Raw genomic sequence first — 72,089 nt, 5'->3', positions numbered from 1 at the left:
ATCCTTAAAAATAATCATTCCGTTCTTTCCAAGGATTTTCCTTAGAATTAGTTTTTTCCACTTTGTTGAGATTTGCGCTCTGACTTACTTTTCTCTGTTTTCCTTCAGTTGTACCTTATTTTCTAACTCCCATCTCCATAGTTAGCATTTCCTTAAGTATACTACTGTCAATTGTTGAGGAATCTAATGCACCTTCAAAATGCGGGCCTATGCCCTACCCATCAACATCCTCTGCCGAGAAAGCGTCTTCAGAATCAAATACCTCCTGCTTTCTAATTTTCGTGATTTTTTGTAACTTTATTTTTATAATCTTTATACTGCTACTGTTTTCTGTGACTATGCCAAAGCTTTTGATTGTTTAAATCACATTTTGATAAAGAAACTAAATTTCTACAGAATTCGAGGTATTTCTTTGAATTGGTTCCAATATTACTTGGATAATAGGAAACAACTGGTTAGAGCAGTCTCTAGTATCAAAAACATTGTATGTGGAATACCATATGGTTCAGTATTGGGTCTTCTACTTTTCCTTATCTTTATAAATAATATCACTAATTTAATAATCGATGGAAGAATTTTTCTTTTGCTGATGATACAAGCACCACATGAATCAACTCAACTATTGCAACTCTTCATGCAACTATAACTTGTGATCTGCTTACGATAAAAACCTAGTCTGACTCTAATTTACTCTCTTTTAACGTGGATAAAACAGTAGCCATATCCTATAAAGGTGCCATTCAACCCTTGCCTCTTAATAAGAGCCAGGTCAGTACCGTTGGTTCTGTAAAATTTCCTGATGTGTTTTTAGACAGTATCCTCAAATAGTCCCTTCATATCGATTTGTTAAGTAAGAAACTCGCCTCAGCTTGCTATGCTATAAGATCTGTTTCGAAGGAAATCAATTGGGCATCTTCTAAAATAACATATTTTTCTTTGTTCGAATCTCATCTTCTATACGGTCTTCCATTTTGGAGTATTTTTTTTTTCATACATATTATGTTAAAACATTTTATCTGTAGCCTCTTCTGGAATGTCTTAAAAATATCGAGTTTCATTGATAAAACTTCGCTTTGACCATAATATAATATTTGAGAGATAATGGGTATTTGTGTAATTTGAACTATAGATAGTGAAAATGACTCATGGCACACGGCAGCGGCAGAGCGACGTTCATTATTTCGGGCTATCGCAAACAACAGGCACCTGTTATTCCTTTATTTATTTCCAACGGTCTTTTAACAAATTCTTTTTTAAATAATGGTCTTTTAAACAATGAAAGAGCCATTGTTCTTAAATAACATAACATCGTTCCGATGGCAGATGAAATTGACACAACCGAAACTGACTGAGTTTTTTTACCTAGAAATGAACAATACTCTATATTCTATACTGTCTATACTATATACTATACATACTCTATACAACTATAGGTAAGTTAGATGTGTACTGTGCATATATATTTCATGTTATTTTAATTATAACGGACTTTATCTATAAGTGTACCGTATTTTATTAATTTTTACCATGCTCTCCGGCTAACCTGGATTTTCGATAACCCGGATCGGCCGCGGTCCCGATTAATCCGAGTTATGGAGGTTCCACTGTACTAATGAAATAAAAAATTTTAGTAGTTCCAAAATGACACAAAATCTAGGCATCGGATGAAAAAGTTTATTTGAAGAAAGTGTATTTTTTTGTTCTTCTTAATGGCGGTACAGGCTCGTTTTTTTAATATTGTATTTAATTACAGAGTAATTTCCACATAATAATATATTTTTCAAATTGGGCTCTGTACCGCCATTCTTTATTATATTACGAATACGTGTGCCAAATATCTCAAAAAAATATTCAAAATTACAGCCGCAATCTTGGAACGCGTTATCGCTACCTGTTGATCGCTACTGTTTCACCTTAAAGATGTTACCAGAAAGTGCTTCCACGACAATTTTCACATTTGTTGTTTAGATCTGAATTATTTTTATAATTTTGCTTAAATAGGCAGATGAAAAATTAAGAAGATTTATTATAATAAGAATTATTTCGAGAACATATTATACACAGACGACCAAGATGAAATAGAGCAAATGCAACTACCACATGAAGAAGAAAGTACCTAACAAGGAAGAAGTTATAAATATCATACAAAAATTTTAAAAACAACAAAGCACCGGGAGAAAACGGTATCATTGCAGAGTTTTTAAAAGATGGTGGCGAAGGGCGTCAAGAAGAAATCACTGAGTTAATACGTAAAGTGTGGATCAAAGAAAAAATACCCATTCAGTGGAAAGAAGCTATCCTATGTCCTGTGCATAAAAAAGGAGACGTTAGAGAATATAGAAATTACAGGGGAATAGCTCTATAAGATACAGTATACAGGGTGTTTCATTGGGAAACGGAAATACTTTAATGGTGAATAGAGGCCACCGAGCCGGTTCTAGATATAGTACCTACATTTTTTGCCCTACCGACTTTTATAACCGAGTTACAGGGTGTTTTCTCGATTTTGCCCATTTTTTCCTAAGCCATAACTTTAACAACCCTGTATATTTTTTTGATATTTGGTACACATATGTCTCATTGAAAATCCAAACGACCGACATACTAACCATAAGAAAAATCCAGGTCCGGAGTAACAAAAAGTTATAAAGTAATTGTGACCTTAAAACAACACCCTGTATATTGAAATTTTGAAAATCTGTTTGCATATTTGAAAAGAGCACAAAAAAGGAAGTTTAATGGTTCGCTTCAATTTTTCGGCCAGACAATTTTATGACTTTCAATTTGAAATTATATTGAATTTTTTAAGAACTTTGACATTAAAAAGCAGATATTATTAACTTTTAGTCATAAATTTTAAACTTAATGAATAAATACTCATTTTAAAAATAATCAATACTTATTTACCACATTGGAACGACCCAATTAGTAATGACAAGAAAAATCCAGGTCCGGATTAAGAAAAAAATATATAAAGTAATTTTGACCCTGAAACAACACCCTGTATATTAAAATTTTGAAAATTTGTTTGTGTATTTTAAAAGAGCATAAAAAACTCCGTTAAAAGGTGCATGTCAAATTTTTGCGCAAATAATTTAATTACGGCAATTTTGAAATCATATTGATTAATTCTGTCAAGGTCACAAGAAGCTACCAGAAAAATGAAGAACAATCCCAATGTACTTAGAAAATCGATTCGAAATATTTTAAAACGAGCAAGGAAATGCATCGAACAAAATGGCGGACATTTTGAGCAACTGTTATAGTTCAAATATTTTTAATTTATGTTAAGTTGTTGAATTGTAACGAATTTTTGTTTTATTAGATATAGCAGTTTTTTAATTATTTACTAAATCATTAAAATATCCCAATTCTCGCAATTCTAATTTTTAATGATATGCATATAGCTACAAATCCAGAGAATATATGAAGCCAGCGTAGTAAATAAGTATTAAGTATTTTTAAAATAAGTATTGATTCATTAACATTAAATTATTATTAAAAGTTAACAATACCTGGTTTTTAATCTCAGAGTTCTTTAACATTTCAATAAAATTTCAAATTGATGTAAGTAAATCAACGGCGAAAAATTTAAAATAAGCCTTTAATCACAGTTTTTCATGCTCTTTTAAAATGGGCAGACAAATTTTTAAAATTTCAATATACAGGGTGTTGGTTCAAGGTCACAATTACTTTTGTATTTTTTTCTTAATCCGGACCTGGATTTTTTTGTCATTAGTAATTGGGTCGTTCCAATGTGGTAAATAAATATTGATTATTTTTAAAATGAGTTTTTATTCATTAACTTTAATAATTTATAACTAAAAGTTAATAATGTCTGCTTTTTAATGTCAAAGTCCTTATAAAATTCAATATAATTTCAAAATTAAAGTCATAAAATTGTCTGGCCGAAAAATTCAAGCCAACCATTAGACTTACTTTTTTGTGCTCTTTTCAAATATGCAAACATATTTTAAAAATTTCAATATACATGGTGTTTTTTTTAAGGTCACAATTACACTATAATTTTTTGTTAATCCGGACCTGGATTTTTCTTATGGTTAGTATGTCGGTCGTTTGGGTTTTGAATGAGACATATGTGTACCAAATACCAAAAAAAATATACAGGGTGGTTCTAAAGTTATGGCTTAGGAAAGAAATGGGCAATATCGATAAAACACCCTGTAACTCAGTTATAAAAGTCGGTAGTGCAAAAAATGTACTATATCTAGAACCGGCTCGGTGACTTCTATTCATCATTAAAGTATTTCCGTTTCCCAATGAAACACCCTGTATAAGATTCTGGCCACATTAATTAGAAATAAAATTAAAACAAAAGTTGAAAATTGTCTAGGTGAATATCAAGCGGGTTTTAGAGCACACAGATCGGTAATAGACCAAATTTTTGCAATGAAACAAATTTTATCTAGCTCATATGAATTCAACCTAGCACTAAATATGTTATTTATTGATTTTAGATAGGCATACGGTACCATAAAAAGAAGTAAAGTAGTATATGAAACGCTAGAATATTTTGAATTTCCACCAAAAATAGTAAGATTGACTAAATGCATACTCAGTGACACTAAAAGTAAAGTTTTGATGGAAGGACGGGTTTCGGATAGCTTTATCACCAATAGAGGCCTGCGACAAGGTGACCCGTTATCAACAGATTTCTTCAATTTAATTTTAGAGAAGATTTTGCGAGAATGCAACATCTATACTAAAGGCACAATATATCATCACAGGCATCAATGTGTAGCATACGCAGATGATATTACCTTAATAACAAGGAGACCTGCAGAATTAAGAGAAATCTTTAATAGACTAGAGAGAACAGCCAAGGAATATGGTTTAGAAATAAACGAAGGAAAAACGAAATATATGGTGATGAAGGGAAATGAAAATTATCTGGGACAGTCCTTTAAGACAGAAAGCCCAAGTAAAGAAGATAACTTCGCGAAATTGTCGGCCAATTTGATTACTTGGGAGTAACATTAACAAATAGAAACGAAGAGAACCAAGCAATCGCAAAAATAATGGCGAAAGGTAGTAAGAGTGCTGGGAGTCTAACTAAGATACTGAGGTCGAAGATAATATCCAGAACAACAAAAAAACGAATATATACAACAGTTAACCCTACCTACAGTACTCTTTGCTAGCGAGACCTGGACACTAAATAAAGACATGGAAGTAAAATTAGATACATGGGAACGAAAGATCCTCAGAAGGATATAAGGAGGTATAAAAGAGGGGAATATCTGGCGAAGGAGAACGAATGAAGAAATAATGCAAATATATGAACAACTAAAAATAACAAGACTCGCCAAAATTCAAAGATTAAGATGGCTCGGGCATATAGCAAGAATAGAAGAAGGAAGAGTTCCCAAAGAATTAATAAATAAACACGGAGGCTGGTACAAAAAGAGAAAGAGGACGCCCCCGAAGAAGATGGTTGGAGTTGGCAAAAGAAGATCTGAAGTCGCTGAGGGTACAAGATTGGAAAAATCTAGCACAAGACAGAAAGAAATCCAAGAAAACCATTGAATCCTTGGGCCCCTGAGGCCTGTTGCGCTGAACTATATATAGGCAGCTTGGTTTCGTTTCTATTCATGTAGCCCCACTGATGAGGCCTGGAGAGACCAAAACGGACGTATTGGGATTCATATAGGGACGTAGGTATAGGTGGATCATCTCTGAACTGAAATGAAACATAATATTTTTTTAATTTAATAAATATGTTTTAAATTTTCGGGAGTAGTTCCAAAACCACAGATGGCATGACTAGATGAAAATGAATCTCCTCTCTCCTGTGGCGCTACAGTCCAAGTCGGGTCCTGGCCTCCCACAGCATCCGCCTCCAAGTATCTCTGTCCCTGGTTGCTCTCCTCCAGTTATCCACCCTCAATATCCCTTAAGCGTCAGTTCTCACTTCGTCTATGAACCTCTTCCTTGGTCTTCCTACTGGCTAGAGATGCATCAAGTCAAACTAGTTTGATTTTATTCAACAAACTTGACTTGACTTGAAAATCAAACTATTTTTGTAAAAAAGTTTGACTTGACTTGATTTCGATATCTTTAGGTTTGACTTGAAATCAAACTTCTTCAAACAGTTTGAAGTTTGAATGTCATATTGGCAACGTGTTTATTTCCAATTCTAATTGAGAGCGTATAGATTTTGTTGTGACTTATTTGGATAGGTCTGAATCTGTGATACTCCGCAAATTAGTTTGTAAATAGTTCATATTTAGACGTCCATGTTTGGATTGTTTATTACGTTCGTTTTGAAGTGTGTGGCTTTGAGAGATTTGGTTTGTTCTAGCATCAGTTTCAAACGGTTTGAAACCATCAGCGAATAGTGGACCAGCGCGAGTAGAGGGGATATCACTGGGGACTGTATTATGTTCTCTCACTGACCAACTGTTTGCTGACGGTTTCTGACTAGTTTGACTGTTTTCTAGAACAAACCTAATATCTGAATGTGGATATTTTTCGGTTCAGAATAAGTACCAGAACAAATTGAGTCTGATATTGAAGGTATTCTCACTGCAAAAATTAACAGAAACAATCTGTAGTCGAAGCAGTATTAATTAAGAAAAATAAATATACTGATTTATTTGATGTTGCGGCAGGTGATTTCAAAACAATGAAAATTGCAAAGTGCATACATACTTCTATTATGTAAAAATAAAGAACAGCGTTATAAAATCACAAACAGTGAACTAATTCTTTAAAAGGACAGCGTTATGCATACTCGACCAAGCGCCATTTCTTTAAAATCGAGATAACAGCGGATTCTGGTGACGCATAGCTAAAACTATCTTGGAAAAATCCCTGTTACTCTCACGTTAACGGTTACTAAGAAAAACAAAAATAAACCAAGCGACATTTTGTCTATTAAGGGTTTTAATTTTGCATAACAAGACTATATTCATAACTACCATTCTTAACTGCCATTCATAACTGCCATTCATAACAGTTTCGCAATTGTAGACTAAGTGCCGACTAACTGTCTTTGGTCTGTTTATGCTAAACTAAGCGTTTGGCCAGAATAACAGTCTTGTCCCCATTAATGTACACATTAATTTTGAAGTTTCCGTCAAAAAATGATGGAATTTTTTTAAAGTGAAAATGTTGTGTTTATATATATGTAACTAAATTGAAAAATACAAATATTCTATATAAAATCTTTATATTATGTCTAACGTGCTATGTACTAAGAATATAGTATAAGTCATAAAATGAACCTTTCGGGATTCTTCTATATTTTGAATTTTGAATGTTTAATCATTTCTGTACTAAGAGTATAAATCAATAGCCTGTTTTTCATGTATAAATATTAATTTTATTCCAACAGTACAACTTTTAATTTCAAAAGTCTGCTTTGTAAGGTACAGGTCAACTTCTACTGTTTTATTAGTACCTTCTGCTAAACGCAGCTTACTTATAGTACACACCACATGTTATGAGATTTTGGGGCATTTGTATTGAAAAAATGTAGATAATCCAAATTTGACCATAAAATTTCAAGGAACTAGGCCTTAACATCCTTAAAAAGGAGTTGGTGCGGAAACAGATTTTTGAGGTTCTTGGTTTTCTTCCTTTTTAACTTTCACTTTTTTTATGAAATTCGTTCTGTCGTTGAAGACGAAGCCGATGTTTATTGTTATCGGTTATAAAAGCAGAAAATTATAAAAATAGCTAGATCCCATTTAAACCAAAAACTGTTCATTTAGTATTTTTTATTTAATTTTGTTGTGCGTGCTAAAAAATAGTTTACTGTGAAAGTATCAGTGTTCTATTGTACATGATTTTTAAAAATGAGTAGAAGGAAACAAAAACTAAAATTATTGGAACTAAAGGATGATTTATATGGCACTCAATGTATTATTATTATTATTAAAAAAAAATAAAATACAGGATCCTTTGTAAAAGTTATTTTTAAAAGACCCTAATAATGGTTACATCACAAAACAAAACGTTTTCGGATTAACAAGTAATCCATCATCAGTGTTAAACCAATAACATGCAAGCGTAAGCCACCAAAAAGTTATGGGTAATAACCCTTTAAAAGATATAGTTGACACTCAATTTTCAATATGTGAGGTTCATCCCTTTCATATCACATCCACGTGGGTTAGAGTCCTGTGTTGCCCTGGGTAATATCCAGGAATATTTGCAACATCTAACTATTTTAAACATAATATGTAGTATAATATAAGGTCTTATACCTTTTAAAGAGTTTTTACCCATAACTTTTTGGTGGCTCACGCATGCATGTTATTGGCTTAACACTGATGATGGATTACTTGTTAATCCGAAAACGTTTTGTTTTGTGATGCAACCCTTATTAGGGTCTTTTAAATATACATTTTACGAAGGATCCTGTATTTTTTGTGATTTATGGTATACAGCCAGCTACAGGAATTTTATTTTCCTCGTGGATTGTTAACAAAGTATATCTACGAAATAAATTATTTTTCAAACTCTTTAAAACTAGTTTGACAAACAGTTTTAATTTTCAAACCTGTACGATTGACCAGTTTGACTTGACTTGAATTATTTGTCAGAAGGATTGACTTGAGTTTGATTTGAAATTAAGTCAAACTCAAGTCAAGTTCAAACATTCAAGTCAAACTTGTGCAACTCTACTACTGGCCGACGTCCAGCCTTCCATAGTTCCGCTAAGCGTTTTACTAGATGTTCTGTCGATATCAAATCTTAATATGTGACCCGCCCACCGCAATCTTTGTATTTTTACGGAATTTTCTACAGAGGGTTCTTTGTAATATTGGCATAACTTGTGATTGAACCTTATTATCCATATACCACTGTCGCAAATGGGTCCCAATATCCTCCTTAATATTGTGACGAATTCCCGACAGCAAATAACAGGTTCCATCTCCACAGCTCGTTACGTATGAAGACATCTGGAAAGATGACTCATCAGACGAGCGAGGAAAAGATTTCTCGAGAAAGATCGCCTACACATTACTAAAGTTGTGTGGTTCCATTTTTCTGGAACGTTCAAGAACATGACTTGTATTTTTGTATTCAATATAAATAAGGATGGAATTTTTAGGAGTTGTTAGTCTGTAAAGTAGATTCGTCTGGAACTTGTATAAATAAATTCGTATAAACGAACCGAGAGTATTATTTTAACCGTAAGCACGCTACAATATATTTCTTTCAAAAATAATAATAAGGTTTATTGTCTTTCCAGTCATGATCCACGCTTCTACACCATATGTTGCTATTGGCCGTATGATGGTTTTATATATTTTAAACTTTACTTCCCTGTGGATGTCTTTGGATCCAAACACATGCGACAAAGAGAAGTATGCTTTGTTAGCAAGCATTATCTGTTTCCGTATGTCCTCGAAATAAACAGAATAGCTGGAGCAAATTAGGAGTATGTTACCCAGGATAGAGATCGATGGAAGGAGTTGGGAAAGAGCTGTGTCCAAGAATGGACGATAAAAAGCTACAAATAAGAAGTTCCAAGGCACACGAAATCACCCATCTGATCGCAATTATCATTTGGGCTTCTTCTTCTTAGTTGTAGAGGATTCGTAATACTGTTTTAAACATGTCATCTAGTTCACCCTTTTCCAAATATGTATATTGTGTAAATATGGATTTTTTGGTTGGTGTTTCATAAGAAATGTCGTCCATCGACAACCCAACACTGCATAATATAACCTCTTTAACCGTTTTATATTTATTTTCCAGATGTAGAGGAATTAGTGTCCATTCTTTCAGATCTGAAAGGCTACGTGGAGCGCATGGGTAGGGTACTCGTGAGACAGCTGAAGAGACGGGATGCGCTGCGCCGTCAACAGGACGCGTACTGTGACGTCATTACGAAACAACTCGTCAAACGTGAGTATAAAATCAATAGTATGTGGTGGAACGTTGTGGGCCGATCGCTGAGGGGAAAGAAAAACACAGAAATTCGGTCATGAAATATTCAGAATGTGTTTGTAATTGAAGCACGTTTTGGATGTTTTTATATCGCAGGCAACGCTACTGATATTGGGTTTTGAATATTGCATTCGAATTATTTTTCTATAGACTTTGTTTAGTTTTTTCTACTGAATTACCATCTTTTGAATAAGTATATAAAATATAAATTAGATTTGAATTTAGCGCTTACGCGTGGTAAAGTGTTGCCATCGGACAATAGAAGAGCGTGATATAACTGAAGTATTATAGTATGTGCAGTATATGTTTCAAATTAGTCAATTTCCATAAGAAGCTATTTTTTTCTGGAATTTCTTCAGGATTTATCTTGTACCAATAATCATGATAATAGCCAGTCGCAAATCTTGTATTTAATATTCACTTAACCAAAATCTGAAAAAAACGAAAATTTTTGCTTTTTGCGACCATATTCTCGCCTATAACTCAAGATATAGCCATTCGTGTTTCAATTTTACCTTCTGTTTGGTAAAATTTAGTTTTGGTATTTATAAATTTAATAAGCGAAAGTTTTACTTTAATAAAATTAAAAATAATATCAAAACAAAACTTTTATTAAGACTATCGATTCAAAAGGGTTATTTTTTTAAATTTGGTTTTAAAATAATTTTTTTTTAATTTTGAAAAAAAATGCGTTTTTTTTTCAAAATAACCAAATATTTATTAGGTATACCAAAAATCACAAAGAGTAAAAAAATGTAGGTTTTGCTTTTCTGAACATTTTGGATTTTTTTGTTTTTCGGGCATGTAAGCAGGGCCGCTTTATCCATTAGGCAATATAGGCAATTGCATAGGGCGGCAAATTATGAGAGGGCGGCAAAAGCAAAAATATACAAAAGTGGTACATGTTGAAGGGCGGATTCTAGAGAATTGCCTAGGGCGGCAATAGACCTAAATGCTTTCCTGCATGTAAGGCACAAATTGGTTAAGATATCGCTGTTCAAAATTCGCATACACTCATGATTATTGACTAGTATAATCTCTTTCAACTACAGCCCCTTTAAAAATAAGCTTTTTGAACCGATGAAACTTATAGATCGTATAAACAATGTATACACGAATAAAACAACATATGACATGGTAACGATTAATTTCATTTGGGCTGCTAATTAGGGCGTAAGTTTCACGATTTTTTTACCAAAAAAAGAGACCAACTTTATTTTAAGTACAACTTTACTCTTAATATTAGAAACTTTTTTAAAAAATAAGAATAGAGCTGTAAACACTTTAAAAAAGTTTTAATGAGTTTTCCCCAAAATATGCTTAATTTTTTGGATATTTCACGTTTAAATATTCGATTTAGAATTTGCCGAGTATAAATCTATTTTTCATTAGTTACGACTCTTTTTTTACTGGGTCTTGGGATCTCATCCATATACCATTTTCTTCACTTTTTTCTAAGTTATATCTTTGTTTAGAGTGTTTTTTCGATAAAATACGTACTTTTTCAGTTATTTGCAAAAAACCGTCTAAAAACGTACTTTTTTTTATTGAAAAATGAACATAGTCACTCGCAAATAACTCAAAAAGTATTAACTTAATGAAAAATGCTATTGGGACCGTGCAAGTTCGGCAAAGCGACACCTATTTCTACGTTCTGCAACTTTATTCGCACTTTTAATTATATTGGCCAATTATATTAGTCCTGGTTACTGGATAATTGTCAAGGCCATAGCCCAAAAAAATAATGAGAAGAAAAAATAAGATTCAGGTTATGTTATTAAAACGTAAACAATTGTATGTAGTAAATAAAATTAGTTATTAAAATGCAGTACTGCAAGCAAAATCCAATTAATTAAATTTACATTTATATAATAATTGCATATCATATTAATATTGTGGAGCAATATATAATTTTTCTTGTTCAATGACAGTGGATATGAAATGTACGTCAATTTGACAATTTCAATTTACAATATGAATTATTTAAGAAAGTTGCAATATTTTTTCGCTATTCGCGCACGATCGTTTCACGTATCCCTTCCAAGTACTTGCACACCGCGAATAGAAAAAAAAGTTGCTTAGAATTAGTCAGTTTATCCGGACCTATTATGAACGTATATTTTTTCTCCCCCAGAAGGGATGCTATAACAAAAAAGGTGCCCCCTTTTAATAAACAATCGACGTATCGATGGGTTATTTAAAAATGTTGTTGGAGTTCCTAATAGTGCTTATGTTTCGTTTTTATCCGGTCAGAAGACTGTTATATGCACAGGCAATAGAAAAGGACAAGTACATAGAGGACAGTAAAAGATATCTACCAATTATATGTAGTGGACTAGAAGACACTTTACACTCTCAAACTAAACGATTTTTTGAGCAGGTAAGGTTTAAATTTATTTGTAAGTCTTTTTCTTGTAACCTACATCCCATGAAAAGTTAAAGTACCGTTGTCTGGGGCCGCAGTAACGTTAACGTCTAACGTCCATTATCGTATTAATCAACACACCAAAAATGATGAAATAAACTGCGCGTTAAAGTGACTGGCCATACTTATTTTAGCGCGTAGTCAGCAGAAAATGCGTTTCTTAATACAATAATTTCAAGATGAAAGTCGAAGCTGCTATATTTTATGAGTGCTAATTATTATTTTAGGAATTTATTATTTTATAAACGGATCAAGCAAAAACCAAGACTCTAAAGAAGATGGTGGATGATAAAAATGCACAGAAAACGAACACGGTAATGTCATCAAATGCAAATCAGCTTGTTTTATATACCTCATTCGTTCCCATGTCAGATTTTAACGATTTTTTTATATTCATTTAAATGGGTCCTACAGCAGAGGCGTGCGGTCCATGGAAGCGGGGGAAGCACCGCTTCCCTATTTATACTTCGATATAAGAAAATATATTATTAATTAATATTTAATAATAAAATTTTTTTTCCTAGTACAAGTAATCTACATATTACCTAGGCAATAGGCATGGAAAAATATTAAAAAGTAATCGCGTACGAATGAACTCAATATGCACACAATTCAACTATTCGGTCCACTCCTGACAGAAGCGCATCTCAAAATCGCCGCTTGTCATGCAGTTGTCCGTGTAAAAATTGGTCAGGGTTCAATGACCGCACCCATTAGTCGCGCGAATTTTGGTACCCCCTGGAAACGATCGTCCTATCGCCTTCCAAAAATGAGATGCTCCGACTGCTAAGGGGTGCTTAGGTCAACATACATTCGCTTAAAGAATATTTCGATTTAAATTTTTTGCAGAGATTTTTCCTTTTACTGATCTTTTATTTGACATTTTACAGAAGTCAAATGAAATTGCATTTTGTATAAGACAAACTGATGACTTTATTAATACGATAATTAAAAAAACGAGAGCAGTTTAAAAATATTTGGGATAAAACTAAAAATATGGGGTTTGAACATGAAAGAAAAATAATGAAGATTGATAATGTCGGAGACAGAGAGAACAGAGGAAACAGAGAGACCTTTTGATAATATTCTACAACAAATGAATTCTAGCTTTCAAAATTTTAACGATTTAAAGTATGTAGAATTATAATATATAATCTTAATATTTCTAATTATAATTCATCAAAATTTCCCACAGAGGAATTTATTTCACTATATGATTAAATAATGAAATTTTTTTGATATCCCAGCTTTGCATTCTCAGTTAAGTGTCGTTTATGAAACAACTGACATTAGTGATAATTATAACTACTGGTTTAAACAAGTCACTGTGTGAAGTGGTCAAGTTGTGTGAATTAGTACTAACTATCCCAGCCACACGTGCATCAGTTGAAGGAAGTTTTTCAGTATTAAGATGCATTAAAAGTTTCAAATTAAGAGTTTAAAGAAATTCAACAAGCGAAGACAGACTTTGAAAGTTAGTCCTATTATCCATTGAAAAAGACTGCATTCAACAATTATCAGAAGTTGATAGGAGAATAGACCTCAAGTATAAATAAGTGTCATATTATTGAAAGTTGTGTGTTGTGGAAAATGTCTCGGAATATAATTTTTTTTAAATAGAATTCTTCTTTAGGAAACCAAGCCCGGCGCGAGGACTCAAGGCCCGAGCTAGCAATACAGATCAATGATAGGTCACTAGTAACTAGAAATAGCGGAAATAGAGTGCCTCACGCATTGATCGGGGTAGGATTTAGTGTGTGAGTCCTTGTACCCAGGACGTCTCACATAAGTACTTTGCTGATAGAGAGCCCCTGCGCATCAGAGTGTTATCAGGTGGAAGTATTTCGACCCTCGACCCTTAAGAAAATATTTTTATATCCTTATTGAATCGCTTCCCCTTTCGAAAAAGTCACCGCACGCCACTGTCCTACAGTATCCCATAAGTGTGTTTTTTTTCTTTTTCAAATCTTCTACCGTCGCTGGAAAAGATAATGATTGCACAATTCGACGCCAAGCATCACCATGAGCATCACGATTTTTACGTGATTTTTTGTCGGGGATCCCATAAACAAGGTTCTGTTTCAAACACTGTTAAAAATTCAATTATTTTCTCATTACTCTACTTCATTTTCGTAGAATAGTATGTACCTATTTCACAAAACAAATTAAAACAAATTACTGTGCTGTGCTGCAAGCTATAACTTGTTGAAACAGTGCAAGTGTAGCCACAATAACGCGATAAGCGATAAGTAACGGAGTAACTCCTTTAAAGTGTCGAAAGAAACCGCTACCCGATCTATCGCCTAACGTTTAACGGCACTATTAATGGCATTAACAAATTAGCGCGCTAAGTCGTGGCTACACCTAACGCGTTAGTCAAATAACGCGTTAATTATCGGAATTAGACGTTACTGTGGCCCCAGCATAAGTAGAAATCGTATTTTGAGAACTATTTCCGAAGTGGAATTCGAAATATAAGATGAAAGTATTTTCAACTAAAATTTTTGTTAGCGGCATTTTATAGCAACGTGGTAATTGACAATAAAATGGCGCATGTAAATAACTTCAGACCTATGACACATTTTAATTTTTAGCTATAATGCTTGAATATATATTTTTTAATTTTCTCACTGAGATTGGCAATAAAAAACACTTTCAAATTCCTGCACATTTCCACCCTATCTTCTAGCTATAACCCGAAACCGTTCTAACAAGAATTTCCTCTCCATCCCAGAAAAATCAATCCTCGGGACAATATCTATCCGCCTTTGTCTAATCGAGCCCTCCAGACAAGGACAGGGAAGGGTTCGTAACGGAAATTCTGTTTTCTGGATATCGTTCGCCACCTGACAATGTGTACACTTCAGTTCTCTACGAGATATGATCGAGAACAAACCATGTACCAATGAGCGGGTTTCTGAATTCGATCAGAAGAGCTGCATCTGCTAGTACTGATGGTCCAGGCTGTTCCAGTAAGTCAATTTACATAACTATCTATAAAATATTCCTAGTAGCGTAACCTAGTTGTCAAGTATTTATTTTTTCTTTGACGGTAGCGCATTGTTTTTTTATTATTGTCAAAAGAAGCGAACATATTGCTTTGTGCACAATTGATACGATAAAGTATCTACAAAATTGCGTACGCTGCAATAAAAAACCAAAATTACGCTATTCTAGTTATAGTTTTGTTTTACGAGTTAGATAAGAAAGCATGCTACTTGTAGGAAATATAGGTTATCTTTTATTGTTTTGATCCAAGTGTAGGGTACGATGACCCCTTTCCATAATTACGTGATAAGTGTTGAATTTACTTATGATAAGTTGACGGTTTTCGTAATATTGGGGTGAATTGATGTAAAATTGTAGGTTATTTTGTGTTACATAATACTAGTGAAAGTAGTTTTAAACGGAAGCGCTTTTCCAGGGTTATACTGTAGAAAATTTTGGTTCGGTTCCAAATGTTACTGCTTGGCTTTTTCTTTTAATTTTATACCTACAATAAAATTTTATTATTATTGACCGTAAAAAGGTTTCTATGATGCTTGCCAATATTTATTAATATGTAGATTTTTTATGGAAATGCTGTTACAAGATAGAATCTAAGATTATGCATTCTCAAGCAGAGAGACCAATAGTAGTATTAAGTATACTTAGCTTATAATATGTATTTAGCCATTTAATATTATTGCCTTACTGTCTTACTTAGGGATGGCGGTTTTTGGTCAAAACACCGGTTTTCGGTTATACCGGTTTTATTTACTTACGGTTTAACCTGGCCGTTATAACCGGTTAATCCAAAAACCGGTTTTCGGTTTTTTGAATCAATACTCAATACCCAATAGGTTACAACGTTACATTTGTATTGCACTTAGTTTGTGATACACCACATGCTCATTTTCAATATAAAATCCCCAGAAATTAGTTTTCGATATATTTCAAAAAATATATTTTCATTTTGTAACTTCTAAGGGCTGCAACTTTTTTTTTATATGCATATTTGTACTAAGGGAAATTAGGTGCAATCGATCTATTTTTGGTCCCAGAATATGTGATTTAATTTCTGACCTACCTTTTTGTTACACCCTTTATAATAAACTAACGCAATGAAAATTTCTATTCCAAATAATATCAAATTCGTTATTTCTTAAACCGGCGACTTTAAGGAAAAATCCCGAAACAGGTCGATTTTTATTTTTAAATTGCGATTTTTTGGAATATATATCATACTAGTGACGTCATCTGTCTGGGCGTGATGACGTAATCGATGATTTTTTAAATGAGAATAGGGCCATGTGATAGCTCATTTGAAAGGGTATCCAATTCTCTATTCACTGATATAAATATTAACATAATTATTTTTACAGGGTGTTCAAAAAATCATTTTTTTAATCAAAGTAATTGAGACAAAAAGAAGAATGTATGAAATTTATTTATTTCAAAATGCATTTTACTACTGTCAGAAAACAGAAAAAATTGTATTTGACAAATAAACATTGATTCTCGCTTAAACGAAATGTTTAAACTGCCAAGAGGCAAGTGGGTGGCAGTTTTAACATTGAATTTCAGCGAGAAACAATATTTATTTGTCAAATAAAAGTTTTTTCCTGTTTTCCGACAACATTAAAACGTATTTTGAATTAAATAAATTACATACATTCTTCTTTTTGTCTCAATTATTTAAAAATACATTTTTAACACCTTGTGTAAATAATTATGTTAATTAAAAGAAAAGAAAGGATGCTTTAGATTTGATTACAGTACAGCACCTCTACTATGTGCTTATACGTATTTCGGAACAGCAGTTTCCTCATCGGAGCACCTGGGTAGAGGCACTGAACTGAAATCAAATCCTTTCATCACTCATCCTGAAATCACGGTTAATATTATTATCACGGATATTATTATCACGGTGAATGACAGGACGTGAAATGCATTTTTAGATTTCCCTTGTCGAGTATTTCGCCACTCTGTTATGCTTTATTTTTTCCAACTTAAAAAGCTCAGAGGATAAATAATTTCGAATTTTATTTCCTGACTCAACTTTCAATTATGTTAATGTTTATATTGATGAATAGAGAATTGAATACCCTTTCAAATGAGCTATCACATGATCCCTATTCTCATTTAAAAAAATCATCGATTTCGTCATCACGCCCAGATAGATGACGCCATTAGTATTTTATATATCCAAAAAATAGGAATTTAAAAATAAAAATCGACCTGTTTCGGGATTTTTCCTTAAAGTCGCCGGTTTACGAAATAATGAATTTATGCGTTATTTTATGGACGCACTGTATATGAATTATTAATTATAAAAACAAAAATGTAATATCAAAAATGGTAAAATTTATATCATTCTTAAAATTTTGAACTGGATGTATTCTTGTATTGTATTTCCGAAAAAAAAATCCTTTTTGCACAACATAGACAAAACAATTTTATTATTTTCATTTTTTTTAAGTGATTCTAGAGGAATGGTTTTTTCTGGATTTATTAATGATAAAATATAAGTTTATTCTCGTTTGTGTAGAGATATATCATCCATACAATTATAATAGAACTATGACAGCACAGCTGATCGATACTTATATCTATTTTTAACCAGGATTACTTAATTCAACAAGCATGACATACTTATTCTCAAGTTCATCAAAATAGCCAATTCAGCATCACATTTCTTAACCATATTTCAGTGAGTGCGCGAGTGATTAATGAATATGTATAAACATTAAACAAATCAAGAATTAATATTGATGAATTTAAACAAACAACATTTTTTCTTCGAATTCCTTATTTCTTCAGAAGTAACTTATGCGGTTTTTCGCCGGTTATTACTGTAAAAAAAAAACCGGTTATAACAGGGACAAAAAACAACCGCTAAAACCGGTTATTGCGAACTAAAAAAACCGGTTTTAGGTTATAACCGATAGGTTTTTCCCATCCCTGTCTTAAAACTGACACATAGACAGTCATCATATGTTATTTTTTTGGTTTTACCACCATGTTATATAGGGATTAGGAGCGCTTACCATTAATATAGTCACCGCTCTCTTTTTCCCGACCAGTTTTGTCAGGTTTGGGAATAAAATCTACCTACCCCCTTTATGAACATCTATTAGTGGAGTCAATGAAGATTTTCACCTCCGATTTCGTTGAACCTCCATCGATTTTCATGAAAATTGGTAAGTATGTAGAGGATACCTCAAGAAACAAAGGTGACATGGTGCCAACTTGCGTTTTTACCCTGGGGGGGAGGGGATGCCACCCCTTCTCGGGGGTGGAAATTATTTTATTAAAAATAATACCACTAATCGATAGAGGGACAAATTATAAGTAAAATATGTTATATAAAGTTATTTCAATAAATCAATAGTTTTTGAGTTATTAAAGATCAAAAGTTTTGATTTTTCCTGAAAAAAATCCATGTTTTAAAGCAGTTTTTTTAAGTAACTCAAAAACCATAAGTTTCTTCAAAAAAGTTGTTATTACCAAAATCGAAGATAATATAAAAATAAATAAGCTACTTATTCGAAAAATCCTTTATTACATATGCAAAGTGAGTTATATGCAATTGAATGTATATTTTTTTTCCGCGAGTACTCAAATCGTAGTATTCAAGCTTAAATAACAGGAAAACGATGCACTTTGTTAAATATAGATATTAAACATTTTAATAAAGTACTTAAAGGTAACTATCAAAAAGCTATATAAGAAGTCGACAGCATCAAAATTAAGCAAGTTATGATGGAAATAAGAGGACCCTTTCAGATTTTTTAGGGAAGAATGAAAAATGAAACATACGTCATTTCCACAAAAATTAAAATTTATAGTAACCCATTTAAAACTTTATTTATTTTAACATGAGTAATAACTTCAACAATTTTGACCGGTTTAGAATGCATATTTTTGAAAAAAAATACGATTAAAAAAATTAGAATTTTTCAAATTTTCGTGAATTTCATTTTCTTTTGATAATAACTCCAAAAATACTCGATATACTTAAAAAATGGTAGAGAAGAAAATTTTAGTTTTAGCTTTATTTAAGCTTTTTCTTTTTTTAATATTTTTTTACGACAAAAAATAACCGAGATAGAAACATTTAAAACCTAAATTTTACTGCGAGAACCATGTAACCGGGGCCCTTTCACCTTGTATTTAAAAAAAATAAAGGATTTAGAAAATTATGTTTAGTACAGTGTTATAGAACTTTTACTTAGCTTTGTAATGGTTTTTGGATAAATCTCATATTTCAAAATTTAACGGAGTTATTTTAAAAAAACCAATAACATTTTCTTTGAAAAAATTTTATAGCGGAGATTTTGTATGTATACAGGTTGTGGGAAGTCCAATTAGTCGTTTGTTGTAGGAGATACGAAAAAAGTTTATTTAGGTGAGATTGGGGCATAGATAATATCAGAATTTAAATACATTTTCAAATATACAGGGCCACCCATATTGAGAGGGTGAAACAAAATTATCTTTTGTTTAATGGAACACCCTGTATATTTTTACATTTTTGGATTCTCCTATATGTTTTATTTCTTAAAATATCAGGTTTTGTGATGTTATACGAAGTAGTTTAAAAGATAATTACGTTTTTATTTTCAAATTTCATAGCAAAATTCACCCCCTGTATAATTGTAGTGATTTGATATCAGAAAATCAATTTATGTTCAAGTGATTTTTAAGATAATCTATTATTGTTAAAAATTATTACTCTAGCAAAACGTTTAATTTTAGCTAATACAGGGTTGGTCGAAACTGAATGAGTGTTTTCTCAAAGTTTGAAAGTATGAGTTTTCTCAAACGGAGCAGCCTGTAATGCCTGTAATGAGCATTGTAATGAAATGCTATTGTATGGCACTTTATTATTTCCCACCCTGCCAGTGAGAACTGAATTTATTTTTGAAATCCCTAACTTTATGTCTTTAGTTATTTTAAATATTGTAAACGATTAAAAAACAATCAAATTAAATTGAAATGAATAACCAGTGTATATCTTCCACATTTACTTCATATTATTTAACGTAGCCTGTACCATAACATTGCACAGATTATTATCCCTGTATAGCAACGATATACCATGAATGTGAATTCATACTTGAGAAATGTCCTATATCCAGTCTCACAAAAAAAAGGGATTCCTCAAACATAATATATATGCAGACAAAATCAGCCAAAGTGATTTGCGATATCTAATTAAAGGCCCTACCAAGTTGGTTTTGTTGAATATAGCATGAAAGCACGACGATACTTTAGTGATAAGCGTATTTTTCGTAGTAGCTATAGTATGTTGTTTTATATTATGTATTACCTATATTAAATTAGTTTTAGTATGTTTCGTTTATCTAAAAAAATGTAAAACAAACAAAAATTCTGTTTTTTCTGTAGTTGTTTTTTCGTATAGATATTGTTTTATATTGTAGTAAATTGAATTTAGTTTTAGTATGTTCCGTTTGTTTGTAGAATTATATTTAATTAGATTTGCTTTAATTACTAAAATAAATAAATTTTCAATTATATTTTATGTATTTGTGGAAAAAGAAACCTAGCATTAGCGGCCACATTTCTATAACGGCCAATTGTTTTCTATTTTTAGTGGCCGTTATTGTCAGGTTTTACTGTACAAATAATATTTTATTAAAGTATGAAATATTATTTAAATAAAAAATTTATAAACTTGATAAAAGAAAGTTTGCTTAGAATTTACTCCTCTATCTAATTATGGGGTTATTTTTAATAAAATAGTGTTCACCCATGAGAAGGGGTAACATCTACCCCCAGGATAAAAGCGCAACTTGGTACCACATCATTTTTGTTTCTTGAGGCATCCTCTAACTACTTACCAATTTTCATGAAAATTGATGGAGGTTCAACGAAATCAGGGGTGAAAACCTTCAGTGACTGCCTTTTTGGAAATATAAAAGATTAGTTTTTTTCGTGATTGTCGATTTGCTAATTTTCTGATTTTTGGTTGCTATAAGGTTTAAAAAATTAATAAAAATTATAAATCATGCATATAAATGTAAAAAAATATTTATTTAACTTAATTAAACGAGATTGCTTGAGCCAGAATGCTGAAATCTGCATTTTTATCATTAAAAAAAAGGTGGATTTCACCCCTAAAGTGCAGAAAGCGCAAATTGGTGCCATATCACTTTTGTTTTTTGAAGTATCCTCTAACTAATCAACAATTTTCATGAAAATCGATGAAGGTTCAAAGAAATCGTGGGTGAAAACATTCAGTGACTACACTTTCAGAAATATAGAAGAATAAGGTATTCGTGATTTTCGACTTGTTAATTTTCGGATTTTTGGTTGCTATAAGGTTTGAAAAATTAAAAAAAAATGTAATTCATGCACATAAATATGAAAAAAATATTTATTTTTCTTAATTAAACGAGATTACTTGCGCCATAATGCGGAAATCTGCATTTTTTACAATTTAAAAAGTAGGGGTGTATTACACCCCTAAAATGCAAAGGCGCAAGTTGATGCTATATATCTTTTATTGCCTCAGGTATCCTCTAACTACTTACCGATTTTCTTGAAAATCGATGAAGGTTCAACAAAATAGGAAGTGAAAACTTACAGTGACTGCACTTTCAGAAATCTAAAAAATAATTTTTAAAAAAAGGGGTGTATTTCACCCCTAAAATGCAAAAAGCGCAAGTTGGCACTATGTCACCTTTGTTCTTTGAGGTATCCTTTAACTACTTACCAATTTTTATGAAAATCGATGGAGGTTCAACGAAATCTGAGGTAATAACTCATATCCACCTTCATTGACTCCACTATATGCTTTTAGTATGTACCCCAGATAGCATGCAGTACTATAAATAATTTTTTGTAGAGACGGTCACTACAATTCTTCCTAGAAGTATGAATTATGGTCTCTTGTCTAGTCTGGTGTTTTTTTTTGAGTGATGATATTCTCATCTAAGAAATCTTGAAGATAACTTTTTGGAGCGTCGCTATTTCTGTAGTCGATTGTATCTCTTCGTAATTTCTTTTTCACGATTCTAATTTTCCCATTCTCAGTTTCTTATTATATTCATGCAAAGCTTTGTGATAGTCGCCCCTCTCATCTGATCTTTTGCCGAAACAAAATGTTCGTCTGCCTTTCTCTACAAATCTGAAGTCTGTTTTCGAACGCCGACATATTAATCTCTTGAAATTGTTCGATAGTCATGCCTAGGTTTAGTCATGCCTTATCGTTTCTTTAATCCTGCCTATTTAATATTCCAGGTCTGATTGATATGCTCCCAAGTCTGTTTTTCGAGGGTCTGAACCACACATCTCATCTGGCACATGCCATTTTTTAACAGATAGTTAATGTAACGTAACTCGTGGCCACTGTTATGTCAATAACTCTTTTCAATCTTATTACAGTCGAGGATCAGTTGCAGTTAATTTATCTCCAATCTCTCACTAACTGATTCTGATCCCTCTCCTTTGGTGATAATATCAACTATATCAAAACTCCCCATCAATTCTCGATATACCCCCCCTTATTTGGATTTGATAAAACTAAGATTCTTGAGAAACACGTCCCGACACAGAGAGAACAAAAGGATTGCTCGAGACAGCGGAGATGAAAACCCTTCGAAAAATCGATGGTAAGACTTTATGGGACAGAGCTAGAAGTACAGATATACGACGGAGATGCAAGGTGGATAACATTAATAACTGGGTAAGAAACAGAAGAATAGACTGGAATGACCACATAAGCCGAATGACAACAAATAGGGTAGTCAGGACAGCGAGAGATGGTTCCCCAATAGGAAGACGATCAGTGGCAAGACTACGAAAACGATGGAACGACAACTTACTAGAGGCACATTGAAAAACAGACAGAGTCATATCTATACAAAAAGAAGAAAAAGAAGAAGATTCTTCCATCAAAAGTATATCTAACTTTCTACTCATAACAACACTAAGTTTTGCTGCCTTTAGAAGCTGCCTTGTTATGTTGGAGGTTCGCTAACAGGACTCTGATTGGATCCATCGAAGCCTCTGATCGTTTTGAAGTACACCTTTACAGGAAATATTGGTGGTGAAATGAGCAACACTCAATAGTGTATAGGAGTGAAAATTAGGTTTTGATCATCCTCCCTTATCTTCCGATTTTTAAACAATCTGTCTTTCGCCTTAAAATCTTTAGTTTGTTTCACTAGATCCTGATTGTTGTTTCATTAATCTCTTTTTGTTGGAGGTTAGAAAGAGCCATAGAGCGCTTAGGTATATTATTGGGATCAACTATAGTTCCTCCTGCAAGCACTCCATAACCCTTACTACATCTGCTCGTTAGAGTTGCTAGGTTTTTAGAGAATCGTTGTTATATGGTAATCTCCCCATTCTCTCTGGTTGTACCAGTTCTTGTGCTCTGATTTTGTGTGTATCGTGTATCTCTCGATTTTATCTTGGTTTTAATTTTTTTTTCTCGCTCTCTCTCGCTCCCTCTCCAGCCTTCAAGTACATCTTCTTCTTCTTCTTCTTCTTCGCGCGACTAGGATTATTCCTGTTTGTCTGCCTCTTATTCTGTTTCAGTTGTTGTTGACTGTACATTGTCTTTCCACCTTTTCGGCTGCCTTCCAACGGGTCTTCTGCTATACGGATTGTTGTTTTTATAGATGTTCGCTAATCTATCTGGTTCCACTCTGTTTTTACATGTTCGTTCCAGTTTTTTTTCTTGTTTTTATCCACCTGTTAATATTTTGAATTTTGCATCGTTCTCGTATACTTCTGTTGCTTTGTCTGTCTCTTAATGATATGCCCGCTATTGATCTTAATACTTTCATTTCGATATTGTTGATTTGTTGTTTCGTCTTTCTTGTATCGGTCCTTGTCTCCGCTGCATGTTATGATAGGTCTTACTGTTGTCTTGTATACTTTTATTTTGCTTTCCGTGGTCAGATATTTGTTTCTCCATGTGGTTTCTTGGAGGCAACCACTTACTCTTGCCGCTTTTGTTGCTTGTGTTATGATATCTGTTCTTATATTCCTGTCACTAGTGATCTCTACCCGTAGGTAATTGAATTTCATTACTTGTTCTACAATTTTGCCGTCTATTTCTAACTTGCATCTACGCGGCTCTTTACTTAATCACTATACATTTAGTTTTTTCTACTGATATTCTCATATTAAGTTTATTTGCTAGGTTACGTAAACGTCATGGTTACAGAATGGGGAATAAAGAAATCAAAGTATTGTGTTATGCAGACGACGCCGCATTAATCGCCGAGACAGAAGACAATCTCCAAAGATTAACACACATCTTTAATACAACAGCCAAGAAATACAATATGATAATATCAGCAGATATGTACCAAATGTATGACAACATCTAAATACCCACTACGATGTAAAATCGAAATTGATGGGAAAATAATAAAGCAGGAAGCAAGGTTTAGATATCTGGGAATAGATATAACCAGTTACGGAGATGTTGAAGAGGAAGTACGACAACAAAGCTTAAAAGCAAGTAAAGCGGCGGGATCTCTTAATGACACAATCTGGAAGAACAAACACTTAAGACAAGACACAAAAGCAAGAATCTATAAAGCAGCAATTAGACCTATATTAACATACACGGCGGAGACAAGGCCTGGCACATCTAAAACGAGACGACTACTAGAAACAACAGAGATGAAAATACTCCGACGAATATCAGGGAAAAGTCTGTTAGATAGGGAGAGGAGCGAAAACATAAGAAGATCATGCAATATAGAAGACATAAATGGATGGGTGACAAAACGGAAACATGAGTGGAACAAACACATTAGTAGAATGGCAGAGGACAGGATAGTACGAATAGCACGAGATAAATCACCAAATGGACGAAGAAGTATTGGTAGACCAAGAAAAAGGTGGTGCGATAACCTAAACAATTTAAGAGGATATTATTGAAGAAGAAACAGGCTTTAAAGCCTACATACAAGAAGGAAGAAGAAGAAGAAGAAGTTTATTTGCTGTGATATTGAAAGTGTAGAGCTGCCTTTGTAGGTCATCCTCGTTATCAGCAATTAGTACTGCATCATCGGCATAGCATAGTATCGTGATTTTATGCGCTCCCATGTGTAGCCATGTCGTTTTCTTACTTCGTGAATTATTTGATTCATCACCATATTGAATAACAATGGGCTGAGCGAGTCTCCTTGGCGGATTCCTCCTTTTAGTTCTATGCGTTCTGTTTCTCCCGTTGACATTATAACTCTGGTCGTGTTGTTCTTGTTAATTTCATTAATTAGCCTTATTATCTGGTGGTCTATTTATTCAGCTTGTAATAAATTTAAGATATCATTTCACCTCTCCCTGTCAAAAGCACTTTTTAAATCTACAAAGCACATGTATGCTGGTTTTCCATATTCAATAGACTTTTCTACTATTTGCCTGATAATAAAAATTGCATCTATTGTGCTGCGGTTCTTCCGGAGGCCTTGTTGTTCATCTGCCATGTTCGCTTTTTCCTCGATTATATCTTTTATGACTGCCCTCAACAATTTTAATGTGCTGTTCATCAGACTAATGCCTCTATAATTTTCAGGATTTTTCGAGTCTCCCTTTTTGAGTATCGGTAGCAGGAGACTTTCCTTCCATTCCGCTGGTACTACTCCGATATTTATTATATCGACAAATAATTTTAGGAGCCATTTTAGTAGTGTTCCTCCTCCATATTTTAGCAGTTCATTATTTATCTTATCAGGACCAGGTGCTTTTCTATTTTTTAATGTTTTTTTCGTTCTTGTAGCTCTTCTTCTGATATTAGTTCTCTATCGTGGGTTTCATTAATGTTTATTTCTCTGTTCTCTTCTTCTCCTTCTCCATATAATTTCGTGAAATGCTCAGTCCATGTGTCTCAGTAATATTATCTATCCGTACAAATTCATTCATTTCTGTTTTTTGTCTCCTTATCATCTTCCACACCTTTTTCTGGGATCCATAGAGGTCGTATTCTATATCTTTGGTAAATTTCTCCCAGTGTTCTTTTTTGATGTTATCTATTTCTTAGTTTACTCTATTCCTGATTGTCACGTAGTCGTCTCGTGCCTCAGGTGTCTTCACTCTTTTGTATGTTAGGAAAGCTTGTTTCTTTTGATTTGCTAGTGCTTTCACCCTTTCGTCGTACCATGGAGTTTTGTATTCCCGTTTAGTTCTGTTGACTTTTCTTTTACCTAAAGCTTCTTCTGCTGCTTGTAGGATACTTTTTCTAATAGTTTTCCAGGTTTCTTCTATATCCTTTTTAGTCTCTAGGTTATGGCTGTTTAGCTCTTCTGTTAGTCTGTTTCTATACAAGTTTTGTGTCCCTTCGTCTTCTAAGCTTTCTATGTTTAACTTTCCTTCGACTTTTGTAATTCGCTTGCGTTGTGTGTTGATTTCTGTATTTATTTTCCCTAGTACCAGACCATGGTCGGATCCTACATTGGCGGACGATAGAGTGCGCACATCTATTATATCCCTGGGGTGTATTTGTCTGTTTGTTATAATTTAGGCAATCATAGAGTTACGTCCTCTTGTATCTGACCAGGTGATCTTATGCTGTATTGGATAGTCAAAGTATGTGTTGTTAATTCGGAGGTTATTCAATAAACAAAGTTCTAGGAGTCTTTCTCCGTTGTCATTGAGCGTTTCTTCGTTATATCTTTGTGTAACTCCAGCCACAGGTATGTTGCCGACTCTGGCGTTTAAGTCGCCGAGAATTATTGTTTTACTACCGGCTATTGTGGTGTCCAGTAGATCTTGAAGCTGTCCATGAAAAGCATCTTTTTCTTCCTTGTTTTTGTTGTTATCTGGGGCATATACAAGGATAATATTAAGTGTCGTGTGGTGAAGTTTAAGGCAAATCAGCATCATGTGTTCGTTGATGTATCTTATTTTCTTGAATGCTGCTGCTATATTTATGAGGCCTACTCCTGCCTGTGCTCGTTTGTTTTTATCTACTCCGCTGTACAGGAACATAAATTTGTTCTTATTGACATTTCCTTTCCTTTCTTTCTTGTTTCATTCAGGGCACATATATCAATGTTATGGAGCTCCAATTGCTGCACAACTTCCTGTTCCCTTTTGTTCCACGATGCGATGTTCCAAGTGCCAATTCGTAGTTTATTTGGTCTCTTTGTCCTTTTCTTTGCGTGGGTCGTCATCTGTGTATCCGCCCAATTCCGAGGTTTCTGTCCAGTTCTATGAGCGTTGATTGTTTTTACAGTAGGTAGGCTGCTAACCTTGCTCACCAACCCCCTTTTCGGAGGACCATTTCTCCCTTCCTCGTCGGCTCTGAGCTTGCCTTCCATTGGGGTTGGTTACACAATATCCAGCAAGGTTGCTCAGGTTTTCCAAGGTTCACCCGTGCAGCCCAAGCTGCACTTGGAGGTGAGAATAGGGATTGAGTAAGAGAGGCTAGAGAATGCTAACTGGAAACAGCATCTTATATTGCGCTTCACTACCCCCTTTGAACCCCCTTTGAAGTACATCTGTCCCTGGCAACTCTCCTTCAGTTATCCACCCTCAATATCTCTTTAGTATCGGTTCTCAGTTTGTCTACTCACCACTTCCTTGGTCTTCCTACTGGCCGACATTCCACCATAGTTCTACTAGGTGTTCTGTCAATATCCATTCTTATAAGGATATGGGCCATTTCACGAACATACGCCTGTGTTGGATTATTTCCAGGGCCGCGCCGTCCACGTGTGCAATGTGTGCGGCGCACACAGGCGCCAGCAATTAAAGGGCGCCACTAGTGTACCTACAAAGTTACTAGAGTTAACTAAAGAAATACAAAATTTAATTTTCCAGCTTCGCAAGCAGAATAAATTCTTTTCATTCATATTAGATTGCACTCCCGATATTGCACATATGAAGCAAGTAAACATTAACATTAGATTTGTCCACTTAACGACTGCTCTAAAAAAATTAAAAATACGAGAACATTTTTTAGCTTTTTGTCCAATTTTCGACATAACAGGTATGGGTTTGAGCTCTTTTATAAAATATTACAGGAATTAAAAATTTTTTATTTATATATCAATAACTTGAGGGGTCAGGGTTATGATAATGGCTCGAATATGCGTGGCAAAAATAACGGTTTGCAAAAGATTATTATTTTAGATCTGAATCCACGATCTATTATGTTTATGCCATGTGCTACTCACACGTTAAATTTAGTAGTTGATGATGCTGTGAAGTTCAATCACGAAACAATCGGTTTTTTTAGTATAATCAAATAATTATATAAATATTTTTCAGCTTTTACCAAACGTTGGGATATCATATATCATAAAACAACACTTCACAAATCTGACTTCAAAACATTTATTTGATACACGCTGGTCCAGCAGAATTGATGGTTTAAAGCCATTGTATAAAAATTTGACAAAAATCTATGGTGCTATGTGATATAACAAATTCGGATAAATTTGATCTTGATTCAAAATATCAAGCTAGATGTTTAGGAGATAAAATATCAACATTTCCCTTCATATGCTCAGTCCACGTATGGTCTGAAGTTCTGATGAAGGTCTGAAGTAACTGCGTTAGCAAAATTTTATAATCAAAAACAATTGAATATGCAGCTGACCTTAAATGGTTTACATACCAGGGTAAATGATGTTATTACTACAAATTTAATGATGTTATTACTACAGTAAATGAAACTGCAGAGAAACTGGACGTGGAGCCTACTTTTTAACCAGCTAGGTACGGTGTCGAAAAGCAAACGGTTCGATAACGAACATAATAGTAGGGGAGGAAAGTATGCTAAATTTGCAGTTACTCGAGCGTTACGGCGACCTATTGGATTGTGAAGAGTAGGTCCTAAAACCAAAAAAAAGTTAAGTTTTCCATAAAGTGGGGGACTTTCCATTTTTTAATTTAATTTTCCATTTCCAACAATTGCTTTTTTCGATTATAGCGCCATCTATCCTTAATTCGAAAAAATGTCTCGAATAAAAGTTACTTATTTTTACGTCAAGGATCCAAATCTGCAATAAAAATTGGGGGCTCCTATTTAAGATTTTAAAGTAACCCCCCACCCCACCTCCGTGGGAGGTCGTGTTTGGTGCCATTCGGTAGAGTTTTGAAAAATTTTGAATAGGTGTATTTTTCAGTTTTTCGATCTGATGTTCATTTTGCGAAATATCGCAGGTTTCGTATTTAAAATTTTAAATTTACTCCCCACCCCTCTCCGTGGGGTTTCGTGTTTGGTATCATTCGATAGATTTTTGAAAAATATTGAAGACGTATTTTTTAGTTTTTCGATCTGACGTTCATTTCGTGAAATATTCGCTTTTTTTGTGAAACTTTGTGACCCGCCCATTTCCTTACGCCCCGCTCAAATTGTCAGATTTTTGAAATATACACTGTTTTGCATGTATTTAACTTACCTTATCTTAATCTGACGATTTCGAGTTTTTATAAGGTTAGATTTTTTTTCGGACCGCTCTTAACGAACTCCCCTGTGTTAAGAGCCAATATTTGGTAGAGGTACATCTGCTGGGTACCAGGTTTCTCCCCATATGATAATCTGACGCGCTCGAGTATCCGCAAAAATTCCCGCTTGGGCTTCCGTAGAATTAACATTGTTTTACTTAACGAGACGATTTAAAAAAAAATGCGTATATTTTGGGCGCCATTAAATGTTTTGCACACAGGCGCTACCACATGCTGGCGCGGCACTGATTATTTCGACAACGAATATTTTACTGTGCAACATAATAAGTATGAAAGTAAATGGCGCTAATAATTATTCCAATAAACAACAATGTAATTTGCAATTTACTTTCGTTCTTCTTATTTTGCATAGTAAAATATTCGTTGTCGAAGTAATCCAAAACAGGCGCATGTTCGTGGAATGGCCCATACCTAATACCTACCCAGAGCAATCTTTGTATTTTTGCATAATTTTCTATAGAGGGTTCCTTGCAATATTGATTCAACTCGTGCTTGAACCCAATTCTCCACATACAACTGTCGTAGATGGGTTCCAATATCCTTCTCAATATATTGAAAGAAAGAAAAGTGTAAAAAAAATTATTTTCTTACACTAGTGACATTTATATAAAAGTTTCTTGTTTCGTTTTGATCTCTTTGGTTTACAGTTCTGTAAGTATTTTGTTCTCAAACTTCCCTTTATTTCTTTGTGGGCAAATTTGTTTTCTTTTCTAAGCCTAACCATAAGACTCAACCATAATAATATAATACTCAACATAAATATACAGGGTGGTTCATTAAGAATGTCCAATCTCTGAGTTGTAGATTCTAGACCTCAAAATATTAATATTTAACCCAAATCGCTTATATAAAATGTGCCTCGTTACTGAGATACAGGGTGTTCTATTTAAAAATATAATAACCATTTTTACCCAGTACTTTAAAACTATTTGACATATCCTTGTCATACTTTGCAGAAAGTGTAGTTGCCATACACCCTACTAAATTATGATAAACAAACGTTTCTGGCTACTACCAGAGGCGTACGACAGGGGACAGTGCATGGTTTACCCTTCCCAAATTCTACGCCACTGGCGAAATTGCTATTTTAGTACAATATTTCGATTTTCCAATATTTTCTATGTAAATAATATACTCTTCATTCGTAACGTTAAGGTCATTAGTTTTCGAGATATTTGAAGTTGAAAATGAAACTTTACAATTATTTTGATTAATGTATTGTGCCCCTTCATTTTTAACTACAAATATCTCAAAAACTAACGATTTTATCGATACGAATGAAGAGTATATTATTTGCATAGAAAGTATTGGAAAATCTAAAAGTTATGCTGGCTGAAATGGCAATTCCATCAGTGGCGTAGAATTTGGGAAGGTTCAACCATTCTCTGGTAATAGCCAGAAACGTTTATTCAACATAAATTAGTAAGGTGTGCAGTACCTAAACTTTTTGGCAAGTACGATACGGCAATTTCAAATACTTTTAAATAATTTTTAAATTTTTAAATCAAACATCCTTATTACATAAATATTAACTATTTGTATCCAGTATTTTAAAAGTATTTGACATATCCTTATCATACTTAGCAGATAGTGTAGATACTGTACAACCTACTAAAATATGTTAAACAAAACTTTCTGGCTAGTACCAGAGGCGTACGACAGGGGAAAGTGAATGGTTGACCCTTCCCACATTCTACGCCACTGGCGGACTTACTATTTTATTGCACTTTTTCGATTCTCCAATACTTTCTATGCAAATAACATATCTCTTTATCCGTACCGATAAAATCATTAGTTTTCGAGATATTTAAAGTTAAAAATAAAGGAGCACAATACATTAATCAAAATAGCTATGCCGTTTCATTTTCAACTTCAAATATCTCGAAAACTAATTACTTTAACGTTACGAATGAAGAGTATATTACTTACATAGAAAGTATTGGAAAATCGATATATTGTGCTAAAATAGCAATTTCGCCAGTGGCGTAGAATTTGGGAAGGGTCAACCATTCACTTTCCCCTGTCGTACGTCTCTGGTAGTAGCCAGAAAAGTTTATTTATCATAATTTAGTAGGATGTACAGTACCTATATTTTCTGACAAGTATGACAAGGATAGTATGTCAACTAGTTTTAAAGCCCTGGGTAAAAATAGTTATTAAATTTTTAAATAAAACACCCTGTAACTCAGTAACAAGCCACATTTTATTTAAATGATTTGGGTTAAATCTTAATATTTTAAGGTCTAGAATCTACATCTCAAAGATTGGACATTCTTAATGAATCTACCTGTATACATATGTAAATACCCACATAACAATTTCATGTTCTTAGTATATTCATAGAACATACTTTTCAGAAAAAGTATATGCTGAGAATATGCGTAATTACCATTGGGAATGTGCAGAGCAGATGCTGAGTATATACTACATTACAGTACTTAAACGTTCTATGTATATACTTAGAATGTACTACCGCACTTCTTTTCAGTATATACCAAGAATATCCGTTTTAGAACATTCTAAGGAGGTGCTGTAAACCTTCTATTTATATACTTAGAATGTACTACGACACATCTTTTTAGTATATAGGAAGAATGTACTTTTTAGTATATGGGAAGAATATTCCAAGGAAGTGAATATTGCTCAGAAGTATGTTTTCAGCATCACCGAATCTCCATCCTAGGTTCTACTTTCTACTAAATTTACATATTACATATGGGAATGCAGTTTGTACATTCTACAATATTACTTAAAAAGTAAATATGAAATATATAAATTTTAGTTAGTTATATAAATATTATATAGGTAAGTAGGTATATATATATTTAGTTTATTTGCATATAAAAATAAAAATGCTGAATATATAAATACCTATAATACCCAAATATATATTATGTAAAATATGTATGTAAATAACTAAAATTTATATTTTGTTTATATGTACCTATATACATACTTACTATTTAAGTAATATTGAAGTACCAAAATGAATTTTTTATTTGTAAGTTGACCGCAAACAAAATAAAAAGGTTAATTATGCATGTTCCTATTCCTTGTAGAAATACTGGGTCTTGGGCTTTGGGCACAGACCAAAATACACATCCCACAGTCCCGAGTCCCGCATAGACAGTGATAGTGTTGACTGTAGATACAAATGCCAAATGCCTAACTGTTTTTCATATTTTGTATTTTGCCTTTGTTCCCAACCCCTTAACCCTTATGCAGGTATGCAGCGGTCGTTTCCTCATTGTTTGTGGGTTTTGGCTCAGCTTTGTCAATTCCATGTAAAAATAAAATTCTAAGAATACTCATGATAAACTTATTAAATCAAAATAGTAAATGCATTTCAATGATGAAAGCGAAACGAGAATTTCTCCTTTTTCGTTAATACAATTAATGTTTAAACATTTTTACCATACAATTAAAAACAATTTTAAATAATGAATTCGGTAGTTCAATAGTACTGCCTACATAAATTTTTAAATTTTATTAATTATTCATAACGAAGTTTATAATCTATAGGCTAACATTATTCTTCTTATCCATACACATATTCCTTTAAGATATTTTAAAAGTACTTATAAGTATGTGTCAAGTATATACTTTTATGGAATATTCGATAAAGGTATATTCTAAGAATAAACTTTTTTGAATATTCCGAGATACTACTTACACGAATGTACTCAGTATATTCGGTACGAGAATATTCCTTAAAGTATATGCAAAGAACATGAAATTTAGAATGTTTTTTATGGTACATGCTACGCTTGTACTACGCATATACTAAAAAGAATATACTCCGACGAATGTTGGTAGTATATGCTTTGAACATGATGCGAACATCATTGTTATGTGGGTAAATAAATATGTTATTTATATTTACTTCATTCATCAAGGTTAACCCTTAATTAAGTAAAAGATAAGCATATTCGTTATATTAGTTTTCAAATTTTTTCTCCAATGAATATTTATTTTATTTTAGAAATGGAAATTCTAGTATAGGTAACCCTGATATTCATATGTTTATAAGAGCAACATTGTTTTTTCTAATGTATTCATTATCGCCCCTAATCTTTTGTGTTATGAGTCACCAATTAATTAATTTTGAAAGCCTTGAAATCAAATGTTGATATCCTGTGGAATGTCTGGTAGTGAAGTGGTGGTCAGGATTTGTGGTTAATTTCTGGGTTTCCGTCTTTAGTTTCTGTTACCGTGCTTTTACTGTATTATCGTAGGTAGATACTGGTGGAGATAATAGTAAAGGTGCGATAGAGTAATTTACTAACCGGAAATTTAGATAAACATTAAAACTTTACAACCGTTTAATCAAAAAAATAATGAAGCTTTAATATATATAGACATAATAATAAGACATAATATGCTAGTAATTAATGTTTTCTTATTCAAAGTATTCCACTTTCCGCTTAAGCATCCACCATATAAACTTAGATAAGAAAGCCTATTATCCATTTAAAAAAGATATTTGTTACCTGGTCAGGTTCTAAAGAGAGTTACCTGTTCTATGTACTAATAACATTGACGAATAATTATTGTTTTTAGGAGCAAACCTAAGTATCATCCGTATATTAGGAGCATATTATGCTTGTTATTCTATCCATTTTTCCCATTTTACAGAGATAATATCTGAGTAAGCAGCAGGGGCTAGTAACTCTTCGGAGTAAACAGAGTCCTCTTGATAGCAGCGGTAGATAAAGATCAACAGTATCAGCCCTAATTTGTCCATTGTTGAATCTATGCCTCCTCCAGATATTTCCATCTTCTGTTCTGATCCTTTGCTATCCAGTTGGCCACAATTCTTTCCCAGCTTCGCTTGTCTGCCCGTAGGCTATACTCAAGCAACTTTTTTGTTCATTTGTCGTCTTCCATTCTTGTAACATGTTCCGCTCATCTACATTTTTGTCTTGTAATACGTTCGATAATATCTTCTACTCCGGTTCGTCTACAAACTTCCTCGTTTCTTATTATATTTCTTAAGCTTATTCCAAGCACTACACTGGATGAGATCCCTATTCTATGTTAACACATGTATATAAACAATAAACATTTCTAGTAAACCTTTCATTTCAGGAAGGGATTTTTCCTCAAATTCTAAATACTGCTTTAGTTGTGTCTATACATAAAAAAGGTGACAAATCAAAATTTGATAACTATCGAGGCCTATCACTTTTATCTGTGTTTTCAAAAATATATGAGAAGGCATTTCATTCACGTCTCCTCTCGTATATTAACAAGCACAGATTATAAAAAAGTCTCAATTTGGTTTCCGTGAAGGTATAAGTGTGCAAGATGCACTACTAGCGCTGTGCAATCATATTTTATCGAACTTTGATAAGGGTAATACAGTTATCTGTTTGTTTTTTGACTTAGCAGCACGAGCTTTTGAAACTGTAAATCATCCAATACTGCTGGAAAAACTTTATCATAGTGGTGTTAGAGGAACTGCGTTAAAGTGGATCCACACCTTTTTATCGAAAAGGTTTCAAAAAATTAAGGTCAATGTGAATGGGAATATAATATTTTCTTTAGAAGAAAGTGTCCCCTCCGGAGTTCCACAGGGAAGTATCATTGGCCCTCTTTTATTTTTGATTTTCGTCAATGATTTAAATCAACTGATAAACGATAGCTCAACATGTTTGGTTCGGAATCCATTAGATAATTTTTATGATGCAATAAGCGTTCGAGTAGACAACGTGGAACAGCAATCAGGCTGTTATGTTACTCAATTTGCTGACGATACTACAGTTGCACTAAATTCCAATAATTTTTTTCATGTAGTACAAAAAGCAAACTGTTTTGTAAAAAGTATGGCTCATTACCGTTTAAATAATGCCGTAATGTTAAATGGATTAAAGACCAATATGGTAACCTTTTCACATTCTACTATGCAGATAAGTCCATTAGTAAAACTTGACAATGGGTCAGTGCTAAATAGCCACTCCACTAAGTTGTTAGGTGTTTACCTGGATTCTAATTTGTCTGGGAGCTCTCACGTTGATTATGTAGTGGGAAGATTGTCTGTGCACTGTTATGTTCTATGGCAACTTAGGAATTTTGTCTCCCTAGATATCTTAAAACTTTACTATTTTGCTCATGTACAGTCAATTTTGCAATATTGCTTAGTTTGTTGGGGAAATTGCTCGCGAATTAATGAGGTGCTTGTTCTTCAGAAAAAAATTATTCGTACTATGACGTTTAGAAGGCGCTTGGATTCCTGTATACCAGTTTTTAAACAATTAAATATTTTAACTGTAATTTCGCTGTATATTTTCAGTTGTGTTGTTTATGTAAAGTCACATAGATGCAATTTTATTTGCAGAAATGATGTTTCCTTAATGAGTGGCTACAATTTTCGTTACAGAAATGATTTGGTGACTTCTGTTCGCCACTTGACCGTTGTGGGCAAGGGTCCTTACCCAACATGCGTTCGTATGTATAATAAATTACCTAATTATGTTAAAGAGTCAAATATTTATGTATTTAAGAGAACAGTTACGGACTTACTTCTGGTAAACACTTTCTATTCGTTTATTCGTTAGAGGAATACTTGCAGGCATATTTTTAACAATTTGTATGTTTTTGTGTATAATTTATATTTATGTTTTTATGTACTTATTGTTTTTACTGATCATAGATTGTATTTGACGCATTTCAATACTTGTAAAAGTCAGATGAAATAAAGAATATTGATTGATTGATTGATTGATTGATTGATTGATTGATTGATTGATTGATTGATTGAAGCACTGATCTCTCCATTTTTCGTTGTCTTCTTAATTTTTCCGTAAGTCTCTGTTTAGCAAGACTATCAGCAGTCTCATTACTAACAATTCTTATATGAATCGGCACGGCACCCACGTGCCCTGACAGTTGTGTAAGGGACTTTTTGCAGCTCCAAAGTTTTACTGACTCAAAAATTGTAGATATCAGATCTTTCGTAAAGACCGCTTTACAGCTTGCAAGAAAACTTGCTGCAATTTCTTGCATGCAAGACTTTCATGCAAGTCTATTGCATGGTCTTTTACAGCTTGCAACCCGGCTTGCATGCAATTTGAAAGTTTTACCCTTAACCTAACTTATAAACTTTTGTTTTTTTTAATTACTTTATTGCTGTTTATTTAACTTGGTAAATTTCGAAATCCCAAGACTATCAGAAATAACCAAATATAAAAGGAAAAAGGCGGTAGCAGCAACTTTAAGTATTATTATTGCTGCAGCCAGCCTTTTAGTCACTAATTTAGAACGCCGAGATCGGAGATGGCGAGTAAGGTCTTAGTTGAACAAGAAGAGGGGTAATAATGTATCTGCAACAAAAGAATTTATCCAAGTAGATGATGAAAATGACTCTAATTTTCTAGGAATGAATGTACATTTTAATAAACCCTTGGGAAAAATTGAACAATTACAAAGAAATCTATATTTCGAAATACTATTTCTGCGAAACACAAATTAATTATTATCCTAAGGTACTTAGCTAGAGAAGAGAGAGCTTCCGTAATTTATTACAATTTACAATAATTATAGAATCTCAGAAAGTGCCATTTCATTATTCATTCATTTCCATCGTTGATATATTTCACAAACAGAAAACAGCTGATCGGCATGTATTCGTGAATCCGTGTCGTCAATGACATTTGCTATTGTGGAAAAATCAAATTCCCCTAGACTTGCATGAAAACTTGCAGAAAAAATGGCACCAAACCGATTATCGCGCAATTGCAAGAAGTTGCATGCAATAATCAACTGACGACATACTGCGCATGCCTTTAGGCAACTTTCTTGCGTCTTGCAGGTAGAATTGCAAGCTGTAAAGCGCCCTTAAGGCTTGGCTGTCTGAGGCAATAAATTTTTTACAGAATTCTTGCGCTTTTTTTAGGAATTCTTCAGAACATAAGTCTGTTGCTATCAGCTCAGCTTGAAATATCTTATTAGTATTTCTGAGCTCTGTTGATAGTTCGGTGTGTGACGGGTAGCTCTGTTAGACAATAGACCCAATAAAACGTTAGTTTAATTTGATTGAAAATATTTTTAAATAAATAACAAACAAAATAAAATTTTCTCTGTACAATACGTAAAATGGAGAGACAAATTCCCAAAGTAAACAAACGGGCTGCGGTCCTCTATGATGATGCGGGTGATTGAAAAATAAATTCTATTGGCGTTCAGATGGGTAGAACGAAGGGAGATCTTTAGTCAATACCCAAAGAACAAGTAGCGACTGATCAATACTCGGCTAAGGTGAGGTGCGGTACGGAAGCAATCGATCAATATTCGATTTCAGGAAAGGACGGTTACCTCTGATCAATACTCAGCGTTCTTGCCAGATGAATACTCCGGATCGAATTCCATCTCCAGCATACATCGATGGTAGTGGTCGGTTGTTAGTGGGAGTGAGGACACACAGAAGAGGCTGTTGACAAGCGTTGACGCGTTCGGCGGTGTTATCGTCACCGGTGTTTGGACAAATAACTGCTGGTCCTACTCCCTCACATTCGTTCCTACTCGAAATAGCAATTATTTCAAGTAGGGAGAAATTATCTCTTTTCATCGACTTATACTCGGCTAATTTAATACTTTTATGTGAGCTCCACACTCTCGCCGAAGTCGATCGAGGTTCAACAAGTACTAGAGTGTAGACGGCCACCTTGTGCAACTTTGCCTCGCTTCGTTCTACTTCCATTCTCTGTCGGTCTGGCGCATCCGAGTCAAAGGGATCTTTGTCGGTATCGCACCGCTTGAATGTGTTCCTCGCGAAGTAGAACGAGTGTGTAGAGAGGCACTTCGGACTTCGGTCAACTTTGGCGAAGTAACTTCGCCGAGAGTGTGGAGCCCGCTTTAAGTGTGTAAACAATAATTTAAACTCACCACCTAATGAAACCAATGTTTGATTTCCAAGTCCTCCAAAGTACTCGAAAGTTCGCTGAAGTTGGACTGATAATTTCGAAAACGTTCGTTTTGAAGAACTGTTATAATCCATTTGGATTTTTAATGTAACTTTTTAATTTAATTTTTTAATTACATAACTTTACCAATTACAACAGAAGTTTTTTAACTAAATGGTATACAGCCAACTCCCGTGAATTATCCCGGTTTAGAAATTGACTATTGTAATCAATTTGGATTTTTTACTTAATTTTAATTAAATATATACCAATTATAAATGAAGTTTTCACTTCACAATGTAAAACTTAACCACTACAGTATACAGCCAACTTACGGAAATTATACTTCTTCTTATTTAGCACTTTTCTATCCAACTTTGGACATAGGCTTTCTCCAAATCTTTCCATTTCCGTCTGTCCTTGGCTGCGCTTTTCCAGTGAGTTCATGCAGCTTTTACAATATCGTCCTTCTATCGCATTTTTTTTTCGTCTTTAAAGAGGGGGGGTCTGGAATCTTCAAAAGACACCTCAGTCCAGAACGCCGCCTGACTGACCTTAGTGCAGGATTCATTCTTCGTAGTACCAGCGATAGTTCCCGAGGTGCTTTAAAACGCTCTCTCGTCGCCGAGGCTACGCCGAATGCCTACCTGCTAAGCCAGACCCTCCTCTGTCATCCAGCGCTCCGAAAACGGAATGGCCGCTGCAAGGTCGACATCGCGTCCGAAGCACTTTACCTTCATTTATCCACAGACTGTATTTCATTTTCCCCGTTCCCCCCTTTTTTTGGTCCCAAGATTGGGCTTTTTTTTTTAATTAGAGCTTCTTTCCCACAGTCTGTCTCATACAATATATCTCACTTATTCGCCTCTCGTCAAAACTTATTCCCTCTGCCTTCTACTCACCATATATTTCCCTCTCACCCCTATCGTTGGTACAGCTGTTTTTCCTCCTCTTCTTTCTTCTTGATCACTACACGGATATAGTTGTGTATGCTAGTCCAACCAGTTTTATTTTCAATCATTCTCTCAATCATTTCTCGCACTGTCACAAAATTCACACCTGTCTCTCTTTCCATTCTATTTCTTTCTACTATCCATTTGTTGCACTCTAGCATCGTATGTGTAACAGTGTCCGGGTGTCTGCAGTATAGATATTCATCAGTGTCAGCCTTTCCAAACCTAGATCCAAACCTTCCAAACCTTTCCAAACCTTCTATCGCATCTGAGGCCTTCCTCTTCTTTCTGTCCACGGTCTCCAGTTTTGTATTTCAGCATTCAATCTTTTACCTTCCTGTCTCGCATTGTAACCCGCAAATCTCCACTTTAACCCTGTTATATGTTCAATTACATTTTTTACTTTTGTTGTCTCTCTTATCCATTTGTTTGATTTTCTGTCTTGCAGTTTTATTCCCAACATGGATATTTCCATCTTTCTCTGAGTTATTTCTATTTTGTTTATGTTGGCCTTTGTTATTGTCCATCTTTCTAAGCCATACGTAAGAACAGGAAGGATGCACTGATAAAATACACGTTTTAGGTACTGTTGTATCTTTGTGCTTTTTAGTATCCATCTTAACTTTCCAAACGCTGCCCCTGCCAATCTGATTTTTTTTGTACTTCAATTATTTGGTTCTCTTTATTAGCTTTGATTATTTGACCTAAGTACAGTGGAACCTCGATAAGTCGGATTAATCGGGACCGCGGCCGATCCGGGTTATCGAAAATCCGGGTTAGCCGGAGAATATGGTAAACATTAAAAAACACGGTATATTTACACATAAACTCCATTATAATTGCAAAAACATGAAATACATATGCACAATACATCTAAATTACAAACAGTTGTATACAGTATTGTTTATTTCTTGGTAAAAAACTTGGTCAAAGTGAAAAAATGTTGGTTTTGTCTGATAAAAATCGGTCCGGGTTAGCCGGACTTCCGGGTTATCGAAGGCCGACTTATCGGGGTTCCACTGTATATATATTAGTAAAATTAAAAAATATTAAAATTAAAAATCTCAATATTTAGGTTATGGTAGGGGAGCAAATTATGCTAAATGTGCAGTCACTCGAGCGCTACTGGGACCTATTCGGTTGTGAAGAGTGGGTTCTAAAACCAAAAAAAGTTAAGTAAAATTTTCCATTTTAGTGGGCGCTTGCTATTTTTTAATTTAATTTTCCATTTCCAACAATCGTTTTTTCCGATTATAACGCCATCTATCCATAATTCGAAATAATGTTTCGAATAAAAGTTACTTATTTTTAGGTAAGGACTCCAAATCTACAATAAAAAATGAGGGCTCCCATTTAAGATTTTAAAGTAACCACCCACCCCACCTCCGTGGGGGGTCGTCTTTGGTGCCATTCGATAGATTTTTCAAAAATAATAAATAAGTGTATTTTACAGTTTTTCGATCTGATGTTCATTTCGCGAAATATCGCGGGATTCGTGTTTAAAATGTTAAATTTAACCCCACCCCTCTCCGTGGGAAGTCGTGTTTGCTATCATTCGATAGATTTTTAAAAAATATTGAGCACATACTTTTTAGTTTTTCGATCTGTCATTCATTTCGCGAAATATTCGCTTTTATCTTGTGAAACTTTGGGACTCACCCATTTTCTTACGCCCGGCTCAAATCGTCAGATTTTTGAAATATACACTTTTTCCATGTACTTAACTTACCTTATCTTAATCTGACAATTTCGAGTTTTTTTAAGGATAGAGTTTTTTTTCGAGCCCCCCTTAATGAACTCCCCTGTGTTAAGAGACAATATATGGTAGAGGTACATCTGCAGGGTACCAGGTTTGTTCCCATATGATAAACTGACGCGCTCGAGTAACTGCAAAAATCCCCGCTTGGGCTCCCCTACCATTATTTATATTTATATTTATTCTGTCATTTGTAGTTGTCATGATTTTTGTTTTACTTATGTTCATTTTTAATCCTATCTTCTCTGATGCATGTGCTAGTTGAGTCAGAATTGTGGCTAGTTCTTCTTGGTTGGTTGTAATAAGAACAACGTCATCGAAATATCTGAGGTGGTTGAGTTTCTTTCCGTTTATGTTGATACCCATGTCTTTCCATTCCAGTTCTTTAAAGACTTCTTCCAGAGCTAAGGTGAAGAGTTTTGGGGATATTACATCTCCTTGTCTTATCCTACTATCCTAGAAACTATCCTGCTTTAAGCTTATTTGTATTGTATTTTCCATATACACATGACATAATAGGGTAAACTATGTACTGCAACTTATTCGAAGGTATAGTATTTTACAATGATTTTTAGCTTGTTCTTTGACAATTTGACGCTTTACATTGGGCTTTTATTGAAATAAAAAGGACAATTTAAGTGTCACGACTTCCTGTATGTGTTAACTGGTAACAAACAGAAAACAAGGAAAACTAGTAAAGTGATTTCTGACTCGCCAATATCCGGTATCAAACTGGTTAGTCCTTTGCTACTAGGGTGTAAATTCCCTGAACAGGAAATGAGGTCCTAAGAGACAGAGAAACAGATTTATTTTCAATCGCAAAATTGGCAAAACGAATGCTTTAAAGCTCAATAAAATCACATAATTAAATATTTAAAAGGCGAGGGATATTATTTTTTATTAACTGCCTTAAAGTGATCGATTAAAGTAAACCGTCGAACAACTGTGAGAACTTTATGATTTTTCCTGAGGTATTAATATTTATCATAAACATTTGCAAGTACTTGGAAGGGAAACGAGAAACGACCGTGCGCGAGCCGCGGAGAAATATTGCAACTATCTTAAATAATTCATATTGTCAATTGAAATTGTCAAATTGACGTATATTTCATATCTTCTGTCATTGAAGCAGAAAAATTATATATTGCTCCACAATATCGATATGATATGCAATTATTATATGAAGGTAAATTTAATTAATTGTATTTTGCTTGCAGTACTGCATTTTAATAACTAATTTTATTTACTACATACAATTGTTTACGTTTGCATAACATAACCTGCATCTTATTTTTTCTTCTTATTATTTTTTTGGACTATGGCCTTGACAATTATCCAGTAACCAGGACTAATATAATTGGCCAATATAATTAAAAGTGCGAATAAAAGTACAGAGCGTAGAAATAGGGGTCGCTTTGCCGAACTTGCACGGTCCCTGAATTTGCCGAACTTGACACGTCACTGACAAACTAAAAATGTAATTGTAATTTAGGAAAAATAGGATTAGGTTGAATGTTGAAATATATAGAATTTATAGAAATAAAAGGCAGATATCGAGCACCTAGTTTATTAAATCTTGCCCAAATATAATTTCGCTCCTAGAGCATCATCACGGGCATCTAAAATAAGCCAAAAGAACGTCATTGTAACAAAAGAAATATTTGGAAAAACTTTGACAAAAACTCGTTGATGTGAAATAAAAAATTACAATAACGTAGACTTACTTCGTCAAATCAGGAAGGTATCCTGGCAATAAGAAGAGAATTGCCAAGTTAACACTTGACATACAACACACACTGTACAAAGGACAAAACAGATCAAATTGTAATTAATTAAATTGTAATTATTCGTGATTTATAGGTATATATGCTTTATAGATCTGACTAAGGCCTTCGATTGTGTAAGATTGGAAGATGTGCTAAGATTGCTAAAAAAGAAAACTCAGCCCAACAAGATTATAAGCTTTAAGGATAATTAAATACATTAATACGAAGAACAAAACCAGAATAAAAGTCGAGAATGTACTAACATCGGAAGTAGAAATCAACTCGGGAATCAGACAAGGGGATAGCTTGAGCCCATTGCTTTTTAATTTAGTAATGGACAAAATCATAGAAAACATTAAAAGTACTGCACTGAACCAAAAAAGTACGTAAATATAATGAAAAAAACATTGATTCAAAAACGGGGAGCATTAATTTTCGTCCAAAGGTCAGTATCATTGGTCCAATGTAAGTAGATACATTAACTAATGCTCAAAAACATTAATTTTTATGAATTAGTACGTTAATTCAATGTACTTTCTAGTTAAGAATCAATGTATCGGTACATTGAATCAATGTATCGGTACATTGAATCAATGGGTCGGTACATTGAATAAATGTATCGATACATTAATTCTTAACTAGAAAGTACATTGAATGAACGTACTAATTCATAGAAGTTAATGTTTTTGAGCAATAATTAATGTATCTACTTACATTGGACCAACGATACTGATCTTTGGACGAAAATTAATGCTCCCCGTTTTTGAATCAATGTTTTTTCAATATATTTACGTACTTTTTTAGTTCAGCGAATGTCATCTTCATGTATATTTGTATATAACATACAAATAGTTAATAAGTAAAGAAAATGACGACTTAATACCTACATAAATATTACAAATATAGGTTGAAGCACCGATTTTTTGCTGATTCTCAAACTAATATTAAGGATCTATAAGTTTAAAGAAAGAAAAAACATATATTTTTAATTAACACAAACAACTTTTTATTATGCAATTGGAAAAAAATTTAATAACTAAATATAACATAAATTAATTCTTCTTATAAAATATATAAAAATATGTATATATATTTATATTATTTAAAAAATGTATACTTAATATCGTGAAAATAAATACATCTACAATAACATCTTAATAAATACAACATCTCTCTGGGATTAATTATCACCACCCATACAAAAAACAAATGGTTGAATGGCATTTTTCTTTGATTTCAAAAATCTAATATGATCTTCGACTTCTTGCTGGGTCTTCCCGATGTAAGAATGATTACTGGAAATCTCTGATGGTATATTTTATTATATATTTGGTTGTCCATTAAGACCTCTTTTTAACCATTTTATTAGTTCCTACAAAATATCGATGTAGAACCTAAAGAAGAACTGCATGCTAGCCATCTAAAATTTATATTAATAATTATTATAAAAAAAATAGATCTAAATAGTGAACATAGTTGTATTTTTGGGTATCACTTTTTTTTATAGAAATATTTTAATTTATCCTGAAAAAAATTTCTAGATGTTGAGATGTTTATTTTTTACTTTGATAGATACTACCGACTGCAAGAGTTAATAATATTTTCAATTATTTACGGTTTAATCACCTTAAGATTTAATTTACTTATCTTTTATAAGATTATACCATTTAGAAAATTTTCAAATGGTTCCTATTTTCTTTTACCTATGTGTCGAATTAGCTTTTGAAAAAATTTACAGGGAACAAAAATTAATTAATACTAGATATGCAGGATTGAATAATGAAATAGGTACTTACATTCCGTAATGTCTTCATGGGTAGTCTTTCAAATAAAAATTTGTTTGTTTTATCCTTGATATGACTTTCACACCTTATTATATTTATATAACAATGAAAAAATTAAAAATACAGTTACCTATATATTTCATATATATATTGTTATATTTCTATTTGATATGAAAATTAAAATTTGATAATTATAGACAAAATTCAATTTAATATAAAATATTTTCAATTTTCTCAACCACGGGCATATAAATTTAGAACAACCTGTATACAACAAATTGTTATATTTAATTTTAAGAAGTGATTAAATAAGACTCAAGTGAAATCGATAATAGGTAATTATGTTTGTTCGCGGAAGGATCGATCATTAGCCGATGCTAAGTAAGACTAAGTGGAAATAGAGAATAGGTCATTAAAATTTGTATATAGTAGAAAGTAATTTTAGAATGGGAATTAACTATTTTCTTTGAAATCCATTAAGCATATTTAGAAAGTTTAAAAATTGGTTTTGAGGAATACTGCGAATGAGAGTTGGTGGTGGAATTTTGATTTGTGAATCTGGAAGGGATATTTAGAAAGTAGGGGAATGAATGACAAATAGAGAGCAGAATGTTTTGAGCTGTCGAGAAGTGAAGTCGAGTAGTAGACGGTAGTGTACGGAGAGTGAGAAAGCCGGTAGTTCCGTGAGTGTGGAGTATCTATCGTGGAACGAGAAGTAGGCCAGGTTGAGAGTAAAAGAACCTCCTTGAGCCAAGAGTGTCCCGGTAGCTGATAGCAGTTTCGAAAAAGGTAGAACACAGCATCACGAACGAAGCAGGAACGAGAGCTATTCGAGCTAGTTTTTCAAAGGAGTACATTACTGGAAGCCAGGACGAGGTTTGATCGCAGCCAAGGATAGCAGGAACGGGTTTTGTGTAAGGACATTTTCAGTTCACCAGGAAAAGGTCAGTCTCATTTGTTTGGACATGAATGTATGGTTTTTTTTGTATTAAATTCCACATAAAAATTGAATAACATAATCAATAATATCAGAAAAGCTTCATAAAATTTAAATAGAGTTGTTGCTAATAACTCCTAATAGTTAAATGTTAATAAAAACTTTCAATTGAAAACCAAAAGGAAATAAGATTCCCATTTGTAAATGTTATGTTTAAGAATAATAAGAAATAGCAAATATTAAGCAGTGATTGCTTTTTTAAATAAAATAAAAAATATTTTGATTATAATTGTAACCCATATGTGTATTTTTTTACTCTTTTCTTTTCTATCCCGATTAGGAACCATTAAGAAATATTTAGAATCCACGAAAGTAAGTAATTAATTTATAATTCGCCCTGAGATTGAAAACATATTGATATGTGATCTGGTTAATTAATTGGATTAGTATTAATACATTGATTAAATTAAGTGACATATAAGAATATTATCTCATATCAATAATCAAGATCACATCAATATGTATCATTTTTGTAATATTATTTCTTCAGAAATGAAATTTCACATATAAAAGTTTATCAAGAAAAACAAATACAGTGGTAAATAGACTGTATATTATAATGGTAATATTATTAAATTGTTTTCTGTCAAAATTTAATACAAGTTACGTAAAAATTTTCCGACGGCTATGAAGCGAGCCGGGCGATTTGCAAAATTTGGCCGCTCACAAAAGCACCGAATTTAAAAATAATTTTTAGTAATTAAATGTAATTATATTTTATAATAATTTTTATTTCAAGATAATATAAGTCTTTCTTTAGTCAATGACTGTAAAATAATTTCTTAATTGTTATAAATAAAGGCACTACGACTTAAGAAAAAAACAACAATTATCTCGGCTTCAGTTGGTTGTAGAAAATTTCTATTTTTTTATAAATCTTCGTTTTGTCTTCAGCAACAATAATCTGTAAGTTAGAAACTCATAGGATGTACAGGGCCGCTTCAGCTCTAAATGTTTATAACGAAATTTTCCCCCTTATTTTCAAACCCAAAAATTATCTCGGCTTCAGTTGGTCGTAGAAATTTTTTATTTTTTTATAAATCTTCGTTTCATCTTCAGCAACAATAATCTGTAAGTTAAAAACTCATAGGATGTACAGGGCCGCTTCAGCTCTAAACGTTTATAACGAAATTTACCCCCTTATTTTCAAACCCAAAAATTAGAGGTTTAAAAATGTTTTACGCATTTATTTACATCAGAATATGAAAATATAACTCTTTAGAAGAAAATTAGATGTTTCACCAACTCCCTACGATTTTTTTTTAAAGTTATAGCCTTCGACATTTGACCTCTTGGGATAAACAATGTATAATATCTAAGCAACAAATTCGTTAATCTGGCTTAACAATTTTTTTTTATGTTTGGAATTGAAAGATCTTCATTTTAAAGCTTTAAAAAAAAATAAAAAAAATATTTGTACAATAAATAATGCAATTGAAAACGGCCATTTTGGACTTTCGCAGGCTGTTTTGAAATAACTAATGAACCAAATTAAACTTACCGTACCTCAAATTGTAGGTTTTTAATTTACTACAACTTTCTATTTAAAAGTTTTTCTCTAAAATCAATATCCTAAGCTGCAAAATTAAAAATCATTAAAAATTGCAAATTTAACAAAGGAAAATCGAAATAAAAAAAACGCACAATATTTTTGGTTACATTTTAGTAGAAGTTATTCCTGGCAGCGTCCTTTACAACACCTGATAGGTTTCAAAAATTCCTGAATAATATCCTGAAATCGACCTATTTTTCACCCACAGCCTGGGGTATGTACTCTTCTCAGTTGTCATAAAAGTCATAAAATATTGGGCATGCCAAAAGCAGATATGTACACTTAAAGTGTATTTATCAGCTTTTGACAGACATTTTTTTCTATATTTTTTGAACTTATCTTGTTCCTTTAGGAGCAGTTTTTTTATTTTGTATAAAGATTTTATTTTAAAAATGTTTAACTCTATTATATTGTCAATATTTTTTATTTAGGAAGCTTACATTATAATATAGATTTACGGCTTATATATATTTAATACTTAAGTGTTCGACATAGTTTCTACAGGGTGTTTCTAAATAAGTATGACAAACTTTAAGGGGTGTCATTCTACATGAAAAAATAATGATAGTTTAATTTATAAAATGTCCGTAAATGCTTAGTTTCTAAAATACGGGTTGTTGAAATATTTCTTACAAACTGATAATTTATTTATTGTTCTAAAACCGATTGAGAAATGCAAATAAAATTTGGTGGGTTTTATTAGTATGGTGGTATTTTTTGACATACAATTACGAATTTTATATTCACCATTAGCGCGCATACGGATAATGGTAAAAAAATAGTAAGCCACTGAGATATTTCAAATAAAAAACTTTAAATTCCTCGTTCAATTTGTGACAAAAAACGTATCTTCCCTTTTTTTCATGCGATGCGCCGTTTTCATGTAAAAATAAAATATCTTAACGCTAAAAAAGTATGCGGCGTAAGTTTCTATATGAATGTATAGAAACTTATACGTACTTTGTAAGCGTTAAGATATTTTTTGGATAAAAACGGCGCGTCGTATGAAAAAAGGAAACATATATTTTTTATCACAAATTGAACGATTAATTTAAAAATGGTTTTTAATTTGAAATATCTCAATGGCGTACTATTTTTTTTCTTTAGAAAATTTCATATCATTACCCGCATGCACGCCTATGGCCAATATAAAATTCTTAGTTGTATATCAAAAAGTGCACAATAACTACCTCTTATAACCCACCCAATTTCATTTGCATATCCCAACGGGTTTTAGAGCAATAGATAAATAGTCAGTTTGTAAAAAAAAATGTCAGCACCCCGTATCTCGGAAACGAAGCATTTGCAGACATATGTTTATTGAGCAAACTGTCATTATTTTTTATGTAAAATTACTCCTCAAAGTTTGTCATACGTATTTAGAAACACCCTGTGTATTATTATGAATTTGTATAGAAACTTATTTCGAATACTTGTAAACGTTAACATATTTTATTTTTTGCATAAAATCGGCACATCGTATGAAAAAAAAGGAAAGTTACATGTTTTGTTGCAAATTGAAGGGGGAATTCAAAAATGATTTTTAATTTAAAATATCTCAGTAGCGTACTTTTTCTTATTTAAACAAATTTAGACCATTACCCGAATGCGCGCCAACGGTGAATAAAAAATTGTTAGTTGTCTGTCAAAAAAAGCGCAATAACTACCTCTTAAAACCCACCAAATGTTATTACAATGTTGCCAGTGGTTTTTTAAAAAACGTTTACCAAAAGCTGATTTGTGCACTTAGATCCGTAAATTTTTTGCATTCTGCAAAATTAACAGAAAATGTTTATGACATTTGTAGCTAGATTATATGTAAACTTATATGGATAGCTGTACGAAAATTAAACTCAAAACCAAATATGATATTTCTAAAACTGTGATTTTATGGACGTCGTAGAAATTTGAATTTGCTCTCCTGAAAAGTAGCTTTTCCAGTATCAGCTTTTTTTGTATAAGCTTTTTTAGTATCAACTTTTGGCAAACGGCCACTCAATTATATCTGTATTTTTAATTTATTAATTTCCATAGATTCTAATAAAGGCGATAAGCCTTTATTTTGAATATTATTAATTTTATTTTTATTTTTATGTTCTTCATATTGAAAAATAAAGTCCCTATGTTATATTAATTAGAATCTATAAAAATTAATAAATTAAAAAATACAGATATATAATATAAACTTGCGTGCATACAAATCAGCCCACTTAAAAATTTGGTCATTTTTGTTATCTCGAATTTCGTAAACCTGATGGTGATTTTTTTAATATGTTATAGCCTTATTCTTTAACAATATCGCTGTAATAATATTGTTGCTAAACAGGTCAATTTTCATTGTATACCGGGTGTACCAATGACACTGTGTTTTTTTCTCAAAGTTCGCATCACCCTGTGGAATATTCTAGCATTTATAAAATATTGAAATTAAAGCCTAACTATAGCATCATGTTTTCTCAACAATCTGTTTTTTGATTCATTCGCTTATGTTGGACCATAAAAAAGTTACTTTAACAACAGGCCCTGTTTTTCATCAATACAGGGTGTTTTTAAATAAGTATGACACACTTTAAGGGGTTATGAAAAAATAATGACAGTTTGCTTTATAATCTTATGTCCGCAAATGCTTCGTTTCCGAGATAGGGGGTATTGAAATTTTTCTTACAAACTGACGATTTATTTATTGCTTTAAAACCGGTTGAGATATGCAAATGAAATTTTGTGGGTTTTATTGCACATTTTTTGACATACAATTAAGAATTTAATATTTACCATTGGCGCGCGTACGGGTAATATGACCGATCATATTACCCGTATGCACGCCAATGGTAAATATACAATTCTTAATTGTATGTCAAAAAATCCGCAATAGCTATCTCTTAAAACCTACCAAATTTAATTTGCCTATCTCATTTGGTTTTAGAGCAATAAATAAATCGTCAGTTTGTATGAAAAATTTAACATCCTGTATCTGGAAAACGAAGCATTTGCAGACATATGTTTATAAGGTAAGCATGTACCCCTGTATTGATGAACAACTTGGCTAGTAGTTAAAGTGCTTAACTTTTTTATTATCCAACAAGCAAATGAATCAAAAAACGGAATGTTAATAAAACCTGAGGCTATAGGCTATTGATTATGTATTTTAGAAAGGAACTACAACGTTAACGGAGTTTTATTGTTTCATGTAGTAAATGGAGCTCTCAGTATGAAAAAATCGTGGAGTGCTACCATTTAAGGGGGTGCGTTTTTGAGAAAAGGGTGAATTAGTCACTAGGCACAGGGCGAATTAGGGTGCAAACATGTCTAGAGAAAAATTGTTTCAGGTTAAATTTACTATAGAAATATCACATTTTAAAGTCAAAAATATTTTTTTTACAAAAATATATTCAAAAGAAAAGCAAGAAAAAAACACGAAAGATAGCAATTTTGTTTTTTATCCCAAAACTTTTTTCAATGGGGATATAGGTATAGGCATTGCTTCACAAAAAAAACTTCCATCCTTTTTTTTAAGTCACGTTTGGTATAAGTCCCTATGATTTATAGTTTCCAAATTATGATTTTTCAAAGTTCGCCACTCACAGCAATTTTGGGACATTTTCCTTGTTACTTCGTAAACATTGTTTTGTAACTTTTTTCTACGCAGCTTTAGGTATATGCAATGTTACATTTAATAGGAAGAAAAATCAATTATCTTTAAAATGGTATATAGTAAAAGGCTGTGTGACTATTTTTAAGCAAGATATGGCTTTCCAAATTTGTATACTTTTAATGATTTTTTATATATTTTACGATTATTTTTAAATTTCTCATTAAAACTTTTTTTATTGTATATTTAGGTATATACAATGTGCAATAAAAAAGAAAACTTATTTTATTTGCGTTAAAACGGTATTGTAAAAAACTTTAGGACTATTTTTAAACAAGATATGCTTTTTCAAAATGTCACATACTCATGCAATAGGTCCCACTAAACTGGGACCATATGGAAAACTTTTTTATTGTTAACTTTATGAAAAAAAGCTATTCTTTATAAAATGCTCTGCATAGTGTAAAACCTAAGATGCAATCATCAGATATGAAATTTTGTCAATAGTGTACGAAGTATGTTAAAAAATATGAATTTCGCTCAAGAGTAAAGTAGCTTTATATTTCAAAATATAGAAAAGTGTTATTAAGAAAAGTTATTTGGAATTAAAAATTATGTTATAATATGCTACTATATTCTTCTAATTGAAAAAAAATTAAAATTTTAAAATTTTTCTAAAATTACGGATACCCTTGGATATCCTACTGATATCTTGTTTAAAAATAGTCGTAGATTTTTTGCTATAGACCATTTTAAAGTAGAGAAAATATGCTTTTTTATTTCACAATGTATATACCTGAATGTACAAGAAAAAAAGTCATAATGAAAAATTCTAAAAATAATCATAAAAAATATCAAAAGTCATAAAAGTATAAAATCTTGAAAAAGAATAACTTGCTTAAAAATAGTAGAACAACCTAGACCATTTTAAAGATAATCATCATGGTACTAAGTGTACCATTGCATATACCTAGAAATGCGTAGAAAAAAGTTACATAACAATGTTGGCGAAATAATGGGGGAAATGGCCCAAACATGCTGTAAGCGGCGAAATTTGAAAAATCCTATTTCGGAAACTGTAAATCCTAGAGACCTCTACTAAACGTCATTTTAACGAGGAAGGATGTTAGTTATTTTTCGCTGAAGCAATGCCTATACCTATATCCCTGTGGAAAAAAGTTATGAGGCAAAAAACAAAATTGCTTTCTTTTGTGTTTTTTCTTGTTATTCTTTTGAGTATAATTTTGTAAAAAAAAATAATTTTGACTTTAAAATATGATATTTCGATAGTAAATTTAACCTGGAACAATTTTCCTGTAGACGTGTTTGTACTAAATGTGCATATAACTCACCCTAATTCACCCTGTGCCTAGGGACTAATTCACCCCTTTCTCAAAAACGCACCCATTTAAATGGTAGCACTCCGCGGTTTTTTCAAATCTAGAGGTCCATTGACCATATAAGATAACAAAATCCCATTAACGTTGTAGTTCCTTTTAGCCCTCTTATTTTGAACATAATCAATAGCCTACTATAGTTGGGTTTTAATTTCAGTATGTTATAAATGCTGCAATATTCCACAGGGTGATGCGAACTTTGTGAAAAAAAACACAGTGTGTTTCGTACACCCGGTATACAATCAAAATTTACCTGTTTAGCAACAATATTATTACAGCGATATTGCTAAAGAATAAGGCTATAACATATTAAAAATATCACAACTCGGACAACAGGTTTAGGAAATTCGAGACATCAAAAATGACCAATTTTTTAAAGTGGGTCGATTTCTATGCAGACAAGTATATGACTAATGAATGACCAACTCGAGACAAGCAGCTTCCCACTCCTCAACGTATTCAATAAGAGATTTGAAAATGTAGACATAGTAAAATAAATCACTTGTGAAAGGCATCCTGCCGAAATTACTGTAGTGACATTAAGTTATAATAAATGTTGTGAAAGTATTGAAAACAATAGTTTTCAGTATTAATAGATAAAATTAATTTCTATCAAGTGACGTTCTATCGAAGGTTGGAAATCATCATGGCAATGAGGACTCTGTTGACTGCCGCTCTAAATAGCTCTGCACTAAAAATTTTATTACATACCAACATTTAGAATGAAAATTTCACTACCAAAAATTTTAACAATATTTATTCAAAATGACTTCTTAAATTTTGAATAATTACTGTTAAAATTTCGAATATTTATTGTTAAAATTTTTGGTAGTGAAATATTCATTCTAAATGTTATAAAATTGTTAAAAAAATAATTTTTATTCAATCCAGTTTTCTTGCTTTTGTATTTATTTTCTCATAAACTAATCACTATTATACATTTTTGAAATCAGTACAATCAATCCAAATACCAAATAAAAAGAGGTGGAAGTAATTAAAAAAAAATAAGGGATGATACGGGGGTTAGAAGGTGCCTTTGCCGGCAAGGTTAAGTAGAGCAAAATGTCTCCCCCTTCAAGTATTATTTGACGTGTTTTTGCGTTTTTTTCTAAAAATCAGTGGTTCAGAAGTTATTATATGTATAAGGTGGATAGTTTTATCTGAAGAGCACTGTATATAATTACAATATTTTAAGAAAATACTTGGTACTTAGCAAATGGCAATGAAATGAATATAATGATTATTAAACGAACCAGTTAGCAAAAAGGTAATTTTTTATCATTTGTTTAAAAAATTTTGTAAATACCTAGGTTCCCGTAGAAAATTTTGAGTAAATTTTCTTTTTATTTACATATATAAACTTTTACACATATCAAATTGACATCATAGAATTATAGATTTTTTCGTGCCAGAGGGTATCTTGAACATCGGTTTTATCGGGAACGTCGTCATGAATAATGTTCCTAAAGCTACATCATACAATATACTAAATATATAAATAATCATAAACATGTCAATATTCATTTCACACTGTTTATTTTGCCGCATACTGTATTTATAACAAACCCGTCAAGACATTTTTTGATTTATTTCTTATTATAAACAAACTGTGTAATTTTATCAAAACAAGTCTACTGCTAGTAGATAATGACTTTTATATTTAAATAAAGCTACTAAATATTAAAATAAAAAATAAACCCATTATATTTATGGTAACATTGATATCTGGCAATAAATAAGAAGTCTCATATTATATTGTTTATTTAGTTTGACAACTGTATACAACTTTGTTCATCCATAAGATTTACAGCTTAATTAAAGAAGTCCATGCTTTATAATTCCAAGTTAGTTAGTTTTCTCCACTATCTTCGATTTACGTATAAGAAATAGTTGCAATGTTAAAAAATTGGTGATCAGCGTTGTTATTCTTACTTTGCTGATAGCTGTTCATAATGGTCCGGTTATAGATGAATGATTTACTCAAGTTCCTTGTTCTCTTTTTACATACATCTTGTACTAGAAAACTACTCTGGAATGCAAAACAATCGACTCAAAACGAGATTTGAGATTACAACTCCTGTATCAATGTAAAAAGTATCAAAATAAAAATATGTAATGTGCAAACAATAACTTTGTTATTGAACTTACAAAAACTGCTATTGCATTTTTTGGAGGACGCATTATAAAAACAATATGCAATACAAACAGAGATTTCTACATATTCACCATTTAAACTAAACAGAGAAATCTTCAATTACAAAAGGAATTTCTTTACTTTTCAGTATTTGATATTACCCTTATTACCTTATTACACTTTGCATCGCATGGATCGGATGACTTTTCTAATACATTCTTGAGGAATTGCTTCCCATTCATCATTAAGCGGAGCTCTCAATTCCATTATGCTCTCTGGTGTATGATTTCTGTCCCGGAACCTTCGTTTAAGCTCGTCCCAAACATGCTCTATTGGAAAAAAAACTAAGTTTTCAATCTAATAGCACATAAAACAACATCCAAAAATGTCATTCTCATCCTACCAGACTGAAAACAATGGGAAACTTCTCTGGTAACACCTCCGAGGCTTCTACAATTTGCAAGCCATAACGGATGCTGAGACTAAGGAAGATGAGGGAATTTTACAATTTATAATTCACGTCCCATCTGCTTAGCGCGGTAAAGTTCCAACGAGAATGGTTCCCTTCGTACTCCAATGGGAGTAAACATAAATCAAAAATGAATAACCATTTTCAATTTCGTTGCAACACGAAACTACAGCCGCATCATTATTTCAGTTCAATCAGAGAGTGCAGCAAGCACCTCCACCGGTTTCGAAACTTATTAGTCTCTCATCAGGAGGCACATATGCTGCTCTCTCTAACCCAACTAGGACAAACCCCGGCGTGCAGTCACGGATTGCAACGAACGAAATGTCAGGGATGCCCTAGCGGCAACTGCTACCAAAAAACTAAGTTTTCAATCTAATAGCACATAAAACAACATCCAAAGATGTCATTCTACATCCTACCAGACTGAAAACAATGGGAAACGTCTCTGGTAACACCTCCGAGGCTTCTACAATTTGCAAGCCATAACGGATGCTGAGACAAAGGAAGATGAGGGAATTTAACAATTTATAATTCACGTCCCATCCGCTCAGCGCGGTAAAGTTTCAACGAGAATGGTTCCCTTCGTACTCCAATGGGAGTAAACATAAATAAAAAATGAATAACCATTTTCAATTTCGTTGCAACACGAAACTACAGCCGCATCATTATTCCAGTTCAATCAGAGAGTGCAGCAAGCACCTCCACCGGTTTCGAAACTTATTAGTCTCTCATCAGGAGGCACATATGCTGCTCTCTCTGACCCAACTAGGACAAACCCCGGCGTGCAGTCACGGATTGCAACGAACGAAATCATTATCATCCGATTATCATCACACGAGCCCTCCGGGCTCTCGTGTCTATTGCCATGCCAGACAAGCCGTTTTCGAAAAATTGTCGGAATATTGTAAATTTATTGTCACCCTCTTGTGATATTTATGTTGGTAATTGAAAGAGAACAAAATAGATCCAAACAAAGTGACTTTCGTTTGTCAGACGATATTTATATATTTATACAGGGTGTCCAGAAACTCTACCGACAAACGAAGACAGGAGATTCCTAAAATAATTTTAAGATATTTTAACCCAATTCACCTAGTCCGAAAATGCTTCCTAATGGAGCTAGAGCTCTTTGAAGATGGCGTCTTGTGATTAGTTTTTATTAAATACCTCCAGACCGCTTCTATTTATAAAAACGAAAATTGGTACACATATTTATCTTCCTAGTACCGGTCATTGGCGTCCGTTTAGGGTAAGTCAACGGTTATTTTATCGCATAACATTTTTGTCTTTGATTTTTAAGCATTTTTGACTCTGGATTATTAAATTGTGAGGTATTCTAGTACTAAAAGGTACTCTTGCTTTAAGACGATAGAATACACCGTTTTCTAGAAAAATCAATTTGAAGTTTTTCGTTTTTTTAAATATTCCAAAAAAAAATAAAAAAAACCTATTTAGAAAAACGTACACTAGTACGGTATTTATATTCCAGAGATAAATCGATTTAATTAATTTCGAATTTATAGTACCGGTCATATGCGTCCGTTTCTGGTAGGTCAACGGATATTTTATGGCATAACTTTTTTTTTCTTTAATTTTTAATAATTTTTGACTCTAGATTATTAAATTATAAGTTACACTAGCACTAAAAGTTACTCTTGCTTTAAGTTGGTAAAATACAACGTTTTTTTTTTGAAAAATTTGTTCAATATTTTTTCAAATTCAAAAAACGAAAAATTTTCAAATCGATTTTTCTAGAAAACGGTGTGTCCTACCGACTTAAAGTAAGAGTACCTTTTAGTACTAAAATGCCTCACAATTTAATGATCCAGTGTCAAAAATATTTAAAGGTTAAAGAAAAAAGAGTTATACGATAAAATAACCGTTGCCCTACCCAAAACGGACCCCTATGACCGGTACTAGAAATTCTCAATGAATGGAAGATGGAATCGATTTATCTCTAGAGGATAAATATGGGTACCAATTTTCGTTTTTCTAAATGGAAACTTTCTGGAGGTATTTAACAAAAACTAATTACAAGACGCCATCTTCAAAGAGCTCTAGCTCCCTTGGGAAGCATTTTCGGACTATGTATTTTGGGTTAAAATATCTTAAAATTATCTTAGGAATCTCCTGTCTTCATTTGTCGGTAGAGTTTCTGGACACCCTGTATATACTTTTTTCTGTTAATGTTTTTGTACCTACCGTTCTTTCGGAAATTAATGGTACACATTACATTAGGACCCTCTGACTTAATTGAGGTCAAAAGTATCCAATTTTGGGTGTACTTGAGACTTTGTCTTATAGCGAATGTTTCACTTTACACAACATTCTGCAAATGATTGAGCTAATTGCTTTAGGGCCTTAGTTACCTATAACGAAAGTCGTAAATGAACTTGTAGGTAATTTGATCGAAAAGTTACTATGTAGATAGTTTTATTTGTAATCAATTTATGAAGTTTATTATTAACTACAACTTATTTTGTAAAATTGATGGAATATATTGGAGAAATTTCCTTTTTTCTTTATTTTAGTCAGGGCTGATATCGGAGAAGAGGCCATTTTTGGGAAAAGTTATTTACCAGCAATTTTATTGCTGAAATCGAAGCTTATGAGTAACTTGTTTAATTTTGATGCTAAAAATTTTTTTTATAAAACAGAAATGAAGCTTTTTTAAAACACTTTAAATAAGTTGTAATGAGTTTTCCCCGAAATGTGCTTCATTTTTGGTTATTTCACGTTAAAGTATTCCATTTGGAATTTGACGAATATAAACCTATTTTTCATTAGCTATAACTCTGCTTCTACTGGGTGTAGAGACGTGATATATACACCATTTTGTTTAATTTTTTACAGGCTATATTTTTGCTGAGAATGTTTTTTCGACAAAATACTTACTATTTGAGTTATTTGCGAAAAAGTGTCTAAAAGCGTGGTTATTTTGTTGAAAAAATGAACATATTCACTGCCAAATAACTCGAAAAGTATTGACTTAGTGAAAAAACTCTATAGAACAAAAGTTACTTAAAATTAGCCAGTTTATCCACTTCCTTCACCAACAAAAGGGGGGTGAAAACCACCCCCAGGGCAAAAGCACATATCGGCACAATATCACTTTTTTTCTTTGACTTGTTAGCTATGTGTATGCCAAATTTCATGTCAATCCAAGCGGTTCTTTAAAATTTAGAGGTTTTGCAATATTCTACCGTTAAATTCAATTCAATTCAATTTATTTCCAAAGAAGAATTTTGTACATTGTAATTAACAATAATATTATATTTAATATAATGCACCCACTTCAGGGAAAAAGCACACTAGGCAACTTAATACCTGTATTGTAACCTTAATCCCTGAAGGTGTACAATCTAATTGTACAATTTTAAACAGTAAGTACTTGTGGCTGGTATAATTTACATACTCTATGATTGACAAAATACAATTGAAAGTGAGAGGAGAGAAGACCTAATCGGCATGGCGCAACTATATTTACTAGAAGACAGTTTGGCTAGAAAATTAATTTTTAGAAAATGTTGAATTCAATTGTTTTAGTTAATATCATATTTTTTATGGTTCTTTTGAACTGTTTATAATTTATTATTGTTTTTATATTTTTTGGCAATAAATTAAATAGAGTTGGACCATAATAAAATAGTGATCGTTTTGTAATTGTCTTGCTGAAAAATGGTACTTTAACCAAAAGTTGTTGAGTTGCCCTTGTATACTTTTGATGTTGATTTATTTTTAACTTACTTGAATTGGAAAATACCCAAATTAATGATTGCTGTATATAAATAGATCGGACACTCATTTGTTTTAGCTCTTTATATAAAAGTGATGTGGAAAAAAGTTTACTTTTTTTAAATATTATTTTAAGAAGTGTATTTTGAGCTATCTGTAAAATATGTAAGGTATTACTAAATGTACCACCCCAAACAACAATACAATATCGTATTATAGATTCAATCCAAGAGTTATATAGGATACTCAAGGTTTTTTTTGAGATAATGTCTCTTAATAAGTAAAATTTAGGCATTAAGGATCTAATTCTTTTTGCAACGTGTGCCACATGCTCACGCCATCTCAGATGCTGATCAATTATAACTCCTAAATATTTAATAGATTTAGTTTTTTCTAAAGAGGGACATGGACATGCCTGCACACTGTTGCAATCTGAACTATGAATTTTTAAACTAATATTAGTTGGCTGATCAGACATAGTGGGAGAAAAAGTAATAAATTTAGTTTTTTTTATATTCAGACTGAGCAGATTGTGGTTAAGCCATAACTGTATATTACTTATGCCAGATTCAGCTGTTTTACATACGCGGTCCCATGTTGAATCTTTAAATACTAAGACTGTGTCATCAGCATAGCATAAAATTCGCCCTGAAAACCCATGAATTTCGGTTATACTATTAATGTACAGTATAAATAGAATCGGACCTAGTACTGTTCCTTGGGGTACCCCAACAGTAATCTCTTTAGTTGAGCTAATACAATTACCTATTTTAACTTTTTGTGTTCTTTGAGATAAATAATTACTAATAAGATTTAAAGCTATACCTCTTACCCCATTTTTATATAATTTGTTTAGAAGAATCTCATGTGATATAGTATCAAAAGCTTTAGCGAGATCCAGAAAAATTGCTAGACATTTATTTGATTCTTCTAGACATTGTACTGTTTGATCAACAAGATCGATTATAGCTTTCTCTGTGTTAGCTTTTTTCACAAATCCGAATTGCCTTTCGGTTATAATTTTATATTTATCAAAGAATGTAATTAGTCTCTTTTTGAGAGATTGTTCAAAAATTTTCGAAAAACTATTAATGACTGATATAGGACGGTAATTGTCGACTTGTTTTTGATTACCGGCTTTGAAAACAGGTGTTACAAGTGATTCTTTCCATTGTGTTGGGATTTTTCCTGTTGTATAACAGAGATTAATGATATGAACTAATGGAGAAGCAATGTGCACATGAATATTTTTAACTAATTTCGAAGTAATTCCGTCTGGTCCTGGCGCACTATTATTTTTTAAATTAGATATTAGTAAAATAATTTCGTTTATATTTACAGGTTCCAAAAAAATTGATGATTGTAATTCTAAGTCTCTTTCAAAACCCGGTGGTAATGTAGTTTTTGTAATACTATCAGCCATTTTTTGCCCAATACTTGTAAAATAATTGTTAAACATATTTGATTTCTCAATATTATTAGTTATTTGAGTTCCTTGTGTATTAATCAACGGAATATTTTCAAGTTGATTGTTTTGTTTACTTTTGCAACCTGAAATTTCATTTATAATAGACCACATTTTTTTTATAGTCACCGTTTGTTCCATTAATTTTAGCTTTATAAAAATCATTTTTTGTCTTTTTAATTAGATTACTTAAGTGATTTCGATAAGTTTTATATTCTTTGTCTAGTTCAATAGAGTAGTTTTTTAATAGTTTTCGCTTTAGATTGTCTCTAGTTTTAATAGACACTATTAAACCAGAACTAATCCAGGGTTTAATTTTTTTACATTGTTCTTTATTTTTTCTTTTTATAGTTTTTGTTGAGTTTATGATGAAATTATTTAACTTATTTATAAACTTATCATAAACAATTTGCGTTGTATTACTTGAATATAAGTCATTCCATGATTCACCGGACAATTTTACGTTTAATTGTTTATAATCTATTATCTGGGCGGTATCGTTTAAATTGGACAGCGGTTTATCATTTTCAGTATTAAAATATACAAACGGTGTATAATGATCTGTCATATCAGTAGTAAAAATTACAGGATCAATTCTAAACGAATTTTGTATTGCGCTATTCTGTCTAATAAATATATGGTCTAACGTAGTACTTGATTTTTTAGTTACTCTTGTAGGTTTATTAATATAAGAAGTATAGCCAAACATATTTAGCATATTTAAATATATAACTGTTTCGGGAGAGTTTTGATTTTTTAAGTCAATATTGATATCACCTAGATGTATTTCAATATCCATCATTTGAATTTGCGAGAAATATGATTCTAAATCATTAATATAAGTATCAATTTTACTAGAAGGTGATCGGTATGAAGCTGTTACACCAAATGAATACTTAGAATAAGTAGAATTTAATAAATATGTAACTCTAAGAAATTTGTTATCATTTATTGATATTACTTTAACGTCTGCATTAATTGAATTTTTTATGTAGATGGCAACACCATCACATATATTTTTTTTAGAATCATTATAAAACAGATTATATCCAGGAATATTGTAATTGCTTACCTCAAAAAGATTTCTCGTTTCAGAGAGAACAATTAAATCAAAATATTTTTCCATAGTAGCTACATATATGGTTAATTCATCAAGATGTTTTCTGAGCCCACGAATATTAAAATGAACAATACCCATACCTGATAGATTGTCCGTGTCTCTCTCACCAACAAACTGTTCCATATTACTAATAATATTTGTATCAATTGTTAAATTGTTATCTAGTAGATTAAGGAATTCAATCATAGAATTTGTTTTGATGGCATGCTTAATTACCTCCAGCTCGGCCAACCTATAATGAATTTAGACATGAAGCCTTAATTATTCATAATATATTATATTGTAACTGAAAACCTAAAACAAATATTACTCTTTAACATAAATTAAATAACTTCTAGTGAAACATCATAACAAACTCAACAACAATTACTACGTAAATACTTTTTGCAGATGAGTACAGTCTTTTAAACTAATAATTTTATTATCTTTTTGTATGTATATTTTCCCATCCATAGTCCAAACGTTTTTTGCGCCCACTTTATTTATTGCCTGGTTTAATAATTGCATGTTCGTAGCACTTAGATCTTCTCTAACAACGATGCCGGTACCCTTAAATAATTTTTTTCCTGCATAAATTCTCTTTTTCATTTCATACGTTGTTAACTTGAGGAAAATTAAAGAACGGACTATTTAGAAATTACCTTTTCATCCCTGCGCGGCATGGAAATGTTAGGTAGTTAGCGTGCAATTAAGTTAAAAAAAAATTAATTATATTAGAGAAGATTATCATCTGTACATAATGTGTACATATATTATGTACACAATTATTTTTAAAAACTTGCGTCTTAATGGGTTTTTAGCTCTTTTAAGCTCCTAAAAAAACTGATTTTATAATAATGATTGTATTAATAACTACATTTCGAGCCAAAATATATTTAACAACCCCCTACTAAATATTCCATTTTACTTCTTAATTTTCCGTATCACGACATGTCTATTTAGCAAAGCGTTTAAAGTGTTTTGACACTCTCATCGATTGTTTTCACCACAGCATTTGTTCATTTCTATTCTTAATCTTCGTATTTCTATTCTATTTTTAGGCATGCTTTATTCAGTAATATCATGGATTAAACGTTAAATGGAATATTAAGTTTATACAAAATGTCTGGATTGAAGGATGCTCCGGGAAATTTAAACGTGCAACTTATATTTGAACTGAAATTATTATTTTATTTATTTAATTGGCATTGGCAAATACCATACCGCCAGTCACAATATGATAATATTTTCTAAAAAACTGTGAAATAAAATTTTAACGTATGAATAGTAACCAATTGTTGAAAATATTGTCAATATGATAAAATACTAATTTAACAAACAAATTTAAAAAATTAGTGTAATGTTAAAGTTAATGAGATTTAGGGTCAGGGATGGAAGTTGAGACAAGCCGTTTTAGGAGTCCGTGTATGGAGAAGAGCAGCCACAGACAAGCAAGGATGGATAAAGGAGGCCAAGGCTAAATTTGGGCTGTAGTGCCGTAAAAGAATAAGAAGATGAAAGTTGAGATAGGATTCCGTGATAGATCATTATCATATCACACATCCAAATTTTTCCACTGTGGAACATAGGCCCCCTCAAGATGTCTCCACCCTTCTCTGTCCTGCGCAGCTCCAATCCAGTTTGTCGCTATTCTTTCAATGTCATCCGTCTATCAAGTAGATGCTCTTTCACGACTTCGTTTGTGTACCCTTGGCCGCCACTCTAATATTTTCTTTGTCTATCTGTTATCTCTCTGTCTTGCGACGTGTCCTGACCATTTCCACTTCAACTTCGTAATGCATTTTATGATGTCTTCCACTTCAGTTCTTCGCCGTATCTCATCATTTCGTATTATGTGTCTTAAAGTTCGGCCAAGCATGGATTTTTTCATTTTTCGTATTTCGTTGTGCTACTTGTAATTTTCTTATTGATGCTTTAGTCAATGTCAGTGTTTAAGCTCCATAAGTACGCACTGGTTAAATGCTTTTCTTTTTAGCTTTATTGGGATGTTTTCCTTGAACACGTCTCCTAGTTTGCCATACGCCGCCCATCCAAAGCTATTCTTCTAGATTAGCGTTTCCCAACCGGTGGGTCGCGACCCACTATTGGGTCGCGGGTGGATTCAGATGGGTCGCGGCGTGGCTCTTACAGTAGCTGAGTAGCGTACTCTGGCCGTGTTCTTTATTTTATTCTATCATCTTGGGTGAGGGATGGGTCGCGAATATGAAAAAACATCAGAAGGTGAATCGCCAGACACAAAAGGTTGGGAACCACTGCGATAATTCGCATGTTTGGTTGTCTCTACTTATTTGTATTTCGTGACCCAGATAGATGTATTTGTCAATTGTTTCGATATGATAGTTTTTTAGTTTCAATTGTCCGCTAGGTACTAAATTGGTCATTATTTTAGTTTTCTCAAACTTTTTTCCAATCCTACTTTTTGGGATACTCGTTGTAGTTCTGACAGAATTTCGTAGGCTTAATTTTTAAGTCATCGGTTATTAGAACAATGTCATCTGCAAATCGTAGGTGGTACAGCCTTTCGCTATCGACATTCAAACCTCTATTTTCCCATTCTGGAATGCATGCTGCATTACAGCATTACGGCATTGAATAGTTTTGGTGGCATGTTGTCTCGTTTTTAGTTGACTCACCTTTTTAGTTTTATTTTTCGAGCTTGGGTGTGGAGGTTTATTGCTGTTGTGTAATTTGCATATATATGTTGAATAATGTTGGTATACCGGTAGTTGATTCTACAATCTCTCAAAGCTCTTAAGCTGGCTACTATCTCGATAGTGTAAAAGGCTTTTAACAAATAGCGGCCGGTTATTCTCTATAGTTTTTTTGATTAGGACCTTTACAGAATTAATTTGGTCATTTGTACCATACCCATACCCAACCTGCCTGTTCTCTTGGTTGGCATGTTTCTAGTTTGTTCTCAATTCTGGCAGTGATTATTCGAGCAAATAATGTATACAGGTGGTTTAGAAGACTGATTGGCCTATAGTTTTCGAGGTCTGTTTAATATCCTTTCTTATGTAGGTATGAGGAGCGTTATAGAATTATTATTCCATTCAGTTGGTATGGCTTGGTTTTCTAAGCATATATTGAAGAGCTGTTTGATTGCCCTGAGATAGATGGCTACGAAGAAACATTTTTGATGGTAGTTCTGGTTTAAACATCACAATAAAAAAATATTCAAGTAACTATATTGTTAAATCATATTTTGTCTACAAAATAAACAAAACATAAAACTATACAAGTAAACGTATACACGAAAATTTTATATGATCTATAATAACAACTCTCCCAACTCTATCTATGGGATAGTTCACATGCAAAACTAAATCTAGACTGGCCGTTCCATATTTAAAGAACTTTGATAGGTATCAGGTTTGCTTGGAAGAATATTTCAATCACTCCAGGAAAATAAAGTTATTCACGTATGAAAAAATGTTTCAAAAATTCATCTCAAAGTCGATCCACAGAAACAAACTTAAAGTTAACGTTTTTCTCAACCACGTATTTTTTTAATAGATTTTTTTTATGGCATAGACTTGGGTGTCATTTAGCCAGTCACAACTTTTTTTGTTTTCTGTTCATACATAAGGAAGGCAATGAGGTCCTTAGAGTTCCATAGCAAACTCTTCTACAGCTCTCTACTCAGTTCAAAAGCTGGCCGCTATGGACTGTCCAAGTTGCTCACCACATTTTCCATTATGTATCTTCTTCTTCTTCTTTTTTCATATTTTTTAATAGATGTCCACACTAATTCTTTGGGATTGAGACCTAGATGATAAGGTAGTAGCGTTAACATTGAATAACCACTATTTTACTCAGCATTCTGTCAATGTCATACACCTTAAATCTGGTTTTATGGCTTTGTACAATGCTGTAACTGTAGAACTAAACTTTTAACATGTCTTCTGAAAAAGGCATACTGCGTTTTCTTAACCAATCTTTCATTACATTAGTATACATAATATACTAGGAGGAGCAAAAGTGGAAATAAGAATTTCTCCTGAAGCCATTTTTTTAAATTGTGTTAATTCATTTTCCCTGATGTTGTGTTTGATTTGAATTTCAAATAAAAATTCTTTATAAACCGTTTTCTCCACCTGCATTCACTATTATTAGTTTCTGACGTTTTGAAATCGGGGCACGTAATCCCTCATTGAAGTTGTCATTCCTACTTTTCGAGTGAGTATGGGAAGAATGAATGTAGATTTCGTCCATGTATATTAAAGGTCGGTTTTATTCTCTATATTTTTTAATATCTCGAAGAAAGTTTCATCTAAATTATTGAATATCTTATAGTATAGTTTTGGATTACAGTTTTTCTCCAACTAAACCCTATATCCTTTATAATTTTTCTTAAAAATTTATGCGATGCATTAGTAGCTGTATTCAGTTACACATTTTCTGTGTATTTGTTGTGGAGTTAGAACCTTTTTTCGGTAGTAAATTAGTTATAAATCCACAAAGCACCCCTTTGTCCCACTCATTCGACTTAGATTTTAAAGCTAGCCTATTGTTTTATTGGTACCTAAGTAGTACCTTGAGTATGAGTACCAAACGATGATGCCGTCCGTACCTTCCTCTATGAAATGCATTTCCCTCGAAATTGCTTTTATGGTTGCTATTGCTACAGGTTTCTGTACTTGTTTTAAGTTTATTAAAGGTACTTTGTCCCTTGCATCTTGTTGCGTAACATTCGCTATAATTTCTCGGCTTTGCCAGGACAAAACTTTTCCATTAAATTTTGATTTAAATTCCATTTCATCTCACTTGTCGAATACTGTACCTACCTAAGTTTACAGGTCGAGTTGTTTACTTCTACTAGGTAATATTTTTCCTGTAAGTACTTAATTTTACTGCGCATAAAGTGGGCATGGCGATTGTAAGATTACCAATATCGTTCCTAGATTTGACGAGTAAGACGTAATAGGGATGTTCACAAAAAATTAAAAAGTCATTTCAAACATGTAAAACGATTAAGAAAGACCCTAGGAATAATTGTCCAAAATTTCAACAAAATTGAAAAAGTCTTTCTATAAAAAATCTTTATTAGAAATCTAGCGTTATTTTAAATTTCAAGAACGCTTCTCTATTGGCCTGACGTCACAAGTTGCATACCCCAAGCGCGCGCCATTCTCATAGTGTTATTGTTTACCTGTTTGACGTTTCAGGTCATTTTATTTTGTTCTCTTCTTGTTTTATCAGGGTTAAAGTGGAGTTTTATAGTGAATTTGTTTAGTTTAAAGTGGATAGACTGTTTGTAAGAACATATTTTGGGTGGTACAAAAATAAACAAATAAAATGGAAGAAGGTTTTCAGAAAGCCGATTCATATAAACTACTGACTGTAGTGTAGATGTAACAATGGTGTATGATTTATTGGCATCTTGTAAAAAAATAAATCTACCACAGCTTTACTGAGTATATATTCCATATAATTTTCCATGTCTTCTTTAAGCTAAAAAAATAAATGCTTAATACTCCACAAAAAAATAGAGAAAGTTGTATGCATGCATTGTATGCATGCATATTGTATACATACATTGGCTGGTTATTACCTTACCTTGGTTAGGTGTATTAAAACTATTTTTATTCTTCTTCATGTGCTTTGTCCGTTGTGGACGTTGGCTATCATCATGGCAATTTTAATTTCATTTGCGGCGTTTCTGAATAACTCGATCGATTTTTGTCCAAATCATTGGCGTAAGTTTTTAAGTGTCTTTTCTTCCGGGTCCGCGTTTGCTCTCTATTTTACCTTGCGTTATCAGTTGGAGTATACGATATTTATCATGCCTCATGATATGACCGAAATATTTAAGATTTCGTTTCTTAATTGTAAAAGAGATTTCTTTTTGTTTTCCCATTCGACGCAATACCTGTACGTTGGTGTGGGTCGCCAGGATATTTTGAGGATACGTGGGTACACACACATCTCGAATGCCTCTAGCTTTTTCATTAATGTTTCCATTATTGTCCAGGCCTCTGCGCCATATAGCAAGACCGGAAATAATAACATTTTAGCAGCCGCAATTTTAGTGAAAGAGATATTATGTCGCAATGGGTGAAAATATTTCTCATGCATGTTGTTAAATGTTGGTAAAACTTGGGTATTATACATTTTCATTTCAACCAATCTTTTCACTAAATTATTAATGATTTTAATATAATATAAAGTCATACCTACATCCACATGTAGTTATTTCAAGGTTTACTTTTACTGTATGTATTATTAGAATCCCGTTTTTAGGAATATCCCAGTTTAAGGAATACAAATTTGAGGTCCCGAAACTTTTTCATTTACTCCTTAAGGGGGTAGGTGCAAAATCTTGGTCTAATTCTATTTAAATTCATTAATTTTTTTCGAATTCTGAGAAAACTAATAAGTATTTTTGAAAAATGTAAATGCAGAAAGAACAATTACATTATTACCAAGGGCTGAAAGTCTCTGGAAAACTTCTATAGTGTTTATTTTATTAAGTTAGTTCTTTAAGTTAGTTATTTTAAGTTATAGCTGCAACAAACCATGTCTTTTTCTGTTTTAAATTGTCTGGAACGGTCATAAAAATCTTGTCAGAACTGTTTTTTGATGTATTTACACACCCAGGAACAAAACACCACTTATTTGGCTTCATTTTTAATAATCAAGTACGTAAAAAACTGCGCACATTCAAATACACTTCGTAAATAAGTATACAAAACTAGTCGTCGATCAAAGACGTTACGACTACTGACGTCACAGACCGTAGCCTCGCTACAGGGTACCGTTTTTCTAGCCTCCAAGAAAATCAACATTATGAACTCATTTATCTTAAAAAATATACATTTTTAAGCAGTTTTATGATTGTTACGTTTTTATACACTTTGTAATCTATTGAATTTAATTATATTTAAAAATTAGTGAACATCCCTATTATCTCCTGCGTTAATAGTGTAGTGGTAACCGTAAGGTAGAGGAAAGGCGCCAATAATGGAATACCATTTTGTTTTTGGGACATAAAAAAATAACTATATAGAAATGAAAACAGTTTAATGTTATGACAAATCAGTCAAGCATTTACATATCGTAATTAAAAGAATTCTATGAAATATCTTAATTAACAAAAAAAAATAAGCAAAAAAACAAAATCACATTTTAGTATCCAAATATGGAATAGGTACCCATATATGGAATACAAGCATAAATCAACATATATCAATAACAAAAACAAACATAACATATATGAGATCAAATAAATTTAAATAAAAACGTTGTGAAAAATAAAAGAATACTTAATTCACTTGCAAAAATCACAGATCCATGTATCAAACTCTGGACCAGCACAATCATAATGAGCCCACTTACACTGAATCCGCTATTCCATAATTAGGCACCAACGACTGTCCATATTTGGATTTGTACATTAGTTCAAACTAGTACATATCAACATTTTTTCAAGTCGTAATGTTTTAATTACAGAAGGTCATAAAATATCAAAATAAAGGTACTATTGATATACGCAATAGCATAACAAGTCTGTATTCATGCATAATAACCAATAATACTCGTTGAATATATTTACCTTTGAAATTTTCTGCGAGACGATAAAACAAAACGCGCCTGTCAGACACGTATCGTTCGCGCCTCTGACACAGAGGTGTGAATACGATAATAAAGAGAGCGACTGAAATAGAGGATGGTCTTGTAGTGCGCTTCCAACTTATATTTTCGGAGAAATCAAGGAATTCCATATTAGGGCACTATTCCATATTTGGTTACTTTCCTCTACTATAAAAAAGCATAATTACGCCTCAGTTCACCTCTTCGGGAACAGTCGCCACACGTCACATGTGCGAGGTGGGACCTTCCTATGTGATGTTTATGAAGTGAAATAATTTTGAATTATTTTCAATGACACGTAGAAGGCAATTTGTAGATTTAGTAGGTAATAATAGAGAATAAAAATGAAAATATGACAAGAGAGCATAGTGCCTGAATGAAAAAGGAAATTAAGGCAAAAAAACTGTTTGGGCGTTAGTGAACACAGCTCCATTAAGGAGATATCTGTTCCTATAATGAAAACCAGAACATATTTAGAAACAAAATCGGGTAACTCTATCTCCTATAGGGATAAAATTAAAGCCTATGGTAGAAGTGAAACAATTAATTTTTAGTGCTTTTAAAATTAGTAAAGTTGACGGCAATTCAGAAACATATCATTATATCAATAGCATACGCTCTCCATTTCTTCGTATATTTCGATGATATTAACGAAACATTTTCTAATATTCCTTTGTAGTACAGTGAATGTAGATAAAAACTAACTAGGTACTACATTTATATTTAAAAGGTAATTTCAAGGGCTATGACGTATTAAATTTAGTATTAAAAAAAAGAATGTGTGTACTTTGTACGCACATAAGAAGTTGTACTTCTATTATACGATTTCAACGAAATCAATATACTTTAAACAGTTTATTTATATTTAATTTAAATATTAAAATAATAAGTATAATAATAATTACTACTTTCCAAAAATGTTTATTAAAACAATACCAAAAATTAAAAAAATAAAAGAATAAAACACACACAAACACATTGAAAAATGCCACAAAGAAATTATTTCTGAACAATAATTGTTGCCAACAATTTTAACTAAATACGTATTTTCTGAAAAAAATTATATAATAATATACTTACAATCATAAAATGTATAAAAAAAATAAAAAAAATAGTAACTTCCATTGGGGATTGAACCCGCTTCCCGTCGATCCCGGCGATCGAAAATCAAAGTGCTTTCCCATTGCGCCACCTTCGCGTATCTGTCATGTGGGAATATACACCAACTAAACGTTTACGCCATAAACTTTTGACAGTTGCTTATTAATTATATGAATTTAATCAAATTAGTTTGATTTTTGTGGAATTAAAGGAATATTTTGGAGAATAACAATATATTAGATGAATATTGGTAGAAATTTTGATGGTAATCATATTATGTAAATCAAAGCATTACATACTATTTTGGTAGGTTCATTTTAAATTTTACAAATAGGTAGGTACCTATGTAATTTTTATTAGGATACTGAAACATTTACAATTCTTACGTACCTGTCGCTTTTAAAACTATTTAAAAAGTCACTACAATTATAAACTTGCTTTTCTATGCCATCACAACAATAAAAACTAATACACAACATTTGTTTATCCATAATCCCCATATTAAACAATTATTGACAGATGATTTTAACACTCAATCAGATCCCGTATAATGTTTGAGCGACTAATACCATACTGTCGGTGTGCGCATGCGCCCGGGAAAATAAAAATTCACCCTCGTGCCTAAAGAAGTATAACATCAAAAAGTATTGATTTATACAACAAATTTTGCTTAGAATTGATTCCTCTATCGATTTCTGGTGTAATTTCTCATAAAATAATTTCCACCCCTACGAAGGGGTGGTATTCACCCCCAGGGCAATAACGCAAGTTGGCACCATGTCTCTTTAATTTCTGTAGCTAATTACTCTACAATTTTCATGAAAATCAATGGAGGTTCAACGAAATTAGAGGTGAAAAAATTCAGTGACTTCTATTAACGATCGCCTGTTACTTTGCAAATCAACTTATGGTTAATTAACAACTTCTTCAAACTCAAGACTGAAACAGGCATCCCTTTAGAGAGAATATAAGAAGCTATGATAACGGTGATTGCACCCACGAAGTATAATATTCTTCTTCTTTTGCCATCATAACCATGAATGGGTCTTTGCCTGTCTGGCAATATCTTCCATTAAGATCTCTCGTGTACCTTTCCCCTCCATTGTCCTATATTCATTTTTTCAAGTCATATTTCACTTTATCCAACTATCTCGTTCTGTGCCTTCCTTTTTTCGTCTCCCTATCGGCTTCCATTGTAATTAGTGTTGCCCAAATGCAAGACCAAGACGAGACAGTCTTGGTCTTGGTCTTGCGCCAGTACACCTGGTCTTGGTCTTGTTCTTGGTATTGCGCTCCCGGTCTTGCTCTTGGTCTTGGTCTTGCAGCAAGAGTCTTGCAAGTCTCGCAGTTGCCCATTAGCCTATTGCATAATTTAGAACAACGTAACAGAGAGGTATATTTTAAGCTTGAAGATCATAGCCATAGTAAAGACTAGCCAAATTAATAAATATCTAAACAACTGACACCGGGTGGGGTTTGAACCCACGATCTAAGTGATCCCTGCCTATGTTCTAACTAACTAAAGTTAAAACTACCTCTTAAAACTCACAAAATTTCATTTGCATATCTCAACCGGTTTTAGAGCAATAAATAAATCGTCAGTTTTTAAGAAAAATTTCAACCCCCCTATTTGGTAAACAAAGCATTTATAAACTAAACGTTTATGAAGCCAACTGTCATTACTTTTTCGTGCAGAATTACCCATTAAAGTTTGCCATACTTATTTAAAAACATTCTATATTGATGAAAAACATGGCTAGTTAAAAAAAGTACCTAACTGTTTTATTATCCAATATAAGTGAATGAATAAAAAAACATAATGTTAAGAAAATATGAGGCTATAGTTCGGCTTTAATTTCAGCATGCTATTGCATGCTAGAATAACAAGTTAGTATAATGCTAGAATATTCCACAGAGTGAGAAAAAACACAGTTTGATTGGTACACCTGGTATACACTGACAATAATTGCAACAATAATCT

The sequence above is a fragment of the Diabrotica virgifera genome, chromosome 2, assembly GCF_917563875.1.
Source record: "Diabrotica virgifera virgifera chromosome 2, PGI_DIABVI_V3a".
NCBI classification, from domain to species: domain Eukaryota; kingdom Metazoa; phylum Arthropoda; class Insecta; order Coleoptera; family Chrysomelidae; genus Diabrotica; species Diabrotica virgifera.
The sequence above is the reverse complement of the archived record's forward strand: the minus strand, read 5'-3'. Positions refer to the sequence as shown.